We start from the raw sequence: 72089 nt of genomic DNA, 5'->3' as shown, positions 1-72089 counted from the left end.
ATTAAAAATAATGCACGTATTTGAAGTTGCGCCCATTTGAGCGGCCGTCACTGTTCACGAAGTGTATGTATTCATGGTTAATTAATATGAAATGTTGAGCTTATGTTTGATTAATGTAGTAGTATGTCATATTAAGGGTTGTGCATTATGTATTACCTTTATTAATTGTAGACCTTGACTTTGCAAGGTCTTGGGCCTAATTGCGCGGCCTCATATCAATCTGCATTTCTTAAGTCACTTATAAAATGGCTGCTTAGAGAATTAAATTGTGATTTTCCACTGTACTGACCATGTGCTCATAGCTGAAGTTCATTTTCATGGGAACTGCTTGCTAGAAGATGCTGTACTAGCTAGGAAACGTTGTATAATGTAGTATGTATAAGAATGACCTTCGCAGGGAAAGACAAGGGATGCACTGACTGGAATATAAGTTGCGACATTATTAATACCTGATGAGCTCAATGACGAGAAAGGGAGAAGAGGAGCCAATTATCGACATGTGGCACGTCAAGCCTATCAAGGTCCATACTTTTCCTTTGTCCTGGGGCTTACTATAAATTAGCTCCCCAAGCCCCCTCCCAAGCCAGAAACCTAACTCTTCTAGTTCACACACTCAGGAGGAAACAACTCATTGGGTAAACTATTATCTTCTCTGTACTTGAAAACAGGCGTAACACCACTCGATAATCCCCGATCCCTAGGGTCAGACAAACTGCCCTAAGCCACTGACGCCTAGAGGCTCGATGCCCTTGGCAGACGATAACAATATGGCTCACCATTTAGGCACTGATTTGCAACGAGGGCATAAGGCAGATGACCTATCTCCTCGCCAGACGCTACAAGAGGCATTCAACGGCAAGCATCAGTATCTAAATTGCAAATACAAACATTTTGCCCTCGGGGGAGTAACATATTCCAAGAGTCCTTCAAATTTAGGCACAACTTTAAAATCCAAATATGTTTCTTTTAGGTGACCCTGGTTGGCCCTGGTTTACTGACACTCTCTAATATACTGCCAATACTGTGGTTCTAAAAATTCTGGACCCATGTAATTTACTTTGCCACAGGAGTACGATTTTAGTATCAAAAGACCGATAATGACTAGTACACTAAGCATGAGCATTTTCGCTCAATTCCAGCAGCGTTTTCACCTCGAAATCGCCATTTTCGTCCTACACTCGTGGCTCCCATTTTATACACGGCAGCCATTTTTAAAAGTTGCCCTCACATAGGCTTATAATACAGTCAGATTTGATTCCAAGGACACGTACACCTTGATTGACTTTTCTCTGACCTGGGCAAGCTGGAACCATTACCTCAGGCCAAACCTGTTTGGTCAGTCCCTCTCCCAGTGGCCGAATCAGATAGCATCAAGGCACACCATGCCATAAAACCCTTATTATCGCTCACACACCCTGCCTAATCTTGCTCACACCTGCACCTGCACCTGCTCTTTTCTTCTTCTTACTTTACGAGGGGGAGGTGCCCGTTTTTATTGGGGGTCCACACTTATCTGATGTAAAATACTAGGCCTTGCCGGGTAATTTATTATGGGTTGGATGACATAAAATATGAGGTTTCATCATGACACTGTTTTTTCCTTTGTAGTGAAAACATGTGAATGACCAACCAAAATGTCAAGAATGTTTGCCTGAAGCTTAAAAAACTGTATATAAGGAAACCTGACTTTGCATTGAAACACAGTCTCCTGAGAACATACAAACCGTGCTGTTGTACTTCTAGGACGCTTGTTACTTGGTTGCAGCCAATAAATTCGATCTTTGACTTCACCTAGAAGACTCTGAGTTTCTGTGGTCTGAATCAGGAAAGTACCCGAGGTCTTTGGGTGTACCCTGGCACCACTGGGTTACCGGATCAGTACCGGTTCTGAAAAACCCAGTACCTCAATACGCCACCTTTACTAACTGTTTATCTTCTCTGCAAATCTGATCCAGCACTTTCCAGAGTGCTCCAACCTTCAGCTTTTTGTACCAAACATAAACAATACTCAGCCATGGGACTTTCCGAGCTAAGTCAAGCTTTACCAAGTGGCCTAGACATGCACTGTACATGGCCAGTTCAGGGGTAGACCAAACCCCAACCCAGTAGAGATGGGGATTTAGCTGTATTTGATCAGTTACTCGGTTGATGCCCATGTCATACCTCAAGGGGATAAGCAGGGTGCTAGTTGGTAGGGCCACTAGTGCCCTAGTGTAATTGTTTTCAGCTACCTCTAACCTATGTGTATTTGCATACCCCAAATTTCTGCTGCATTGTGGCTTTGGCTCCATATGCTTCTAGGGATGGTAAAAAAGAACGGGTGCCTGTGGCTCTAAAAAGGCAAAGAATGGACTTAGATCTATGTAGTTATGTTAGGGAGCTTTTTACTACTTGGGATCCCATTTTAGGTTTGGAGACATGGTAATACCCAGATAATCAAACTCTGACACCCTTTCAAGATTGGATTCACCCACTCTTATGCTCCTCGTTATTGCTATAGAATTCCCAAAAACCATATACCTGGTCGTAGAGGAATTTATTTTCAACCCTCTTTCTTTGCAAAAGAGCTCACATTTTGTCACCAGGTTTTACAGTCCCACTGGGGACTTGAAAATTAGCAGTGAGACATCCACAAACAGCAAGATAGGAATTTCCCACCATTAATGATGGGGGAATCATTTATACACTGGCCAAGATGTTCTGTGACGTCATTCATATATAAAGAAAATAGTGTGGGGGCTGCATCCTTGATGTACCCCCGGCAGATTGGGATTCTAGATGTCACTTCTGCATGCCTTCCCCAACGGACCTGGGCATAGTTCCTACTATGTAATCTAATTAAGATGTCAACTGGACTACTAGGAGCTCCCATCTTCCTTAAGACTTTCCACAGATTGTCTCATGGGATTCAATTAAAAGCAGCTTGAAAGTCAACAAAGCCTACATATAACCTCTGAAGTTGGTGGAGGACCTGCTTCCAGTACGATACTGAAAACCTAAATACCTGATCAATGGTACTTGTCTTTGGCCGGAATCCTGCCTGCAGGGGTGAGAATACCACTTCACTAGCTGCCCAACCCAGCAGTTTATATGCCTAACAAATATTTTTAGGAGGTTATCCAACAGGCTAATAGGGTGATAGGTAGCAGTGCAGCTCGCATCACCTTTTTTAAACACTGGTATAATTTCAGCCCCTGTCCAGGAGACCGGCATTCTGCTCCTGCTTGCTTTTGCGTTAGATATAAGATTTATATACCCATCGAAGTTCAGACTTATAAGTCTCCAGTAATACCATCCAAACTGGGAGCTTTTAGGGGTTTCAGACTATAGCTGACAGCTTGTATTCCAATGAAAAAAAAGTTATAAGACTATCTGCAACATCTGCCACATCCAAAGATAAACATGAATTCCACCCCTAAGGCTGTGATATAATTTGCTATGGGGCTCACAATAAGTTGATGTAGACGACCACAGGGATCCTCCAAATTGTCTTTACAGTAGAGTTCGTAGAATAAAGAGCATCAAAGTGTTTCTCCCACTTATTCAGTGCGATGTTGCAGTGCTCGGAATGTCCGATTCACCAGTTCTATCAGAGATTATTGCCCAAAAGGGGTTATTGACTCTTAGCTTCATGGCCTGACGTAGCTTCTGCCAGTTTTATTTCATCCTTCTCTTTCCTGGTCACCCTTTGAGCCTTTTTGTACCTTGCTCGTGCACACTTAGGCCCTCATTATGACATTGGTGGTAAATCCCACTTACCGCCATGCTGACTGCCGCCAACATACTGCTGCAGCGGCGGATATCCTTTCACCATATTATGACACACACACACCAATCTGTCACGATTAAGCCATAGACACAAGTACGCCACCCCAAAGGTCAGTGATAAACTGGTGGTATCAAAACCTACAACGTTACAACAACAGAACTATGCCCATCACATTATGACCCACGAGTCACCATCGGACATTCAATGGTGGTAAACCATTGACGGTACATACCGCCGCGCTCAAAATACACACAGACATACAAAACAACACCACATTGGACAATTCAAACTACACACTCCTGACACACATGCACACACCACACCCACACCACTATAAAACACATACCACACTATCCACAACCCCTTACAAATACAAAATAATGCCACGTGATAGACACCACGACCACAGACAAGACCACAGCCACACACTATTCACACCTATATACCACCCATGCACCTTACAACACACACCCCAACACATCACCCTAAACACCCTCACCCACAACACTCACACAACACCCATGGTACCACAAAGACACCCCCGATTCTCTGAGGAGAAGCTAAGGGTCATGGTGGAGGAAATCATTAGGGTAGAGCCTCAGCTATTTGGAGCACAGGTGCCGCAGATATCCATTGCTAGGAAGATGGATCTATGGCGGAGGATCATGCACAGGGTCAATGCCGTGGGACAGCACCCCAGAACAAGAGATGACATCAGGAAGAGGTGGAATGACCTACGGGGGAAGGTACATTCAATTGCAGCAAGACACAAATGCGCTGTACAGAGGACTGGCGGTGGACCCCCACCTTCTCCCCCACAACTAACAACATGGGAGGAGCAAGTCTTGGCAATCATGCATCCTGAGGGCCAAGCCGTAGTGGGAGGAGGACTGGACTCTGGTAAGTCAACGCTATACTACTTTCACCCCTCTACCTGCATGCCATCACATACCCCCTCCCTCACCCTCACTCCCATCACTCCATCACTTCCCACACACCCCACCATCACATCTCACTCATCCCAATCCCAAGCCCTGCATGCCAAACCAATGCATGGACACTACTCACAGACCTGCATGGACACCTATCACCAAAGCATGCAAACTAGAGAGAATCAGCTAGCCCACCATATACAAGTTAAAGCTGCCAGGGCAAATACAACCAAAGAGGGCAACCCACCCATGCACAATATGTCACACACAGTAACAATAACACAGCATTTACATCCCCACAGGTATCCCAGCCAATGTCAGTGGAGAGGAGGTGCCAGCACTATCCAGTCCCCCCACAGAAGAGGCCCACAGTGATGACAGCAAGTCTGGTCGCCTGGATGACCAACCTGGCCCATCAGGGACCTCTGGACAGTTGGTTACCCAGCCACAGTCATACACCACCACAGAGCCTCCCCCCTCAGGCAACACCACCACAGCACCCGCCCAGCCTACCCATGCCTCTGTCCCCAGGACATGTCAATCAGCAGTGTGTCCACCACTACAGGGACCCCAGGGCACACCTTGCACCCAAGAAAATCAGGGACCTGGGGTCATTGGCAGTGGGCACATGGTTCAGGGGACAGAGGCATTGCACAACAGGGACACTGGGAGGAGTGCTGTGTGCCAGGGGGAGGACAGGCCCAGGGAACCGACTCCCCAGGAGGCACTCACCGAGATCCTGAGAGCATACCACCATTCCCAGGATACGCTGGACCAATCCTGGACAATGTGCAGGAGAACAGGTGGCTGCAGGAGGGACAGTATCAGGGGATCAGGGAGGACTTGCAGGCCATCAACACCACCCTGGTCTCTATTGCAGGAGTGCTGGCAGACACGGACAACATTATGATGGAGGCAGCCTCACAACAGCAGGCCCCTGCCACTAGCCAGACATCTGAACTGCCTTCCACTTCCACTGCCGCTAGTGGACAGGAGGCCCAGCCACAGGACCAATAGGCCACTAGCACCCCGCAGACGTTCCCTGTGATCCAGGCAGAAGCCAGAGACTATTGCCAAGACACACACCAGGAAATGAGTCTCTCCTGATTGTCACCCTTGTGTACCACACAGTCACCCTGTCCACCGTGAACTGCCATTGCTCCCCTTCCTATGTCCCCTTGAACAATGCACCTGTGCTACAAGTTGACTTGAACTATACCCTGGACTTTCCTCCATCATCACCCCATCCCTTTGCACTTCCACCTGTTCTTCTTAGCACTTAATTAAACCTACTTTGAAAAAATACAAGTATGGAATATGTGAAATGATTTAAGTATGTATTTGTTTAACAAGGTTCAAACATTGCAAATTAACTGTACAGTAATGTTCACATAGGATAGACCTGTAGTTGGCTGCAGTGAACACAACAGGAGCAATAGTGGGGTACCAACATCTGCAAAAAGAGTTGCCAAAGGATACAGTTAGTGGGCATAGAAGTGGGAAATCACAGCCTGCCAGTGACAATGTGAAACAAAAAAATGACAATGAAATGTGAAGTTTCACTGTCTTACCCGTGTGTCATTGGAAGTATTGACAAATCACTGCAGTTATATTGTCCTCATCCTCTGCCTCCTCATCTTCACTGTCCACAGGGTCCACTGCTGGCACACGCGAATCTCCAGCCTCCTCCTCCTGCAGAAAAGGCACATGGCATCTCAAGGCAAGGTTGTGCAACATGCAGCATACCACAATTATCTGGCAGACCTTCTTGGGTGAGTAGCACAGGGATCCACCTGTTAGATGGAGGCACCAAAACCTGGCATTCAGGAGGCCAAAGGTACGATCAATTATCCTTCTTGTTCGCCCATGTGCCTCATTGTAACGTTCCTCTGCCCTTGTCCTGGGATTCCTCACAGGGGTCAGTAGCCATGATAGGTTGGGGTAACCTAAGTCCCCTGCAAGTAGTGATGGACAACATTTAGCCACACACTATGTCATATGGCCCACACCATACCCATACACCGGCATCCACTGGGTGAGAATCAGGACTCACCTATTAGCCACACCCTGTGCCTCTGTAGTTGGGCCATCACATTTGGGATGCTGATATTACTCAGGATAAAGTCATCATGCACTGACCTAGGATACTTAGCATTGATGTGGGAGAAGTACTGGTCCACCAGGCACACCATCTGGACATTCATTGAGTGAAAACTCTTTCGATTACTGAACACCTGTTCATTTTGCTGGGGGGGTGACAAATGCAATATGTGTGCCATCTATTGCCGCAATGATGTTGGGGATATGTCCCATTGCATAGAAGTCAGCCTTCACTGTTGCCAAATCCTCCACCTCTGGGAAAACAATGTAGCTGCACATGTGTTTAATCAGGGCAGACAACACTCTGGTCAGCACTATTGAGAACATTGCATTCCTGCTGCCAATCCCACTGTCACCTGGAAAGAACCAGTTGCCAAGAAATGGAGCATAGATAGGACTTGCACAAGAGAGGGGATCCCAGTGGGGTAACGGATAGCAGATATCAGGTCAGGCTCCAGTTGGGCACACAACTCCTTGATTGTGGCCCTGTCAAGTCTGTAGGTGAGGATGATGTGCATGTCCTCCATTGTTGCCAAGTCTATCAGGGGTCTGTACACAGTGGTATGTCTCCATCTCCTATTCATCCACAGCGGTAGCAATCTACGGGGCAAAAGAGTGAGGAGCACAAACTGTACATTGTACGGGGCAAAAGAGTGAGGAGCACAAACTGTACATTGTAGCCACAACAGCACAATGCATGATGTTAATTTGAAGTGATTAACTGGCGTTTGTCCTGTATGTCCGATTGTGAACTGTGACGCAGTTATAATCCAGGGCCTGCCCCCCCCCCAAAATGGCATCCGCCTGTCCTGTTGTTGTAATTTAGTAGCGACTAGATTAAGCATTAGCAGAAGAAATCTTGTATTTAGCAACTATTGTGAATATTTCGCGGAATCCATTTTGTATTCATGGCAGCCATTATCTCTGCCACATGCTGCCATGTGCTCGCCATGTGCTCTGTCCTACCTTCCTGTTAACTACTCTTGAAAATCTGTCTAGTGACAAGTTATATTTAGCATCTCCCACTTTGCACATGCCTAGTAAGGTCTGCAGCTGTTAGTAATTAGTAACCAACAGTAATGGGTCTACTAGTCCTTGAAAACTGTTAGCCCCTCCTACCTGTCGACTGTGCATTTCCATATGACCTTATATGTATATAAGTCTTGCTTCTATAAATTGTACCACCTTCTTTTAGCCCCTGCATGGGTATAAAAGGACCATGCTCTCTTAGTTCAGTGTGCTACTTCAAACATTACCGAAGGGTGCTGTTTGAACTGTGGTACCACCTCATGAGGTTTAATAAACTTTGTCTTTTATTTCAGTTTCTGTGCCAACTTCTTCCTATATGGTCTGAGGACTTTGTGCAGAGAAGGGCGAACCCCTTGAACTAGTAGGCCTTGCTGAGGCTTAAATCGACACTGTGTGGAAGGACAGGTGTAAGTGAGGTAATTCTGCTGACGTTGTGAGTTGTTGCGGGAGGCGGTCGGGAACCGCCGTGCAACGCCTCATTGGATAATATTGCGCCCTATGGGGTACAGTGGCCAATGGTGATGTACGCCGGTGGTGACGGTATGCACCGCCACGGACGTCACCGCCATTTTCTATTTGTTCACTCACTTGCTACCTGACCTTCAACAGGAGAGGACCTACACAGCATGTACTGCTGTGACCTGTGTCTGGAACCTACCATGGCCCATGTGACTGGGGAAAGGGCCCCTGCCTTCACCTCAGCGGAGTTGGAGAGACTGGTGGATGGGGTCCTACCCAGTAAGGACTGCTGTATGGGCCTCCAGACCAACAGGTGAGTACACTGTGAGCACGATGCTTGGGGCATGAATGCATGAATTGGTGTGTGTGAAGGCCTCGTGTAGTGGGGGTTGGTAGATGTCCCCTGGGCACTATGCGGCTTGTGTGCTGGGCCATATCTGTGCAAATGGGGATGGGAAGGGGTATGGTGGGCCATGAGTGTAACAGGCAGGACAGTCTGAATAATACCTTTCCCTGTGTGTATTTCCTCTGCAGGTCAGCGCCCATCAAAAGAAGGGTATCTGGCGTGCCATCGCTGAAGGACGTGCGGACCCTGGGGGTCTACGGCAGGCCCAGCACCCACTGTCGGAAACAGTGGGGGACCTGAGACCCTGGGCACGGAAGACAGTGGAGACTCAGCTGGGGATGGACTCCCAACGAGGAAGGGGTGTCCGTCGAACCCTGACCCCCCCCGATGGCCTGCATACTGACGGTGCCATATCCGGAGCTGAATGGGCACTTGAGGGCATCACAGCAGCCAAAAGGGGGTGAGTACAATGCCCATCATTACAACATACGGCTGGTGGGGTGGTATCCGGGTGGGGGATGTGTGTCTGTGGGGGCCCCTAGTCCAGCCCTGACATTGCAGAGTAGGTCCCATGTTGGGCAGTGTTCTGATGAGATATTCCTCCTACCTATCTTGTTACCATCCACTACTGGGCAGGGCTTTGTGGGTCCCAGGTATGCTGTAGTTGGCGGTATGTGTCCTTCCCCATGCCCTTGTGACTAGCATTGTTACTGGTAGTGCATTGCATAGAGCATAGGCCTGTTCCATGTGTGTAAGTGTGCTGTGTACCCCAACGGTGGTGTTTGTGCAGCCATTGACCCAGTGAATCTTTTGTCTCTCCACCCCCTTTTTTTGTCATCCTGTCCTTATGTGCATTAGCATAATCTGGCGGAGGATCAGAGGCACTGGCGACGGAGGGAGCTGCATCCCACAGGACCCAGGAGGCATAGTCCACCCACGGTGACGGCACCAGTGGGACGCAGGGTGAGGGGAGTACCACGACAGAGACTGGAGGGGCAGTTCGGACACAGATACCTCCTCTGAAGGAAGCTCCCTGGTGGTGGTGGACACCTCCGTGCCCACCCTAGTTACAGGTACAGCCGCCACCCCCGTACCAGCACCGTCCACCCAGCAGCCCCTCAGTGAGTTGCCTGTGCCCGCTCACCCAGGAGGGTGGGCATCTCCTTCATCCCAGGCACCTCAGGACCTGCCCCAGTTAGCCCTGCTTCCTTGAGTGAGGAGGCTACTGACCTCCTAAGATCCATCTCTGTTAGGCAGTCAACTATTGTGAATGCCATCCAGGGGCTGCCATACAGCCATACACCTCACAACAGCATTCTGCTCATGCACCTGCACCCAAACACAGCAGACAGACACCTCCTACAACCAATCCCTCTTCCTCCACTCCCAAACCTTCTCCCTCTTCCTACCCCAATGTCCCTAAGCAGCTTTTCTTCTCCACCATAGACCTCTTCCCTACCCGATCCTTCACATCTGGCCAGGGTGGCTAGAACCCAGGCAAGCACCTCATCCACCCAGTCCGCTGCACCAGTAGTGTCCACAGCAACTCGGGTGGTAAAGGATCCAGGGAACCAGGAAGCCTCACTGAAAGGGTGCCTGCCCCAGCTGCTGCCTGAAAGGCAAGGAGCCCTCCCCTGCTGCTGCCCTGAAGGGCAAGTAGCCACCCCCAGCTGCTGGCAGGAAGGGATAGGAACCTGCTCTAAGTGCTACGAGTAAGGGCAAGGAGCCTGCACCAAGTGCTACGAGGAAGGGCAAGAAGCCTGTACCGAGTGCTGCCAGGAAGGGCAAGGAGCCATACCCAGCGGCTGCCAGGAATGGCAAGGGGCCTACTCCAGCAGACAGGGGCCTGGTGCTTGTACTCAGTTGGAGCCCCCACCTCCAACCACGGATGGGCAGGAGGTTCTCCCCACAACCACCACCACCATCACCACCACCAGTGGGCAGCCGTCCGAGGCTGCAGGGGATGGGTAGGAGCTTCCCTCCCACAACCACCAGCACCACTTCCACCAGCAGTGGGCAGCCATCCGAGGCTGCAGGGGATGGGCTGGAGCCTCACCCCACCACTACCAGCAGCAGCAGAACCACCGCCATCAGCAGTGGGCAGCTGTCAGAGGCTGCAGAGGATGGGCAGGAGCTTCCCCCCACAACCACCACCAGCAGCAGCACCACTGCCACCACTGAGCAGCCGTCACGACCGGCAGACATTCTGTAGACCTGCCTCCTTGGGCTGTTGTACGGCCTGTCCCCTTCAAATCCTTTCAGTATGACACCCAGCTGAGAGTGTGTGACCTTGCACTCCCCAAGATCTGCATCACAGGGCACAATCCCCCCTCCAGAACCAGTGGGGAAGACACCCACTCACCCATCCTCCCCAGGATGAAGAGCACAGGGCACGATGCCCCCTCCAGAACCAGTGGATAAGTCACCCACTCACCCCATCCTCCCCAGAATCTGAGGCACAGGGCACAGTGCCCCCTCCAGAACCAGTGGAGAAGAGACCCACTCACCCCATCCTCCCCAGGATGAAGAGCACAAAGCACAATACCCCCTCCAGAATCAGTGGGGAAGACACCCACTCACCCCATCCTCCCCAGGATGAAGATCACAAGTCACAATGCCCCCTCCAGAGCCAGTGGGTAAGTCACCAACTCCAGAGACTGCGGCTTTGCACTCCCCAGGACAAAGCAATGAGCATGTTGCCCCCTCCAGAACCAGTGGGCAAGTCACCCACTTGAGAAACTGTGGCCTTGCTCTCCCCAGGACATAGCAATTGGCATGTCGCCCCCTCCAGGACCACTGGTGTTGCTCCATCTGCCGGCTGAGGTGCCCCTTCATTCCCCATCCCCCTGAGGTACCTGCCTATTTTCCAACTGATACCCCTGCAGTGTTCTCTGCGTGTTGTTGCAGGACACAAGTGGGGCCTTGGACTTTGTCATGTGGCCCTGTGGCCCACGCACATTGAGGACTAGGCAGTATCCCTTGAATTGTACATATGTAAATATTTTTACATTGTATGTTCATAATTTTACTATATTTTACTATAATATTATTACACTAACTTTAATCTATTCATGTTGTACTTGCATTATTCCTGAGAGGTACAGTGTAAATATGTTTTCTTACTGCATCTGATTGTGTGTATGGTTTTGGGGTTGGGGTGTGTGTGTTGCGTGTGTGTGTCACTCTCTTTTCCCTCCCCCTCCCCTGTGTGCTAGGTGGCTGTACTCACCGTGATCGTCTTCGCCGTTGTTGGTGTTCGTGGTGGGGCAGGACGTAAAATATCTCCGGAAATATTTGCAGCTCATGCTCCATGGCGGCATAGTTCTTTCCTATGTCTCCAATGGTGAGTCCTTTCCCTTCTGTGTAGTGTTTCCACCAGGTGTTTGATGTCGTTGGTACCACCCCGGAAAAGGTGGCAGATTGGGTTGCCATAATACAGTGGGCAGAACATTGTCTTCCGTCTGGCTGTAGGCGGCTACCACTGCAATGCCTGCTGTTTCCACCCTGGTGGTCAGTGTGGTAAAGTGGCTGTCTATCTGAGCTCTTTCCCCCCATGGTCATTATTTGGCGGAATTTACCACACTTTATCACTGACTGCCAGGGTTGTAATGAGGGCATTAATGTCTGCTCGGTTGCACTCCCTTATGGCAATTACCAGCACCCGCTATTCTACATTCCAGATTAAACCACTGTGGAAGTTTCGCTCCCAGCCTTTGGCCGCCTTGGTATTCTCTGACATAAGTCGATTTAAGTTTGGCAAAGAATAAGCTATAGATTTGTAAGATGAGATTATGGTCAACGAGCAGGCCTTCTACTTTAGCTAGACACTGTACAAACTACTGGTAAATCTCAGGGTGTGTGTCCTGGTCGGCCAAAACTCTAGGCAATGATCACTCTCAGTGGTACTCAGCACCTCCATATCCACCAGATCCATCCATAACCGCACATCCATCAGAATGAAATAGATAACACTCTTCTGGTGCCTCCTTCTCAATGTAGGCACTTGTGCTTGGCCTGAGCTAGTTCTCCCATTGCAGGCGTGTAGTTCATGGGCCTCCACCATTGCCACTATCTGTAGGGCTGTGTCAGAAAGATGGCTTAGTGGCTTGCCAACCAACTGGGGAACACACCATTGCTCACCCTCTTGTTTAGTTACCAGGTTAAGCGCAAAACAAGGTTCAAATGAGGTATTGAAATCACCAGTCACTATTATTCTTGATTTACAATTATAGGTCTCCACTAACTTTTCAAGTATGATCAGAACCGTGGACTCCCTATTTGTTGGCATTGAGCACGCATACACATTTAATATCACTAGTCAACCCCCTAAGGAATCGTAATCTGATGCCCTTTAACCTTTAAATCACAGGAGTATAACCTTGGTAATTTGTGCCTGCAAGCTAGATCATGTTTAACCAAGATCATAAGTCCTCCCATTGCCCGGCTCATTTTCCTAGGTGGCAGGGCCTCCATACTATGGCCCTCATTCTGACCTTGGCGGGCGGCGGAGGCCGCCCGCCAAAGTCCCGCCGTCAAGTTACCGTTCCGCGGTCGAAAGACCGCGGCGGTAATTCTGACTTTCCCGCTGGGCTGGCGGGCGGTCGCCTTCAGACCGCCAGCCAGCCCAGCGGGAAAGAGGCTTCCACGATGAAGCCGGCTCGGAATCGAGCCGGCGGAGTGGAAGCTGTGCGACGGGTGCAGTTGCACCCGTCGCGTATTTCACTGTCTGCGCAGCAGACAGTGAAATACATGTAGGGGCCCTCTTACGGGGGCCCCTGCAATGCCCATGCCAGTGGCATGGGCACTGCAGGGGCCCCCAGGGGCCCCGCGACCCCCCCTACCGCCATCCGGATCTCGGCGGTCCGACCGCCGGGATCTGGATGGCGGTAGGGGGGGTCGGAATCCCCGCGGCGGTGCAGCAAGCTGCGCCGCCGCGGAGGATTCAATGGGGCCGCGGTACACTGGCGGGACCCCGCCAGTGGTGCCGGTCCGACCGCGGCTTTACCGCCGCGGTCGGAATCCCCATTGGAGCACCGCCGGCCTGTCGGCGGTGCTCCCGCGGTCCTCCGCCCTGGCGGTCAAAGACCGCCAGGGTCAGAATGAGGGCCTATGTGTGGTAAATCTACAGAGAAAGACCTTATTAACAGCCCATGTTTCTTGAAACACACATCATATCTCCCTATAAGAGAGATCCACTCTTTATCTACCACCTCACAGTTCACCCCTGCCATGTTCCAGGAAATTAATGATAAATTTGTCCTGCATTCAGATGACGTTTCAGGAGAAACGTCCGTATGAACGCCATCTACCAATATACTGGATGCCCCCCAAAGAAAGCCTACAAGGTTGATTCATTGACAGCACATCCAGGGGGCGTAAGAGCTCTCCTGTCAGAGAAGCCCCAACAAACCTAGGTAGTCTAGCTGATTGCAAGGTCACTGGATAGTATTGGTTACAAATTAGTACCCTAAAAGTAGTATGGTGTATACCCCGAATTTGTGGTGGCCGATGCACATCAGACTGGATCTTTCCAATGTCCCCTGCTACTGGAGGATAAAAAAAAAAAACAAGGGTATCACTCTAATGCCCCTGTTCTCTTGGCTATATGGGCAAATCAAATTGAACAAAAATTGGACACAACTTTGTGAAGTTCACAATTATACAGTCACCCTGTGAGGATTTTGGCATAGGACCAACCTAAGTCACTCTTCGGGTAGTGATAAGTTCCTCACAGAGATCCTGTGGCCATCTCAACTGTTTCTGTAGCCAGTATGCAACTTTATTTAGTAGTGAGTTATGCGACTCACTTATTCCTCTTGATAGCCGTGGAACGTTCTATAGAATGATGATATATGGGGTGCATTCCGGGTGTATGCTATGTGATACATCAGGGGTATCAGGGTGTACACGCGAAGTCCCTATTTCTTCTGTACCACTAGCTGGGCCAGCTGCCCTTTCCAGTTCACCTACAAGGTGTTTACTACATGGGCGTTTGGAAGTGTCCTTTTTGGGTCCATTAATTACTGGTGGTCCTATTTCCCTACTTATTACTTGGTGGGTCAGCAATCCTTCTTCGTTCCCTCTCGGGCTAACTCTCTTGGCATCAGGAATTATACAAGGCTCCAGTGACCAGTCGCTACGCCCAACCCTGGGAATAATAGAGTAGTCTCTACTATCGTGAATAAGCTCATACTGTTTGAGATTTGCCTTGATCGAGTTAAAACGCTCGATTAGAGGCTGCAGTTTTAAATCAAGAATACAACATAGTTTTACTTTCATCTGTTCAATTGTCACCCCCTGTGCATGCACAGATCCCTGCCCCACCCCAATTTTTGCCCCCTTACTTTGGGTTGAGTGGAACGTTGAGTTACCAGCTGGTTACTGCCACTGCTTTTGTGCTTATAATTCCACTCAGGGTCAGGTTGTTTTCTCTTCCCACCTGTTACCATATCTACGCCTGAACTTAACTACTTAACTTATCTATAACTACGCCCCTAGACTCTGTAGGTATGTAAGGCTGCGTCGAGACCTGTTCGGACCCGTCCACCCCCCCCCCGGGTCCCATCTAACACCAGGTCAACAAAGGGCATCTAAACCTCACTTCCTCCCCTCCCACCCAACTCTTTGTCATTTGATAATGGGCCCCCAAGGACCCCAGAGGAGGGGAGCGTAGAGAAGATACAGAGAGACGACATTCTGCCAGCTCAATTTCTTTTATGCCCATACCCCTTACTATAAATTTGTCCATACTCGATTTGCAGGGGCCTGCTATAGGGCTCATAGGTCCTGGGTTAGCCTTGTTGGTTGTTTTACGACTAGATGTGTTGACTTCAGGCATACGGCAAAAATAATAGGAGCCCCAACAAACACTAGCCATAGGCTCAAGCTCTCATCTCATAGTAGCCTTCCCTCAGGCCATATAATTACAGATAAAAGACCTAGAAAGTAGGCCCGGCCTCTTCTGGACTATGACGGGTGAAGACGGGCCCTGTCATGGCCCCGTCTTGGCCATGGCACATGCCCGGGTGAGTCCTGTGCACGTTCCGCACTGCAGGATGCAGTGTTCATTATATGCGCCTCCTGGCTCCGGAAATATCGTTGTGCAGATTCCCCTGCCGCCTAGACTACTGGGTGATGTAGTGCGTTCCCCCGGTCAACTTTCATAGTTCCTCGTGCAGAGGGATGGGGTGTTCTTTATATGCATCTCTGAGCGCTGGAAAGGTTGGTGTGCAGCTTCCCCTGCCGCCTGGGCCATTGGGGGATGTAGTGCAGTCCTCTGGTCAACTTTCCAAGTTCCCCGCGCTGCGGGATGCAGTGTTCGTTATATGCACCTTCAGGCACAGGAAATGTTGGTATGCAGCTTCCCGTGGCGCCTGGTCTACTGGAGGATGTAGTGCGGCTCCCCGGTCAACTTTCCAAGTGGTACTAATAATATCAGTGAGTTAGCATTCTCTCTGTCTTACTTTTTTATGTAGCTTGTACAGTCCCAAGCAATCTCTCAATGATGTGTAGTATGAATCTGTGCATTGAAAAGGGAAACTGGCCAAGTTGGCCTATCAAGGGGGATTGCAAAAGAAGCGGTCATTTGTTGTAATGCATTAGTAGTTTCAAATGTAGTTTAGGAAATTTGGAATACGGCTTAGGTAGGGTTTCGGAAATAAGGAATAGGTAAACTCGAAAATGTAGGTGATCTGATTAAAAAAAGCACAATGTCAATATGTTACTGTGTTTGCCTTTGCCTGTCCAAATATTTTCAAGGAGATTAACTTTACCACTAATCTATTGTCACTACCTTATTTATTTCTTGCTTCAGCACCCTAGGGCAAGAAGAGTGCACCGAAGAGTCAAGGAGAGGCTGCCACTACCAGTGTTGCAGAGGGTGGAAGCAACACTGCCACCACCAACGCCGTGGAAGGTGGCTCTGCTGGCCTTAGTGCGTTCTCATTAATATTATTGAGTTAGCTAACTTTGACCCCTCCACATTAGAATAATTTTCCTTGTTTCGCTTATACTGTGACTTTTTTTTCAAATTCTCTTCATTATATTTAATGTTAGTTAATTCTTGTTATCCCTCCTTGCAATTTCCTTTTTTTAATTTTTCTTGTTTCTGTAGCTGATGTGCTCCTGTCTGTACTAATCTTTAGCTTAAGGTTTCTTCTGTTTGTTTTTTATGCTGTCCCTGTCACCTAACTTCTCTTATATCCTGTGTGACTGGTACTGTAAGACAAAGACAATAGATTAAGTAGTCCACTGTGACGATTGCAGAGTTTGCAGATCCAAGCAAGCTATCTTTTGCTTGTCTATTGAGAAGGCTTTCTACTTCTTTCTCGTGGTCAAACAGTAAAATGACAAGAGGGTGGCCATGGCTATGGTGACCACCCAATGTTGTATGTATTATTCAGTGTTCCAGCAGTTTTGATGATAGTGCAGTCTGGCACGAAAGTCGTATGAGGACAGTCCCATTGCATTTGCCAACCAAAGCCTTATATCCTTCATTGGTCAATGTATTCTACCTACAGTCACAGTCATCATCATATCTCTGCCTCTCCATTATAAAACGTTTTCAGATGTCTTGACTACTGACTTTTCTAACATTGTCAACCAACAAAACACCTAATGTGATATTTTTGCATAGGAGAGAAGATACTGCAAATCAAGCTGCATTCATGTATTGCAGTTGCATTTTTGTTAAAAAAAATAAAAAAGAGGTGTCTCTGGCCTTTAAAATGTGTAATGTTGTTTCTAGCAGCACAGATCATCAGTGCAAGGTCCAGCGCCAATGTATCAGATGATGCAGAAGGTGAAGGGGGAGTCTCTGCAGCAGCAGGGATGGGTGGTGGTAAGCCATATTGCTTGGCCATTGACAATTACTTACTCACTGTATTTGTTAAGTGAGAGCCCTCTCACCATCATTCATGACCTCCATCCCCATGGCATTTTATGACCCATGGGCGATGGCCTCACTTATCTGCATCATGGTTCAATTCAGACCTGCAGTGTTGGCTATTCAAGTTGGCAGTGTTGGCTGTGCAATATGCGTCTGCTTCTGTTAATGCAGCATTAACAAAGCTTTCAATGGGTTGCAAACTAAAACAAAAGCAAGATGTCCTTTACTTAGTCAGCAACACAGGAGCTGACAGTTGTGATTTTCTGCATGTGTGCTTTATTCCATTTCTCTTCTGGCTACATCTCCCCATCAGACATGTTTCAGCTGCCCTTCGCATTGATGTTCAAATGTTTCAAATATTATAAGCTTTCTCCTATGTTTCAAAAAATATACATAGAAATATAGATACAATTATAACTATAAATTGTTGTGTGCAATTGTGCCCAAGTGAGATAACTTGCTATACTCAGCCTTCTTCTCTGTTAACAGATCAACACCATTACTCATCATCTCATATAGCTTAACATATATCTATTTTCTCCCTTAGTTACACATAATGAAACCCTATATGGCCATAATTGTCAAACTGTCCATTACTAAATTAATAATTCCCCAATTTAGTAGCATGATACATCAAGAGCCACAACTGAACTAAAATAAAAACACTACCCTGTGAAATTTTAAAATCATGAAACTTATAGCCTCATGGCCTTGGGAGAGACTACAATAATTACAGATATGTGTACATGTCTTCTTTCTTATTAATACCATTAGGGCTTTTTGTGTTCAGCTCAACAATGTTTTTGGATCCAAGCCTTCTTAATGCTTTCTCCCTATCCCATCCTCTCATGTTTACTGGGATTGCATCTATTACAATGTACAGAATCCCATTAGCATCACTCTGGTGTTCCTCTTTGAAATGTCTAGCAACAGTGTAAGCCTTATCTTTGTTTTTAATGACCTGTAGATGCTTTAAAATTCTCTTTTGGACAGAGTGTAGCGCTGCCTATGTACATTAGACCACAGGAATATTGTAAGGCATAGATTGCATAGCTCATTTTACAATGGTAATCAACTCTAATCTCTCCATTCTTTTTTGTGGGAGGTGATTTGTAGTCTGTAATATTTGTGCTATACCTACAGGCTTTACATCTCCCACATTTTCTAAAGCCTGTACTCAGATCCAACCAACTTTTCTTTGTGGTGATACTGACTTCAGGGCTACTTTTGACCTGAGCTTCTCTCATTGCTCTCATCCATCTTAAAGTTACACCTGGTCTGCGGGGAACTATCTTCCCTATCACTGGATCATTCTTGATAAAATGCCAGTGTCTTTGTAGTATTGAACTCACCATCCCTTCTTGTTTGTTACAGTAGTTATGAATGTGAAATGTGGATCTATTATTTTTTATATATTTTGCTTTTGCTACCAAAAAGTAGTTCTTGTTTCAGATTTAGCTTGTCTTTGTGCTTCCTCAACATATCCCTAGTTTTAAAATCTCTTGGATAATTCATCTAGTTCCCTACTTCCTCCTCCATCTCACTACAATTGCACTTAACTTGTAAGCTCTCTCTGTAAGGGCCACTACTAATCATCCTGTGTGGATGGAAGCTTGAGGCATGGAATAAAGTATTACCTGAAGCAGGCTTCCTGTACATCTTTGTCTCCAATATTTTATTTCAACCTATAATGTAAGGTCTAAATAGTTTACTTCTGTTCTGTAAATGGGGCTAGTAAAATGTAGATTAAGCTTATTCTTTCAAATTTTTTCTACAGACCTCCCACCACTATCTTGAGTGCTCTTCCATATGACAAAGATGTCATTAATATATCTGCTCCAATGTACAACATGTCAAACCAATGTTCCTACCAAAGTGATGTTCGACTTGGAATACCTGCTCCCCTCCACCAGCCCATATGGAAACTTGAATAGCTGGGGATGAAGCAGATACCCATTGCCATCCTGCGGATTTATTAAATAGAAAGATGTTACTCTCCACTTATCTTCCAATCATGTTACTCACAAAAATGCTGCACTGCTATTAACTCAACAGCATGCTGTATACTCGATGTTGGTCACTTACACCTGAATGGGCCGTGCCTTCCCTCACACAATGCAATCTGGTGTGTATCTGGGGCCAGGCCCGGGCAAGACAGGATCCTGTGGACAACAGAGACTTTCCTTTGAAGTTTACCTACTTCAAAGGCAGAAAGGGGTATAAGTAGAAGACCAAGAGGAACCTCAGTGGAGGAGAAAAGCTGAGGAGAAGTGCTGTCCCTGCCTGTGACTGTACTTTATTGGGCTATCCTGCAGTTGCTGCTTCTGCGTGTGAAAGGGGACAAAGAGTGAACTTTGTGTAATATTCCTGCTTATGAAAAATCCCCAAGGGCTTGGATTGAGCTTGCCTCCTGTTTTGAAGTCTCAGAGCCATCACAGACTTCCTCTGCCATCATCTGGACTCTCTGCTGGGACTCCTGCCCTGCCAAGTGGTACCTTATCTACTTCCTGCATCCTTGAAAAGTGAAGCAGGAAGAACAAGGACGGAAATCCACGCACAGGAAGCAGTGCGGGGAAAATCTTGACACACCACCTGCAATGCGGTTGTAAAAACCATGCGCCACCCATATCGTGGCTGAAATCGACGCACCACCTGCATCGCAGCTGGGAAATCGATGCATCACCTGCATCGCGACTGGAGAAATTACGCAACACCTACTTGCAGCTGCTGAAAATGGCACAAACCCCATTCAGCGTGGTTTTCCATCACTGTGTGGCCAGACCTCTCACGCATCATCGATGTGTGTCAAAATCATTGTGAACCTGCGTGGAGCTGAGGTGACCCATCCATAAATTGATGCATCACTATCTTGGGGGAGAGGAAAACAATGCATCACCTACCTGACCTGATAAGGAACAAGGCACAGCCTCATTTGCAAGGAAGAAATCGACGCAGCACTGACTTTTCAGACACAAGCTCGCAGTGCAGCTTTATGTTTGACGAAAACCACGTACTTTGTGTAAAAACAATGTTTCCATTGTTTTCTATGGAGTAAGACTCTTTTTACTTAGGAAATTCACAACTTAACTGGTGTATGTTGGATTTTTGTCATTTTGGTCTTGTTTGATTTCGATAAATATTGCCTATTATTCTAAACTGGTGTGGTACAATTCTGTAATGTTTTCACTGTATTACTGTGTGTGTTGGTAAAAATACTTTACACATTGCCTTTGAGATAATCGTGACTGCTTGTGCCAAGCTACAGAGGGGGTGAGCAGGGATTAGCTAAGTGTGTATCTCCATTGCCCTGATTAAAGTGAGGGTCCCTGCTTGGACAGAGTGAAAACTGACTGCCAACCAGAGACCCCATTCCTAACACTCGTATAAAATGTTGTCACATTGATTGTCACTAGGAGATAGTCTTCCTCCCATGGTAAATCATAGATCTTCTTGAGGGAGTCTCCAATATCCTGAATGTAAGAAGACAATGTACTAACAAAATCATTCAAGAAATAATGGACATATTTTGAAGTATTCTCAAAAGCACTCCAAAAGGCTGAGATGATTGGACGCCTTAGTGGATTATTTCAGTCCATGTATACTTTCGGGATCAGATATAGTAGAGGAGTTTGAGGATATTCAATTCTCAGGAACTGATACTCATCACAGGAGATGAGGCCTTTGTCTCACAAGTTTATCAGCTTCTGTTTGTATTCTGGAAGTATTTATTTCATTCTTGAGCTTGTGACTCTGGCATAACATTGTTCATTGGGTAGCTCCTTCTAAGCTCACATATTTTTCCTAGACCACAGGACTAAGTTACCTCCTTTATAGGAATTTTGAATGATGCAGTGTGGTTGTGATTTCAATTTCTACATCAATGCGAAGTAGTGATGTTGATCATGATTCATAGATTGTTCTTACCTAAATTAATATATTACTGTTTCAAATCTTGTGTCACAAAGTTGTTAAAAATATCAACTACATCTCTGGGAACTGAAGGGACAAATTTAAATTTTAAGTTAAACTCTGTGGGTGCCACTCCATAGATATCAATAACTTGGTTTATATTGATTATATCTGCTGTCACTGATTCATCAATGCCAAGGATTTCGTTTTCCAGTTCCTGAAGTGTTGGCATTAGGCCCATATCAGCTATTTGCAATGAATAATTTTCTTTAGTCCATGCCTCACTTGGGGTGGACAATTTTTTAGGTTACATTATAAAATATTGCTTTAATTGTATTTCCCTCAAGAATTTAAAAACATCTAATCCAGTTTGGGTAAGGTCCATATTAACAACAGGGCAGTGTGTGAAACCAAGTTTGTGAATGTCTTCTTCCTCCTTGTTTATATTGTCAGTTAAAATAATAATTGCATTGTTGTTGTCACATATAATTTATACTTATAATAATATATATACAATTGTATATATATTTTTCTAACCATAGGAGAAAGTTTATAATATTTGAAACAATCAAGCATCATGTGATCAATTGGTTTATCCCATTGAGTTGATTCTGCATGCTTATAATCATGCACCAACACCATTTTTGCCCTGTTAGGTGATTTTTAACTATAACCATATTTAATACCAGAATTATCCAATAGTATGATTTTAATATTGGATTTGGCAAAGTGTAATATTGACCATGTATTGACATAATTTCAATGCCTGAACATACGGCTATGTAAGTCTGTTTTTAATATTGTTGATGATGTTACACATTAACCCCATTGTAAATATGGGCACAAATGCACATCACTGTCAGTGAACAAAGCTGCAGGGCAGCCAAAGTACATTTGGTAGGAAATGGCAGTGGCAGCATGAAGAGAAATTGAATAAACCACATGTGCAGCAAATTACAACAAGTGTAGGCTTATCTGTTGCTAACTGAGTAAAGGACGTCTTGGATGTTATACATGACATGGCAACATATATTATTCATGTGCCTCTTTGAAGTCAGAGTAGAGTTTAAAGGCATTTGGTGATGAACAGGGCCGTACGAATCGAAGATAATTAATTGTCCTATGCAGCTGCCCCAGCTACAAACTACAGAGAGTTACAAATTTGTACCTGTGGCACTAGCTAGCATGCCTCCAGCCCTTTACCACAACAGGAATAGAATACTTGTACTCCATAGTGAATGAGATATTCAGAATAATTTTTTGTTTTTCCACACAAAGTGTCTGTGTGATTTACTTTTTTTAGGAAATATTTTACAAGAAAATAAATCACTCTGTTTTTAATTGGTGGTCATGCTGATTCCTTTCAGCCAGTATGTGTTATTATGTGAGGCATGTGTTGGGAAAATCATGTCCCTGTGACTCCTAGTCACATCCAAAATTTAAATGGCCCTAGGGGACCAGCAATGTACTGCTACTGTGCCACTATAAAATTCTGAATAGGTTTTTCCAAAGAGCACTCTTTACAATTTGTCATTCTTGTTTTTCTTTTCTTTCTTGAAAGAGCTTCTTCTGCTTGTCCACCACCACTGAACCAGTAGGAGATAGCACCCGTCTCTAGTGGCAGAGGTTGGAGGCTACCTGGGCACAGTGGCACTGGCTGGTAGAGGAGGAGGGTGAGACATATGCTCCTTCCCTGGACCCCAGTTTTGCCAGCCAACTGCCTGTGTCTCTTGCCTCCAGGCCACAGCAGTGCAACCGTTACCAGCAGCTTGGGCTGCCCATGCCAGTACCACAATTTCCACCCCCTTCAGATCAGCTACTCCATTGCTGAGTACTGCTTTTGCTGATGTACTTGGGCATTAGGATGACATGCCTCCAGGCTCAGCTGCGAGACCTGCGAACTGGACAATTCCCTCTTTTAACCGGTTAAGTGTGGGCGTCGGTCATTGCCCGACGCCTGCACTACCTCCCTGGTGCGGGTCACGACCAGTGGCTGACACCAGGGAGGGTTTTTTTTTTTTTCACTACCCGGCAGACACAGAAGCTTTTCCGTGTCTCCCTCGCCCCCTACCTGCCCCTTTGTCGCGCTGACGTCACATTGTTGTTTTCCCCATCGGAGCAGGAAGTGGCTGTAAGGCCGCTTCCTGCTCTGATGGTGAAAACAGCCCCAAAAGGCCTTTCCCACATTCAGGAAGGCCTTCTATGAAAGGGGAGACTCTCCCCTTTCATACGAGGCCATCCTGAATGCTGAATGCAATAATGATTGATGGATTGGGCGCAGGAGGTTCTAAAGACTTTGACGAATGGTATGTGATAAGGTGTTTTTTAAGTGTCTTGAAAGAACGTGCTAATTGAGGGACGAAGCGCAGGTAAGGTGGCCTCTACTGTTGCACGTATCACACACACACCAGCAATTTTGTGACTGTCTAAGTAGGGCGTCACTCGCGTTATAGAGGACAGCTCTGACATAGTATCAGAGACTGAGACAGCAGATACTGAAACAGCATCTGAGGGATAGGACAATGTCGCCGACTCTGGGAGTGATTTTTCAGTCAGAGAAGTCCCATTGGATAACTCCTTTTTCAGTAAATTATGAGGGAGGTGATGAGGACAGTCCTGCTGTCCCTTCGCAAGCACAGTCTGTGCAACAGGGCAATAGTGGGTTTGCTCAACCCAGAGAGCAGGTAAATGTGGTGGCAAGCACAGAGAGAGGGTGCTCTCTAGGGAGATCCCCAATTTAGTTCAGCCCCAAATTCCACTGCACAAATCATATTATGGAAACATCAGAATTTTCTATCACAAAACAAACTGGTTTTGTAAGGCAGGTCCCTGTGTTTTTGGTCCTGGGTTCGGTGGCCATATAGGGAAACATACTAAACCCAAACATTTCTGGAAATTTGACATCCGGGGGAGTCCACAGAGGTGTGACTTGTGCGGATTCCCCAAAGCTTTCTTACCCAGAATACCCTGCAAAGCTGAAATGATGAATAAAAACTCAATTGTTCTTGCATTTCTGTCACACAAACTACAGGAATATGCTGTGATCCACAAAATTCCTACCACCCAGTGATTCCTCACCGGTCCTGATAAAAACACGACCCCATTTGAGTGCCTATACCTAGTGCCTGCGTCAGGAATGGATCACCCCAGGGTCAACAGTTGCCTCATGTAAGGACCAACATTGACCGTTGTGCGATCTATTCCTGTCGCAGGCACTAGGCCTACCCACACAAGTGAGGTACCATTTGTATCGGGAGACTTGCGGGAACGCTGAGTGGAAGGAAAATTGTGGATCCACTCAGATTCCAAAACTTTCTGTCACCGTAATGTGAGGAAAAAGTGTTTTTTGGCCATATTTTGATGGTGGCAAAGGATTCTGGGTAACAGAACCTGGTGAGAGCCCCACAAGTCAATCCATCCTGGATTCCCCTAAGTGTCTAGTTTTAAAAAATGCACAGGTTTGGAAGGTTTCCCTAGGTACCGGCTGAGCTGGCGGCCAAAATCTATAGCTAGACACTTTGCAAAAAACACGTCAGATTTCAGTGTAAAAATGTGATTTGTCCATATTGCCTTTCCTGTTGCAAGCATTAGGCCTACCCACGCAAGTGAGGTACCATTTATATCGGGAGACTTGGGGGAACACAGAATAGCACAAGTGTTCTTGTCCCTTGTCTTTCTCTATATTTTTTCCTTCCACATGTAAGACAGTATGTAAAAAAGACGTCTATTTGAGAAATGGCCTGTAATGCACATGCTAGTATGGGCACCCCGTAATTCAGAGATGTGTAAATAACCACTGCTTCTCAACACCTTATCATGTGGCCATTTTGGAAACACAAAGGTTTTCTTGATACCTATTTATTTCAGCAAAAGAATTGCTGTATACCCGGAATAGAATGAAAACCTATTGCAAGGTGCAGCTCATTTATTGGGTCTGGGTACCTAGGGATCTTGATGAACCTACAAGCCCTATATTTCCCTGCAACCAGAAGAGTCCAGCACACGGAATGGTATATTGCTTTAAAAAATCTGACATTGCTGGAAAAAGTAAAACGTGGAGAAAAATTGTTGTTTTTTTCAGCTCAATTTCAATATTCTTTTATTTCAGCTGTTATTTTATGTAGGAAAACCTTGTAGGATCTACACAAATGACCCTTTGCTGAATCCAGAATTTTGTCTACTTTTCAGAAATGCTTAGTTCTCCGGGATACAGTATTGTTTTCACACCCATTCCTGTCACTAACTGGAAGGAGGCTGAATAATGTGGTTTCCTGAGTGAACTCTGTCTGTTCCTGAAAGCTGGGAAGATGGTGATTTTAGCACCGCAAACCCTTTTTTGGTGCCATTTTCAGGGAAAAAAACACAAGCCTTCTGCGGCAGCCCTTTTTCCCCATTGTTTTGAAAAAAAATAAATTGTAAGTGTATTTTGGCTAATTTCTTGGTCTCCTCCAGGGGACCCCAGAAACTCTGGGTACCTTTAGAATCCCTAGGATGTTGGAAAAAAAGGAAGCAAATTTTGCATGGATAGCTTATGTGGACAAAAACTTATGAAGGCCTAAGCGCAAACTACCCCAAATAACCAAAAAATGCCTCAGCATTTGGGGGGGAAAGGCCCAGCAGCTAAGAGGTTAAACTCTTTTTCATTTTTTATCTTCATACACCTCACAAAACTCCTAAATCAGCCCCATAGTTGCTCTTTTCACCCTCTCAAGAGTGAAGCTGATCATGCCAAGGAGTCCCCATTTCCTCTCATGTAGATGTCCAGCGGTAAATAAAATAATGATACTGACCAGTCTAACGAGGGAGGTTGAAGAGGAAAAATAATCATTGGACATTGATCTGCAAGTCCCCAATTTATACCCTTCCTATTCAATAATAACCGCGCTTGACCTCTTTCCCAGTTAATCCAAGGGGCTCACATTTCCTCTTTCCTCTTACTTAAACCTCCCACCTCCAAATCCATTCTTGCCAAATAGGAGAGAGCCTGAAGTCAATCTATAAGAAGAGGGGTGGCATTCACCATCCATTTTCGACATATTCCCTCCTAGCCACCAGAATGGAAGAGAAAATCAAGTTCTTATGACGTTTATGACTGTTATGCCTTTTACCATCTTCCCCCTGTACATGCCCGAAAATAATCAAAGGAAGAGTAGCCCAAATTTCCCGTCCTAACATACTAGAGAGGAAGTTACACAGTTCTATCCAGAAGAGCGCCACCGCTGGACACTCATAAAACATATGTATATCGGTGGCATTCTGTAAATCACATTTAGGACAGTTGATTACCTTGTTGTTCTCTATTTTAGAGAGTCTTCCTGGGGATAAGTAGGCTCTATGTATAATGGACAGATGGTTCTTCCGCAGAGACGCCAGCTTTACTATCTTGAACAGAAATAGCATAGATGATTTCCACCACTGCACTACTTTCTCTTGTGGCATATCCTTCCCCCAGAGAGAAGCAGGCAGTATAAATTCACCATTCAATCCTTCTAATATTTCCCAATACCAACTTGAAACCCACTTAAGTATGGGGGACACTGCTAACACACACTCCTCCAAAAAGCCTGTAGCCCCGAATGTTACTGGAGATTTCAATAACCAACCTTTTATTTGGGCATATTTCAATCTAGAAAAGGGTCCCCCCAGCTTGACCTCAAGTTCTTCCAGGGAGATTAAAGCCTCTTTGTTAATTAGATCACCCCAAGTCGCTGTACCCACCTTCCTCATTGGTAGTGCTAAAACATCTCTTAGGCATTCAGGCGTACCTTGTGAGTCCCAAATCGGGGCATAGAGGCTATGATAACTAACTCCCACTACAGACCTCAAATGGTACCAATTTGTAAAGGAATCCCTTAGAGGCTCCATTGACAGTAATATTTTAAATCCAGAAGTGCTAACCCCCATTTTTCTTTCCTTCTTCTCAGTTTTTTACATGAGATCCTGGGGCCTTTTGATGCCCAAATGAAAGAAGTAATAGCCTGTTGAAGCTTCCCCAAATAATGTTTATGCATTAAAAGAGGTACAGGATTATACAAAAAATTTACTTTGGGCAAAATCATCATCTTTCCCAAATTAACCCTGCCCACTATTGTCAGGGGAAGATACATCCATCTTTGTAGAGATCTACACCCTGCCTCTACTACCGGCTTTAAATTCCTCATTACAAGCTGATCAATTTCTTGTGTAAACGAGATCCCTAGATATCTAATTTCCCTCTTCAGTCATACTTGTCCCTCCAACTTATGATTCCAAATCATAACCTCCATGTTCTCAGTATCCACTACGTATCCAGACACTCTGCCAATGTGTTCAGCTATGGTCAACAGCATAGGCAAAGCTGATAGTAAATCAGCCGTATATACTAAAAGATCATCAGCATTCAGGGCCACCTTTTTCACCGAGCTGTTACAATTAAAGGGTATAATAGCTGAGTTCCCCCTTATTTTCCTCGCTAATGGCTCTATGTACAGATCAAATAATAACGGGGAAAGAGTGCAGCCCTGCCTGGTGCCCCTCGTTATCTTCAAGGGCTCTGTAAGGTTGCCATTTACTAGGACTCTTACAGTAGGGTCTTTATATATAAGACCTATTGTTCTACACAAATTTTATCCTAAGCCAACTGATCTCAAAATGTAAGCTAAACATTTCCAGTTCACTCTATCAAAGGCCTTCACTGCATCAAGAGTAATTACGGCCAGAGGCATTTCAAAAGATGTAGCCATGTTTATGGTTCCCACCAGGTTATACGTCAATTCATGTAAAAATCTACCCTTGATAAGCCCTTTCTGGTCTGAATGGATTAACCGACCCACCACTCTGCTGAGTCTATCTGCGAGTATTTTAGTAAATATTTTATAATCACAATTCAACAAGGAGATAGGTCTATATGACTCACACTTAAGCGGGCTCTTACCTGGTTTCAAACTTATCACTATCGTAGCCTCATTCCACGACCAAAACTGGAATTGTTAACTCAGCCAACGCCTTGTAAAGTTCCATAGAACTACCATCTGGCCCAGGTGCCTTACCGTCCTTACTACCAATCAACACCTTCCTAATTTCCCCAGCAGATATTGGGGAATTCAAAAGAATCTGCTCATCTTGTGAAATAGATGGGAGTATATCATCTGCCAACCATTTACCTATATCCTCCTCTCTTACCTCAACCTCCTCTTTATATAAATCAGAAAAGAAAGATTGAAAAGCGACCTCCATTTCCTTACCACTTGATGATCTCTGCCTAACTGATTTATCTCTACTTGATGTAATTCCTCACTAGATCATGCTTGCATTTCCAGGCTAGTAATTTTCCTGCATTCGCACCGTATTCAAAGTGAGCTAGCTTATTAACCTCTACTCTTTTCACAACCCTAGCTTGTAACACCCCCTCGAGCTGAGATCTCAACCCCCTCAACTTATTCTCCAAAGCCTCAACCTCCTCCTTCTTAGTACTCACAGATAGATGACTCCTTACTTTAAGCATTTCCTGTTCCAACTGCAAAATAGCACCCCTATACTGCTTATTCTTGTAGCTGGCTATGCTCATAATTTTGCCTCTCATAGCCACTTTAAAATTATCCCATACCACCGCTATCGGAGCCGATCCCAAGTTGGCTTTTAAAAAAAATTCTGTCTCTATTCGTAACTGGTCCATAACCTCCACATCTTGTAGTAGCGTGCGGTCAAGCGTCCACCTACTACCGCTCCGCCCACCAGCTGACATTTAATCTAGTGTCACCGCTGCATGATCTGACAGGTGGGCGGACAGATAAGTAATATTGTCTACCAGGCCCTCCAACATTATATCAATAAGAAAGTAATCTATACGGGAGGCATGCTTATATTTTTTATTATGGAAAGATAAATCCCTTAGATCCCCCTTTCTCTGCCGCCATAAGTACCTTAACCCCCACTCTTTCATCATTCCTCTCAAGAAACATTGGGATTTTGGAGTCCCTAATGATCTGCACTTCTCAGACCTGTCTAGCTTATTATCTAGCACAACATTGAAGTCTACAGCCATTATAACAGGATCAGCAAAAACTATTAGCTGTGAAGAACACTTTTCCAAAGAGCATGTATCATCACAGTTCGGGCCATAGAACCCAGCCAATGTAAATCTTCTGTTATAAATGTGCAGTTTATCTATAATCCATCTACCCACTGGATCAGACCATACCTCCAATAATCCTGCCTTAATCCCATGCTTGACTAGAATAGCCACTCCCCTGGTATTAAAATTGTGCTCCGTACAAGAATAAGAATGACGCCATTTTTGCTTTTTAAACAATTCATTCCCCTCTTCTCTAGTTAGATGGGTCTCCTATAAAATGAAGATTTGAGCTGGGGAATCTTTTAAATATTGTAAAATCTTATCTCTTCTACCCTTTGTTCTTAGGCCATTAATATTCCAAGAAAGTATCTGATGGCAACTGCCCGGGGGTCCCGGCATTTACTACACTTACTAACCATTACCAACTGGGTGCCACATTAATTGAGGTGAAAGAGGAACCTTTTTTTCTGTTTTGCTCCCCACCCTGTGACCCTTCCCCTCCCCCCTACCACCCCTACCTTAGGGAACCCCCTTCGAATAATGGAGCGAGATAGGCCCGCAATTAGAGCGAACGTGCCTCCCGGGCGAGGGCCAAAGGTATTACTTTCCAGTAGCATTGACCCCTGACTTGATAACTGCCAGCAACTCATCCACTGCCTTCCCATCCCTTATGTTATACATCTTATTATTAAACATGACTCCAAGAATAGGGGGAAACTAAAGTTGTGAAGAGGCTCCCAACATTTTAAATTCTTCGAGCCGCTGCCCCAATTCCCACTGCCTATTAATGGTGATCCTAGGTGGATCTGATTTGATCTCAAAGGAAAAGTCCTGCACTTTTATAGTTTTCAACTTAAGTGCCTTTGAAAAAAAAAAATCTTTCAGACCATACATTAAAAAAATTGATCAGGATTTTCCGAGGCTTGCTATTATTTGGATTTTTCCTGAAAGGGTCTCTCTGTATCCTTTGAATGTCCGCGTGATTTCTTCTTCTCTCTCCTCTGAGGAAAGCACGGACTTCAAGAGCGGTACTAGAAATGCCTTCAGATTGTCTCCTCCTGCTCCTTCCAGGAACGTACGGCATTCTCAAGTTATTTCTCCTTAAACTATTCTCCAATTGTTCCACTTTACTCTGGAGGGCCTGTTCAGAATCTTTCAATGCCTGAATATCGACTTTATGTACTTCTAATTCATCTTTTATAGCTCCCACAGTATCTTCCAGAGCCTGAGTTCTTAATGACAGGAGATCGAGCTTCCTTTCCAACGCCTCACAGGCCTCTCTTATTTCTCCCTGATTTTTCAGATATTGAGAAGCCTTTCCCGATATCCTTAGAGAGGGAAAGAAGCATTGTTTTTACAGAAGGATTATCACCAGAGGCACATCAAGGGGAATCCAACTGACCAACCGGGTCTTGACAAGAGGCTCTACCCTCCAAGGACCTTTGTACTGCACTTCCGGCAGGAGGGGCCTCATTGTTAACTACCTGTGGGGAGGGGACACCTTCGCCCGCCTGGGATGGCTCCTCACCAACCCTTAAAGGAATCTCCGTTACTTGGAGGGAACCCCATAGTCCAGGGACCCTTATATCACCTTGCTTATCCATATCCGCAGTACCCTGAGTACACCTTTCCTGTGAAGTTTCCAGCTTTTTGGATGGGGAGACTTCCACCCCAGGTTTAACTGTAAAGTAAGTTGTCACAGAGGGGGTGACTTTGGAAGTAATTTTGCTATTTTTTTACTGCCCAAACCCCTAGTCTGTTTTTTAACTGCATGGTCCAGTGCACAAGTAGGAATAGCTTCACCCCTAGTTCCCCGAGATCTTTCACCCTCACTCAAATCGACGGGGTTAACAAAATTACCAGTTGTGTCCAAACATAAAGGGTCAATCACACTCCTACCTTGAATTTGATCCCCACTCCACAAGTTTAACAACAGGGGGCCCCCTTCTTGACTTCCTGGGAGGTCTCTGGGTCTTTCTGGTGTTTCGCTTTCCCTCCTCACCGACTTGCACCTCCTTACCGAAGCCTTAAGCAGGTCAGAGCTTAACCAACCTTTGCTCGTGCTGGCTCTGCCTTTGCCTGCATTACCAAGGAGGGGGGCCTGTACCACAGCTCTCCGTGAACGTCGAAGATCCAGGGCTGCTCTGTTCCAGCACAGAGCCCCAGGAATGATGGCTCCATTGTTCAAACCATTTCGAGTCTCCCGCGACCTCCACTCTTCCTGGAATCCACACCAACACATCGGCGCCAGCAAAAATCTCTCGCCCCGCCCTTGCCCGTCAAACACGGCGCTCAGCGCGCAACAGCGACGCTGCAGCCCGTCATGTTCTCCTCGTCTCCACCCTGGATCCAAAGTGCTGTGGTGGCTGTTGTTTCCACCCAGGTGGTTGGTGTGGTACATTGGCTGTTTATGGGAGATATCACCGTCATGGTCATAATTTGGCAGTACTTACTGTCAGCCTGTTGGCGGTATTACCACCACTTTATCACCTACCGCCAGGGTCGTAATGAAGGCCTATGTCTTCCTTTTTGAGTAACTCCTGTACAGCCTGGCTGATGCAATGTGCCAAACACAGGACCCAGAAATATCCTCTGTCTGCCATGTCCTTGACTATTTCACTGCCATTTTCCATGGCAACACATCCAGTTCTGAGACCTCTGGATCACAGCCATCCAGACACCTTACTTTTAAATTCATTCAAGATGTTTGCTGATGTGATTTCTCCATGCAAACTTGGCTACTGTTGCATTCCACTGTACACTCTTAAAACTTTCTTCAGGGCTAAGACCACTAGATAGCTGTAGCCTTACCCCAGCAAAAAAGTTCCAGTGTGCAGTGATGCACATGTTATCATTCACCTGAGTACTGTCTGTCATCAGGGGGGTAGTGTGAACAGCACTTTGGTGCAAAGCTTGTCCAACCAATTGCAGCACATTGTGATGCAGCACTTGAACAGCACCTCTGACAAAGTAGGTGTGGCTTGGAACCTTCCATTTCAGGTAGATGGCTGCCACAAATTCTAAAAATCTAACTCCCTTCACAAAAAAGAGAGGAGATCCAGTACTAAGATTTTTGTCAGCTTCCCATTGTACAAACATGCCATTGGGTGGCTGTGGTCATAGGGCCACTGCTGCATAAACATGTCCATTATGGTAGCCTGGATCTTCTTCTCTTCTGTGGCCACTGAGGCAGGCGACTTTCAAGAAGTAAGAGTTGGTAGACTTAGGGGCAGATGTATTCAAAGTGCGGCTGTACCGGGTGCAGCACCACTTTCCCTATGCCCCTTAGCACCCCCCCTAAAGAATGGAAGCCCCCTATTAACGCCTGCTCTAAAGAGTACACAAAATGACCCCTGGCCACATGGTTTGAAGCAAATGGTGTGCGATGGCAAACACACTCACACACACATTTGCCAGACAAAGGAGGCATGGTAACAGTGAAGAAAACACTACCATTAATCCAGAAATGCCAAGCATGAAAATTAACTGAGCTATAACAATTTTACAATAACACACATCCTCCTATGGTATCAAACATTGCCCCACATATATATTTTTTGCTGAAAAAACATGAAATACAAACTATAGCCAAAATTATTAATTTAATCCAATGCCATCCTAGCCCTAAATGATGTTTTAAAAAACATATACCACCAAAACATTTCATTCATGCACTGATGACTAGTACTGTGCCTCCTGCTGGATGGCCCATTGGTAGACTAGGCCACATGTTAAAATAAATGAATATTGCAAATGTAATAGAGTGGAGAAAATGTACTGAACTATACAACATTTTTTCTTTACTGAAGGTGAAAAATGAAATGCAAAAAGATAATTAGGCCCCTACTGAAACTCCAGGCCACCCACCACAATGAAATTAAAAAATTAGTAAAAGTGCAAAGAAATACTGGTTCCTTCCCCACCAAACAAACAACACCCTATTACAGTAGGTTTTTAACTTACTTGTGTAATATCACAAAAGCATGGGCCCTCATTACGAGTTTGGTGGTCGGAAGAGGTGACTGCTGAACCAGGCAGCCACACACCTGTCGTATTACAATGTTTCCACTGGCCTGACTGGTGGGAACATCACATAATGACATTCCTGCCGGTCCACCCGGCGGGTATAGTGCTGCGCTATTGGTCTCGGCTCCCTTAAGGGAGTCAAGGCCAATACCGTAGCATGACAGCACACTCGGAATGCGCACAACTTGCAAATCAGATGTGTATTATGAGGGTGCTGGGCAAGGGGGCCCTTGCCCTGCCAATAACAGGATCATCGCACCCTTGTGCCTCCCTGCACTTCCTTTCCAACTGCCAGGGTTGTAATGTGGTGGTCGGATTGCCTGGATTGCGGCTGCCCGACCGACACTGAGAGGCTTGCTGTCAAACTAACCTAGTCTTGTAAAGAGGCCCTTATATCTAAAGGTATATATCTAGCAGACAAAAAGATTGATCCTTCCACCTCAAAATACAAGTGAAAAGTGACCTGGAGGTGGACAAAGCATTGTTAGGATCCTGCTGGACATGAACAGGAAGTTGGAGTCTCTGGGCACTTCCTTCCTTTTGGAAAATAAAATTAAAAAAAGGCTTCTTGCTCTAAAACAACTTGAACAGTCTGTTGGAATAAAAAATCCATTCAAAAACATATTTTGGGGTACATTTATCTGCTTTTCTAGTAGAGAATCTGGTCAAGGATGTGCACTTGCCTTCACCCTCGAACGGCACTGTAATGACACTGTTGCAGCCAGAAGCCATGTACGCGGGTACAAAATCCTGTGCTTGAAAGTGGCCCAAAACTATTGTGGAGCTTGTGAATGCAATAACAAATCTCACGCCTCCTAACAAAAGAAGGAATTCTGCTTTGCATTGGATGGCAGAATTTTGGAAGTCCATTTTACTCCCGAATTCAGAAAACTCAGCAAGTGGAGCAGGTCTTGCTGCCCGAGTCCAATGTTAAAATTGTTTGTAACAAATTTAGTTTATATACATGTGTCAAAAATTGTTTGCTTGCAAATTTTAAAATAAATCTCAATTACTAAAATTGTTTGGTATTCATACATACAATCATTTATTCATTCCGAATTTACAATACAAATACTGTTTCCTTGTCTTTACTAATGAAACATCTAGTTCCCTATAACTGCACTTTTTTGTAAGGATCATTAATGATTGCATTTTTATTTTCAGGTTGTTAAATGAACCAGAAAAGAAGAAGCCATTTGGCCAATATTCGCATGTACCTCTGATGTGAGAGCAGCATGCTTTGCAGCACAATCAAGATATTTTAGGCTTGAATAGTGTTGATTGCAATATACACTGATGTTGATGGCATGTTGATGATTGTAGTTATTGGGGCAGTAGGAAAGGATTGTTACATAGTTAAATAAAGTAAATGAATATAATGGGCAAAAGATGATATAGAGAACGAGTAGTAAGATGCTGTTCGAAATGGGGTCTTTGGTTGGCAGTCAGGTTAACCCCTGTTCAAGCAAGGAACCTCACTCTAGTCAGGGTAAGTCACACACAATCCAAATTAACCTGTGCCCACACTCTGGCAGCTTGGCACTGAGCAGTCAGGCTTAACCTAGAAAGCAATGTGTAAAGTATTTGTGCAATAAATCATATAATAACACCATACAGCACCACAAAAATACACCACAGTGTTTAGAAAAATATATAATATTTATCTGAGAAGATGAAGGTCAAAACAATTAAAATGCAATAGGTAAATGTTGAGATATCACTGTAAAAGTGATATAAAGGGGGTCATTCCGACCCCGGCGGGTGGCGGGCGCTGCCCGCCGGTCGGAAACCACCCAAACACCGCACCGCGGTCAAATGACCGCCGCGGTGATTCTAACTTTCCCGCTGGGCTGGCGGGAGATCTCAAGAAGATCGCCCGCCGGCCCAGCGGGAAAGCCCCTGCAAAGAAGAAGCCGGCTCCGAATGGAGCCGGAGGATTTGCAGGGGTGCGACGGGTGCAGTTGCACCCGTCGCGATTTTCAGTGTCTGCAAAGCAGACACTGAAAATCATTATGGGGCCCTGTTAGGGGGCCGCTGCACTGCCCATGCCAGTGACATGGGCAGTGCAGGGGCCCCCAGGGGCCCCACGACACCCGTTCCCGCCAGCCTCTTCCTGGCGGTTGTAAACTGCCAGGAACAGGCTGGCGGGAAGGGGGTCGGAATCCCCATGGCGGCGCTGCAAGCAGCGCCACCATGGAGGATTCCCTGGGCCAGGGGTAAACCGGCGGTTGCCCTTTTCTGAAGCCGCGGTCAGAATTGCCCATGAAGCACCGCCAGCCTGTTGGCGGTGCTTCCGCGGCCCTCTGCCCTGGCGGTTTGAAACCGCCAGGGTCAGAATGAGGGCCAAAGTGTCCTTAGTCTTTGAAAAACAAATAACTGTCTCTTAAAAACAATAAAGGTCTCTTGCAAGCACAAAGTACCTGGTTTGCATTCAAAATCTCCGCAAGGGATTGCAGAGGAGGCGATGCATGGAAAACGGGGAGATGTGCGTTGGTTTTGCCCCTTCACTCACCAATTTGCGCTGTTATTTTCCACTCAGGGGAAGACTTTGGGTCAATTTCCGGTGCGCGGACTTGGTTCCTCTTCTGGTTGCGGGGTTTTCTGGCACCCTGGGGACAGTGCATGGATTCCTGGGCTTGCGGAGCAGTCACAAGCGATGCATCGATCAAGTGGGTGTTGCGTGGAAATTTCTCGCAATAGAACCCCACCCTGTGGGTTATCCAGAGCCTCCCTTAGGTGTGAAGTATATGTAGAAAAAGGGGAGTTTACGGCTTGGCAAGTACTTTTTGAATGCCATGTCGAAGTGGCTGGCCTGAAACATGGTTAAGGGGCTTGTGGGTGGCACAACCAGTGCTACAGGCCCACTAGGAACACTGAATTTACAGACCCTGGGCACATGTAGTGCACTTTACTAGGGACGTACAAGTACATCAAATATGCCAATGAGGAAAGAAGCAATGTAACCATGTTTAAGGGAGAGAGCATATGCAATTTAGCACTGGGTAGCAGTGATAAAGTGCTCAGAGTCCTAAAACCAGCAAAAACATAGTCATAAAAATGGAGATAGGCAGGCAAAAAGTTGGGGGATGACCACCCTAAGGCTGTCTGGTCTAACACCTTCCCAATAAAATTATATAGGTTCAAACCCCAATTGTGATTTACTAATCTGTTACTGAATCCTAATTTGGGTTTGGTCAGAAGGCCATTTTGTGGTCACAGACTGTCTGATTTTGTGAAGCGGACCCGTTGCAATCACAAAAGCCTTAGTAGATTTGGCACTTAATGCTTTCTGCTTCCCTTGCATTGGAATTTTCTGTATGTTTTCCACATAGTAAATTAAAACAGGTTTGAACATTGATCATTTCTGTTTTGAGGGAAATGCGTGTCACCACTGTGGAATCCGAACAACTGGTTCCCCATTCCATGGGTTTTGAATGTTTCTTCATCTCTTACATGGACCACTTAAAATGTGGCTAGAGATCATTAGGATACCAAAACAACTGTCATTCCCACTAGCAAATATTCATCAGACTGTTCAGATATAGGATCCTTTGTTGCATAGGAAATTAAAGTGGGTTCTTTGCTGATGGTATGATATTCTTGACCAAATTAACATTTGATAAAAGAAGTACATCAAAAAAGAATAGTCCAATCTAATTAAAATTGAATTATTTATTCAACTTATTGTAAACATCTGTTTCCAATCACAATGAAAATTCACTCAAATTTCTACAAAACTGGGCATATCTTTTATACTTTGTCCGAAGGTGCTCAAAATGAAGACGTAAAAGGTTTTTTTCTGTAATAAGAAGATAAGTTATAATTATTATGAATGACTCAAAGGCCTAAAATTCAGGCATCAATTGCTCATTGCAACAGCTTTTAAAAATTCTGATTTTAACATTTTCTATCCCCAAAAGACACTTGTAGAATAGATACTGCAATGTGATTGATGCACTTTAAACACTCTTTTGTCATTACTTTTGAAAAAAAAAATAGTTGTCAGTGTATTGTCTGCCAATAAAAAGCAACAAAACATAAGACTAACCTAAGTAAAGAATCTAATAAACATGATTAAATCTATTTCAGTATATAATGTTAAAAATCCCCAAACTTTTCTAAAGCACAATTTCTTTATTTGGTGTCCTTGACAGTGTGTTGGCTTATTCTGCCATCAAAGTAAGGAAAACTCATCTTTCAGAAAGAAAGTTTGATATCCGTTCATTATATAGCATATGCATAAACAGTATTCCTTAATTTGTTATGGTTATTCGTGAAACATAAGTCCTTTTCAATCTAAATAAAATATTTATATCCAACTTTCTCAATAAATACTTCTGGCTAATGGTAAATAGTATTTTGATCCAAAAATGTATTACAATAATTTCTTTTTGCCATCTCATTAAACATGTGTCCTATTTAGTTATGAATATTTTAGTTTGATATTCATCTTTGTCTTACTAAAATTTCAACTTCAGCAGGGTCTTTTAATGTAGTACATTTTAGGCCTGTGTGGAGATTTCCAAGAAGTACCACAAAACTCTGCCACATTCCGCTTCATTCTGCGAACAGGGAGAAATAGGCATGTAATGATACTCACTCTGATTTGGCATTGGGAACTTGTTTGCGCTGAAAAATTGTTGAAAATGTCCCCGTGCAGCACACCAGAAGATGCAAATTCTTGGGTGGGTTTTGGTGTCGCTCAAGTAAATTTTCTACTTGAATGCCAGCTTTTTGACTGAGTATGGCTATGACATCCAGTGACCGCCTGCTCTGGTATATCTCGCTGAGTATCCTCCTAGCAACCACAATTCTCACTAGTTGATGCAATTCTAACTTGGTTTGCCAACTTATGATTCTCGAACCATGGTTGGTGGAATTTGGCCGGAACTGAGTGTAACATGAACTGGCCAAAACTCCACCAACTCTGCCAATAGAGTAGAACAATTTCCCCACCCCTAGTACATACAGGTATTTTGTATTATTGTATCACATATGGCATATGTCTTATTCGTAAGTTTTTTACTTTTGTTTCCCAATGAATCTCCATGTTACCTGTCATAATACTGGAACAATGTATTCAGGATAGACATGGTCATGGATGCATTTTGACCTTTCAAACCTACAGGAAGGATGCAGTCATAAATTGAGGTTTCACCTACCCTACAGGCAATATTTGTAGTTGGACGTGGCTGGTGGTGAGATGTAATCCTACTCATGTGCACTCCTTGTGACTAGCTTATCTTTCTGTACATATACACTATATTAAGTATACTACTATTTGTTTATTAATGTAAACCTAACTTTGTGAATAGTAGTTATTGTAGCATTTATTTTGTGAAGAATCTGACTCTGAATTTTTCAGCTTGTGATAGGGAACTGGGATAAAAGACTAAAACATTTGGGTGTTCAATTACCACAGTTTGTGAAATACAGATTCAATCCAAACCCAAAATAAATCTCAAACGGGATAACCATAGTAGGGTGAATGAGGGCATACACCTCTATCACTCTTTTACCTAGTCGATTAAAGAAACTGTTACCGCCATGAATTGCTGTGTTTCCATGCTTTTTGTTAAGATCATCATGAAGCATAAATTCTAAACTTTTACAAGTAAGTCTATACAGAGAATTCCACTGCTTTTGTATAAAGATAAAAGGGTACTGTGAATGTGAAATGTAATGACATAGCCATTATTCATTTACTCTTGACTGTTCTACAATATTGCTTTCAGACTTCAAGCCACATGGTTAATGACATTCTAGTCAACTTGGAGTGATATGTGATTTTTTAATTCAAAATAACAGTTGGATGTCATTGGTACTGTGATAATGTGCTGAGTACTCTGAATTTTATTAATTGATTATTTGACTATGAAAAGGTGCAGTGTAACCATGAGGTTAGACATACCAATATGCTTCTGGTAATTTTCAAGATAAAGCAACATTGCCTAAAAAACTCATTTTTCGAAATGCACATCAATATGATGCATGTAAAATACAAGAGGAGTATTCATGTGTTGTATCTAATAGAATGTACTGTTAACAAGGTAAGAAAAGGGCATTAAATAAGGTGATCCCTCATTGAATGAGACAAAGGCTAGCCAGGAGTATTGCAAAGGGATGTATGATAAGGGAAACATTATCAAAATCAATCTGTTTTTCCCAGAAGAGGAAACAAATATATTTATCCCCTTAACTACTGGGTTCCCCCACCCACCCGGTGCTGAGCCCTTTTTTCGGCTACTCTGGGTAGTTTGGCTTAGGCCTCCATGTATTTTTGTCCACATAAAGTATATATGCCAAATTTGTGTCTTTTTTATGAACATCCTGGGGATTCTAAAGGTACCCAGGGTTTTACAATGAAAAAGATCTAGTGTTTGTACCACAGTTTTGGCATTTTTTAAAGATATCGTCCATGTTTCCTATTTTCTGTGCTTTCAATCTATTTTCTAGTTTGTAGTAAAAACCAGTGTGAAACCCATGGATGATCTAGAAAAGCTATATGTTTCTGAAAGGTAGACAATATTCTGAATTAATCAAGGGGTATATTAATTAATCAATGTGTACATCCCTCAAAATATTCCCAAAGAAACTAATCCTTAAAATAAAGAAATAATGAAAATGAGTAGGAAAAACAGTGTTTTGTGACAATGTTTTCATTTGTAACTGTTTGTTACAAAGTTCAATTTACAAACACAATGTATCATTACGTTTGCAAGATCCTTTTGATTGCGGGGCTATATAGGGTGTGTAGGTTCTCTAAGAACCCGAGGTACCCAGAGCCAACAACTGAGATGGACAGTACAATGGTTTTTCATTGTGCACTGAGTACAAAGTCATATGGTGAAACATGTTGAGAGGAAAAAGGAATTACAGCAACCTATGTATTTATGAAATAGGCACAAGATATGCAGTTTAAGAGCAGTGGTTATTTATACATCTCTGAATTTGTGGTTACGCGTACAAGCATATTATTTAGAGGGTATTTTTTAAAATGACTTCATTCTTATACACTGGCTTACATTTGGAAGGCACTCATGCAACAAAATCCAATTGGTGGAAAAACATATTCTACTTAAGTCCTCTAATAAAAATTGTACCTTGTGTGGGTAGGCCTTGTGCCTGTGTCAGGAAATTGCCCAAAATGAAAAATAGATGTATCACAATTTTTCACTCAAAATTGGCTTTTTTTTTGTGGGTAGCTGTGGATTTTGGGGTCCAGATCAGCTGGCATCTAAGGAAAAGTAGCAATAATTTTCAAAATTATACACCTAGTGGTATCCTGGATGGTGTGAGTTGCATGGCTCTCAAGAGGTAGTTTTACCCAGATTTTCTTGCAAAACGCAAACCTTGACTAAAAACATATTTTCCTCACATTTCTGTGATGGAAAGTTATGGAATCTTCTGGGAGCCACAAATGCCCTTCCACCCAGCATTGCCCTAAGTAAAAATGGTACCTCACTTGTGTGGGTAGGTCTAGTGGACACGACTACAGATGACTCAACTTCCAACATGGTTATATCACATTTTTCCACTCAAAACTGATCCCTTTTTTCAAAGTCGGTAACTGGATTTTGAGCCCTAACCTAGGGAAACCGAGCAGGTTGGCACATTTTTAAAAACTAGACAACTAGGGGAAGTCTTGCATGGATCCCATGAGGTTTTATTACCCACAACACCATGCAAACCTCAAACTTTGTCTGAAATTATGCATTTTCCTACCTTCTGTGCTCTAAACTTCCAGAATCTACAGTAATCTACAAAATTCCTACCACCCAGCATTGCCCTACTTGTGCTGATAAAAATACTGCATCACTTGTATAGCGTGGCTTAGTGCCTCCAACAGGAGTTGATCAAACCAAGATCAACAGGAGTCCTTGCAGGGCATTGTGGGTAAGAAAAACTCGTGAAATTCACATAGGGCACATCACTCCAGAATTCCCTGTTTTTCTAATTTAAAAAATATCTGTGGTTGATAGTTTTCCATGGATGGCAGCCAAACACGGACCCAAATCCCATAGCTACCCCTATTGCTTATCTCTCCAAATAGTACTTTAGGGCTTTTTGTATCAAGGGCTCTTGGTTCACCCAGACACGTAAGGTACTATTCTTATGAGACAAATTGGGGGATGCTGTGTGGTAGGAAATGTGTGGCTCCCCAAGATTCCAGAAGTGTGGATGTGTGTTTCTAGTCAGAGTTTGAGGTTTGCAGGGCACTGTGGGTAAGAACTTCATGTGGGATGCATGTGAAGCACAACACCCTGGACCTTCCCGGATACCTAGTTTTCAGAACTCTCCGGTGTGCTAGGGCTTTACAAGTGGCAGCTTACTGAAGCCCCTAAAGGGTGCTGTTCACCATTGCAAGCGGGATGATATTAGGAGTTAGCCACAATCTCCTGGCCCACATGTAAAAACAACACCCAGAAGAATCAAATGTCCTCTTGCCTGCCATTGGGATGGATGCATTAGTCCCAGGGGAGCAGAAAGACTGTTAATGTTTTAGAAGTGAGGAAGGAGCCTGATGTTAGGATGCGCAAGACTCACCCCAATATTAGATAACAAAATATAGATTCCTGTTATTCAGTGGGCAAATGGGGGCATTTTCATCACCTGCCACAGGGCAGAAAGACTGTGCCCATTTATTTGGGGAGCCCTATATTCAAATAAAATCCATAGTGTCTAGTGGGCGTTTTGCCCCCCTCCCCTGCACATACCTGGGTTACATTTCTAAAATATAACCTGTATTAAATCTGTCCAAGCAGTATTCATTTATTAAAAGGCTCTTGCAATCTCAATCTTTTTATTTCGATCATGTTACTTAAATGCATCTGTTGGACCTGGCCCTTTTTGCAGGGTAATCCCTGTCTCATTCCTCTTATTTTTCCTGACCTGTTTTTGTTGGCTTTTGAACTCTGAGCACTTTACCACTGCCAACCAGTGCTAAAGTGCCTATGCTCTTTCTGTAAATTGTACTGTTAATTGGTTTATCCATGATTGGCATATCTAATTTACTAGTAAGTCCCTAGTAAAGTGCACTAGAGGTGCTGAGGGCCTGTAAATCAAATGCTACTAGTGGGCCTGCACCACTGGTTGTGCCACCCACATAAGTAGCCCTGTAATCATGTCTCAGACCTGCCAGTGCAGTGTCTGTGTGTTCAGTTTCAAACTGTAAAGTGTAGCCACTTGCCAGGCCTAACCATTCCCTTTTCCTACATATAAGACACCCCTAAGGTAGGCCCTAGGTAGCCCTATGGGCAGGGTGCAGTGTATGTTTAAGGAAGAACATATACTATTGTGTTTTATCTGTCCTGACAGTGAAATACTGCCAAATTCGTTTTTCACTGTTGCAAGGCCTATCTCTCTGATAGGTTAACCTGGGGCTGCCTTTAAACATGATTAAAGCGTAGATTCCCTTTGGGAGCAGAAAGACAGGTGGAGTTTGGGACCTTTGAACTCACAATTTAAAAATACATCTTTTAGTAAAGTTGGTTTTGAGATTGTGTGTTTGAAAATGCCACTTTTAGAAAGTGGGCATTTTCTTGCTTGAACCATTTTTGTGACTCTCCCTGTTTGTGGATTCCCTGTCTGGGTTAGTTGACAGTTGGGCTGTTTGCACCTCTCTCCAGACAGTGATACAAAGGGGGCTGGGGTGTAGCCTGCATATTCTGAAGAGGCATCTGTGCTAGGAGGGAGAGGAGGAGTAGTCACTCGTACCTGAAAGGGCTGTGCCTGCCCTCACACAATGCAGACTCCAACCCCCTGGTGTGTGTCTGAGGCCCTGCCTGGGCAATGCATGTTTTCACAAACAAGTAAAACTTTCCTTTGAAGTAAGCCTACTTCAAACGCCAAAATGGGTGTAAGAAGTGCACCCAAAACCACAGACTTTAGACACTTCTTGGGGTAGACACTCTACCTTATAGACACTTAGGGACAGGAAACCTGCTGGTGAAGAATCCCTGAACCAGACCTGCCAAGAGGAACTGCCAGGCTACCCAAAGGACTCACTGGGACTGCTTTGCTGAGAAGGACTGCTGCACTGCTGTTGCCCTGCTGCCCTCTGGCTTTGCTGAGAAGTGCTCTCCAAGGGCTTGGATTGAGCTTGCCTCCTGTTTTTTTTAAGTCTCAGGGCCAAAAATACTTAATTTCTTCAATGAACTTCTTGTGTGCCAAAAATCGATGTACACCTTGCCGGAAATTAAGCACAGCCTGCCTTGCGACGAGAAAATCACTGCACAGCCAAACTGGAATGATGCAGCCTGACTTCCAGAGTGAAGAATCAATGCAACGCCTGCCTTGTGGCCAGAAATTTGATGCACAGCGTACCGGATCGCCGCACAGTTGAACGGGAAAAATGCAGCCTGACTTCTGGGTGAAGAATCGACACAGCACCTACCCTGCAATAGAAAAGTTGATACATCACCTACTGGATTGACGCAACGCCTGTGAATTCGTCCCGCATGTCCAGGATTTTCACCCATCGTCCTTGGGAATCAAAACAATCCCTGCATTACAGTGAGGAATCAAGCCTTTGCACTGGAAATCATCGCAAAGCACCTTGCAGCGTTGAAAGAAACAACACATCCAATTTTCCCTGCATCTCCTCCCGTGCAGTCTCTGTGCATGTTATTTTTGACTCAAACCAGTTACTTTGTGAAACCATGAGACAACTGTTGATTTCTATGATTTAAGACTGTTTTTAAACTTGCAAAAAATGATATCTCAACTTTTTCTTTTTGAAACTTTATCATTTTTACCTTAATTTAACCAGATACATATTTTATACTTTTCTAAACCTGTGTGGTGTATTTGTGTGGTGTTTTCACTGTGTTACTGTATGGTTTATTGCACAAATACTTTACACATTGCCTTCTAAGTTAAGCCTGACTGTTCAGTGCCAATCTACCAGAGGGTGGGCACAAGATATTTTGGATTGTGTGTGGCTTACCCTGACTAGGATTGTGGTCCCTATTTGGACAAGAGTGTATACCTCTGCCAACTAGAGACCCCATTTCTAACAGAAGGGGTATGTTTGGGGCCTCTCTTCCAAATTCGTATTCGGAAATGTAAGTGTGAACACGAGTATTTTACTGACTAGTGAAACCATTCCTAAATCGGAAACGGTACTTAAGGGATGCCTATTCCTTTGTGAGCAGTGAAAAATACATTTCTGGAGCAGTGTCTTACAAAATGTTTACGTAAATTTCTATTTTTCTTTTTTAAACACATACTTTTTCCTTTAACCCCCTCACTGCCAGGCCTTTTTCCCCTCCTGTGCCAAGCCTTTTTATGTCTATTTGTGGTAGTTCACGCTTAGGCCCTCGTAACTTTTTGACCACATAAGTTATCCAAGCCAAATTTGTGTCCCTTTTTTCCAACATCCTAGAGATTCTAAACGTTATAAGAGTTTGAGGGATTCCCTGGAGGAGAGAAAGATGTTAGCCAAAATACAACTTAAAATAGGGTTCTTGGGAAAAATGGGAAAAAAGTGCTGCAGAAGAAAGCACATGGATTTTTTCCTGCAAATGGCAACAGCAACGGGTTTGCAGTGTTAAAATCACCATCTTCCCAGCTTTTAGGAACCGACAGACTAGAATCAGAAAAACCACATTTTTCAACACAGTTTTGGCATTTTACTGGGACATACCCCAATTTATGTTTTTTTATGCTTTCAGCCTCCTTCCAGTTAGTTACAGAAATGGTGTAAAACCAATGACCGAGCCTAGACAACAAAACATCTCTGAAAAGTACACAGAATTCTGAATTCAGTTAGGGTTCAGTTGTATAGATCCTTCAAGGTTTTCCTATAGAAAGTAACAGTTGAATTAAAAAATATTTAACCTGAATTGAAAAAAAAACAGCCATTTGTGTCTAGGTTTTCTTCTATAACTTGTGTCCGACTACTGCAGATTTAAACATTTTTTTAAAGCAATACACTGTTTCATCTGCTGGACCCTTCTGGTGTAGTGATATATAGGGCTTGCAGGTTCATCAAGAACCCAAGGTACCCAGACCAAATAAATGAGCTGCACCTTGCAATGGGTTTTCATTGTATACCGGGTATACAGCAATTCATTTGGTAAAATATAAAGAGTGAAAAATGGGTATCAAGGAAGCCTTTGTATTTCCAAAATAGGCACAAGACAAGGAGTTTAAAAGCAGTGGTTATTTACACACCTTTGAATTTGGGGGTCTCCATTCTAGCATGTGAATTATACGGCATTTCCCAAATAGACTTCTTTCTGACACACTGTCTTATATTTGAAAGAAAATATGTAGAGAAAGACAACTGGCAGTAACGCTTGCTCTTGTATTCTGTGTTTTCCCAAGTCTCTAGATAAAAATGGTACCTCACTTGTGTGGGTAGGCCTAGTGCCCGCTACAGGAAACCTCCCAAAACTCAACATGGACGCTTCACATTTTTATATTGAAAACTGATGTGTTTTTTGGAAAGTGCCTATCTGTGGATTTTGGGCTGTAGCTCAGCTGGCACTTAGGGAAACCTAGCAAACCTGTACATTTTTTAAAAACTTGACACCTAGGGAAATCTAGGATGGGGTGACCTGTGGGGCTCTCACTGGGTTCTGAACCCCCATAATCCTTTGAAAACCTCAAAATGTGTCTAAAACAATTTAAACACTTCCTCAAATTGCAATGCTGCAAAGCTCTGGAATCTGAGAGGAGCCACACATTTCCTTTCACCCAGAATTCCCCCAAGTCTCCCAATAAAAATGGTACCTCACTTGTGTGGGTAGGCCTAGTGTCCACAACAGGAAATGCCCCAAAACACGTGGACACATCACACTTTTGCAATAAAAACAATGCATTTTTTGCAAAGTGCCTAGCTGTAGATTTTGGCCTCTAGCTCAGCTGCCTTGAAAACCTGTGCCTTTTTTAAAACTAGACACCTAGGGGAATCCAGGATGGGGTGGCTTGTGGGGCTCTCACTGGATTCTGTCACCCAGAATCCTTTGCAAACCTCAAAATGTGGCTAAAAACACTATTTCCTCACATTTCAGTGCTGCAACATTCTGGAATCTGAGGGAAGCCGCAAACGTCCTTCCACCCAGCATCTCCCTAAGTCGTCTGATAAAAATGATACCTCACTTGTGTGGGTAGACCTAGTGCCCGTGACAAGAAATGCCCCTAGACACAACCTGGACACATCACTTTTTTTTTATTAATACTGATGCATTTCTTGAAAACTGCCTAGTTGTGGACTTTGGCCTCTAGCTCAGCTTGCACATAGGGAAACTTACCAAACCTGTACATTTTTTAAAACTAGACACATAGGGAAATCGAGGATGGGGTAACCTGCGGGGCTCTCACTGGGTTCTGTTGCCCAGAATCCTTTCCAAACCTCAAAATTTGGATTAAAAAACACTTTTTTCTCACATTTTAGTGCTGCAAAGATCTGGAATCTGAGAGCCTCCACAAACCTCCTTCTACTCAGCTTTTCCCGACATCTCGTGATAAAAATGGTATCTCACTTGTATGGATAGGCCTACTGCCCCCGGCAGGGAAGGGTCCAAAACACAACATGGACACATCAAAATTATCTATTACAAAACAACCTTTTTTTGCAAGGGGGCACCTGCATTTTTGGTCTTGGGCTCTGCAGCTATCTAGGGAAACCTACCAAACACAGACATTTTTGAAAACTAGACACCCAAGGGAGTTCATGGAGGTGTGACTTCTGAGCATCCCCCAATGTTTTCTTACCCAGAATCCCCTGCAAATCTCAAGTTAGCTAAAATAAATCACATTTTCCTCACATTTCTGCAAAGGGTCACCACATCAGCACAAATTTCCTACCACCCAACATTCCCCTCGGTCTCCCAATAAAAATGATACCTCACTTGTGTAGATGGGCCAAGTGCTTGTGACAGGGAAGGACCAAAAACTTGTCAAAATTGAGGGGGGGCCAAAGTAGGTCCAAAAGGGCAGTTTATAAAAAAACATTTTTAGGCTGACAAATGGGGCAAAATGTTTATCGCTATAGATGTGACAATGCTGCGTGGTAGAGTTTTGTGGATTCCAGAAGGTTCTATCACAAAAATGTAGGGAAAGTGCGTGATTTCAAGCAAAGTTGGAGGTTTGCAGGGAATTGTGGGTAAGAAAATGGTGTGGGATGCATGTGAAGCACACCACCCTGGACTCACCCAGAAGTTTAGTTTTCAGATGTGTCTAAGTGTGCTAGGTTTTTCCAGGTGGCAGTATATCAAAGTTCAAAAAGTGCAGCTGCTCACCATTCCAAGTAGGATGATATTGGGAGTAAGCCAAGCTTTCTTGGCCCATAAGTGAGAGCAACATCCAGAAGTGTCAAATGTCTTCTTGCTTGCTGTTGGGATGAGATGTTTTAATAAGCTGACTGAAAGACTGTTACCCCCTTCAATTGGGGTGAGGGGGCATAACCCATAGTGTTTGGCAGCCCCCACTCCTGTTTTTTTTAATTCCCTGGCATCTAGTGGGCTTTCTGCAATCCAGGGGCTGGATCAGGGGCAATTATCCCATCTGCTCCCCGGTGGGCAGAACATCTTTGTTCCCATTTATTGGGGTGGGGGTATGATCATACCACCACACTCTTTTCTTAAATAATATTTTTCCTGGTGTCTAGAGAGCTTTCTGCCCCCTCTTGGGGGTAGATGGGCCTTACAAAAAGAGGCCAATCTGCCAATGATCAAAATAAATGCCTCCTCAAAGAGGAGAGACCCTTGCCCAAGGGGCTGCCCCCCAAACAAAATACACACAAACAATCCCTAGTGGCTAAGTGGTTTCTGAACCCTGGGGGCAGATGGGCCTAATGAAAATAGGCCCATCTGCTCCCAGAAGGAGAAGAAATGACCAACAGTAAGGTGCCCCCATAACCCTTGCCCAGACAAACAAACAAAATGCTCCCACACACAAAACAATCCCTGGTGCCTAAGTGGTTTCTGTCCATGGGCCTAATAAAAATAGGTTGATCTGACCCCTAGGGGGGCAGAGATGGCCATCAGTAATGTGCCCCCATGGGGAGTGACCCTTGCCCAAGGGGCTGCCCCCCAAACAAAGCTCACACACACACATAACAATCCTAGGTGTCCAAGTAGATTCTAGATGGGCCTCCATGGGGAGTGACCCTGGCATATAGAGAAGACCGTCAACAAACAGCTGACCACCTTCCTGGAAGACAACAACCTGCTCGACCCCTCACAAACCGGATTCCGAACCAACCACAGCACTGAAACCGCCCTCATCTCAGTCACAGACAACATCAGAACCCTGATGGACAACGGTGAAACAGTCGCCCTCATTCTTCTCGACCTCTCGGCTGCCTTTGACACCGTCTGTCACCGCACCCTAATAACCCGCCTCCGCTCCACCGGGATCCAAGGCCAGGCCTTTGACTGGATCGCCTCCTTCCTCGCAAACCGCTCCCAAAGAGTTTACCTCCCTCCGTTTCGCTCAGAACCCACCGAGATCATCTGCGGCGTACCTCAAGGCTCATCACTCAGCCCGACACTCTTCAATGTCTACATGAGCCCCCTCGCCAACATCGTATGCAAGCACGACATCATCATCACCTCCTACGCCGACGACACCCAACTTATACTCTCCCTCACCAAGGACCCCGCCAGCGCCAAGACCAACCTACAAGAAGGTATGAAGGACGTCGCAGATTGGATGAGGCTCAGCCGCCTAAAGTTGAACTCTGAAGAAACGGAAGTCCTCATCCTCGGCAACACCCCGTCCGCCTGGGACGACTCCTGATGGCCCACGGCCCTCGGCACCGCACCGACCCCCACAGACCAAGCCCGCAACCTCGGCTTCATCTTGGACCCTCTTCTCACCATGACCAAGGAAGTCAACGCCGTGTCCTCCGCCTGCTTCCTCACCCTCCGCATGCTCCGCAAGATCTTCCGCTGGATCCCCGCCGACACCAGAAAAACCGTGACCCACGCCCTCGTCACGAGCCGCCTGGACTACTGCAACACCCTCTACGCCGGGACCACAGCCAAACTCCAAAATCGCCTACAACGCATTCAAAACGCCTCGGCCCGCCTCATCCTCGTCGTACCCCGCAGCAGCCACATCTCTGCACACCTGAGACACCTGCATTGGCTCCCAGTCAGCAAAAGGATCACCTTCCGACTTCTCACCCACGCACACAAAGCCCTCCACGACAAGGGACCGGAATACCTCAACAGACGCCTCAACTTCTACGTCCCCACCCGCCTCCTCCGCTCCTCTGGCCTAGCACTCACTGCTGTCCCTCGCATCCGCCGCTCCACGCCGGGTGGGAGATCTTTCTCCTTCCTGGCGGCCAAGACCTGGAACTCCCTCCCCACCAGCCTCAGGGCCACCCAGGACCACTCCGCTTTCCGGAGACTCCTAAAGACCTGGCTGTTCGAGCAGCGATAACCCCCCCTTTTCCCCTAGCGCCTTGAGACCCGCACGGGTGAGTAGCGCGCTTTATAAATGTTAATGATTTGATTTGATTTGATAAGGGGCGACTCCCCTTATGTAAAAAACATTTTTTTTAAACTCTGGTGTCTAGAGGTTTAGCCCCACTTGGGGACACATGGGTCTAACAAAAATAGGCTGATCTGTCCCCACGGGGTGGCTAAACCTCTGGACACCAGAGTTTTTGTTTTTGTTTTAAAGCAACACTCCCCTTATGTAAAATAAAATAAATTAAAAAAATCCCTGGTGTCTAGTTTCTGCCGCGTTTGGGGGCAGATGGGGCTAATAAAATTAAGTCAGTCTGCCTGAAAGGGGGGCAGAAATGGCTTAAATTATAATGCCATCCTGGGGAGTGACCTTTGTCTAAGGGACCCCTGCCCTCATGTGAAATAGTCCAAACAAACAAACTCCCTGGTATCTAGTGGGCATTCCTGCATAGCGATTGTGCTATAGGAAAGCTCAGAGATACATCAGAGGAAGCCTTTCCTATCCTTTCATGCCTCTCTGACCTCCCCTTTCCAGAGGAAAAATAAATCAGTTTCTTTTCGGGATGCGCTGGAAGCTATACTTCCGGCGCATCAGAGCAATCTCTGATGACCTCAGAGTGCGGTGCATGCTGACGTCATCAGATATCACTGGGGAGGGTTGGTTGGCTTTGGAAGACCTTCCCAGTGGGGGGTGTGGGTGTGTGGCCCACGGTGGGACAGGTACAGGATGTAACAGTCCCATCCCTGGCACAGCAGCACTGTAGCCTTGGACGTAACCATTACATCCATGGACCCAAGGGGTTATTGAAATCAGGCTGTGTGGAAAAAAAAGATTGCTTTGTTATAAGCTTTGCTAAAATGCATCCAAAGATACAAGTGTCTGCTGACCAAAGTTATCCACCATCTCTATTATGGCAGCACGCCATAGTGGGTCATAACATAAAACCACCTCAATAGCATTCATAAGATAGGTCAAATTTTGACGCACTACAATTCATTTTTTCAACAAACTGACCTATTAGTACAGAGGTTGGTTTGCAAAATACCATACTGGTTGCAAAAATGATGTTCACAAATTACAACTAGTATTATGCAAACCAAACGTAGATCTGGCCCTAATTTCATAATGCAGGCCTCATTTTCCCAGAATAGAAGACATACTTTTCTGACCACTTGTAATCAATCATTTCTAGAACTAGTTTCAAAGATCTCAAAACATGGAGTAGCGGGAAAGCACGATTTTTGCTGAGGTAATTTAATATTGAGAAACTGGTAGTGGTCGTGATCTTAAGGAATTTATATTCTTGCAACACATATTTAGTAAGGGCAATTTGTTATTCTACATAACTTAGTGTAGGAGGAAACTGCCTGTAGACTACTATACCATGCTATCTTAAAGGTTTATAAAAAAGGTTGTCATGAAGTTTTAGAAAATTATGCTCATGTTTAGTGAACCATTACAGAACACAATTAACTCTTAGAATACCGCAAACAACAGATCAGACATGTTATAACTTTATTTGCAATCACCGAGGTAGGTGACCAGATGGCTATGAGTGTCCTTGACACGGAAAAAACATTTGACAGAATGTCATGGAGTTATTGATGGGAAATATTGGTACACAATAAGGGCTTGATCTGCTCTTGACAACTGCCATTAGGGAAATGTATTTCACCCCTTAATCTACTTCAAATCACCGGCCAAGAATCAAGAAGGATTGCTATAAATAGAGATACAATTCTGTTTGCCCTCTATATAGATACATGTTTTGAGCAAATGGCCCAAAGTCAGTTAATAAAGCCAGTTCAGATAAATAAATATGAGACAAAGGTACTAGCATACATATATGATACTGCATTAATAACTTCTGATCCTGGTACCTCAATAGTTGCATTATGTAACTGGACATGAATCTGAGAGAAATCAGGCTACCTATTAAATAGGGAAAAAATTCAGATTGTCTGTACCACAAATACTGTCTTTATAGATACTCGTCGGATGAATAATGTTACATGTCTGGGGATCAAGATAAATCCTAAGGTTGATACCATATGTCAAATTAATCTTGGTCCCTTGATAAATAAGATTAGCACCAACTTGGGGTGTACTAGTGGTTCATACCTGTCAATTATTGGCAGATATAACATTCTTAAAATGAACCTCTTACCTAAGATTCTTTTTTGTTTCACACAAAAAATTAGAATACCTCTATCATGATCTATGAACTGCACATCCTTAAGACCTGAACATGCCAGATGCAGAAAATGTGTGTTTTCCCATTTAACCATCTGTTTTACCCTCTTCTGGAAAGTGCTGATTATTTATGAATGTATGAGTTTGCAACAATTGTTATCTTTCTCTGTAACTGTGTTTTTAAAATCATTTCAAGATGTGGTGAGTGAATAGCTGGAGTGATCAATTTGAGCTACGCTAAGCATCTGATGTTTTAGAATTTGTTTCTATGATAATTCTACTAGTTTATGTGGAGTTGAAGAAAATCACAATCAATGGGATATCCTGTGTCTCACATAAAGTCCTTTGCCAGCTGAATGCTTTTTGTCACTGAATTATAACCTATCCAATGAGCTGATCCTTTCGGGCAATGTATTTTTAGAGGTAGTGTTAAACTTCGCCCTTTCTGCAAGGTCATCTCCAAACTTATTTTGCTGAATTTATTTTTGGCCTTTGGACTCTGTGCACTTTACAACTTGCCCATCATCAACCGAAAGGGATTGGGTCACCCCTCCTTGTCTCTGCTGCAAGATGGCCTTTGCCGGACTGTTTGGACATAAGGTAGGCCTTAGTTCTGTCAACTTGTTAACCTTGTTAACCGGTTAACTTGCTGTCTTTGGAATCATGGGGAAAATGATGGTTGGACCTTCCAAAGAGAAGATTTGTGACTTCTCTGTGCCAACATTTTCGATTGCCAAATATCTGACTACTGTGGTGAGGGTGAACACATCAGAATTAAAGAATGTGGAGAAAAGGATTGATGATACGTAGCGGCAAGCTTAGAAGCCACCCTTGGAACCAAGGGTTATTATTACTGATAATAGGTGGTCTAATTCCCAGAATACCTATCCTGCACAGAGGGGTTCATCAGGGAGTTGGGCCATGGATCAAATTGCTCAGAGAGGTATCTTCTGGCCCAATACACCCAAGAAACAATTCTGAGAAACCGCCAGGGGCTAACATATCATTGCTAGTAGGTCACCCACTTCCAAAATAGAGAAGGGTTGCGAAGGCTGGGGCACCAAGAAAGTTAGCCCCTGTAGAAAACTTAACTGTATAAGTTGAAACTAATCAAAGTGTCTGTGGGGTGCAACCTCTAGATGGGTCTAAACAAAGAGATGGTAAAGACGAAGCAAGAAAAGACACCCATAAATTTGTGACAGAGATTTTCAAGAAGTTCCTAACTAAAATAGAATCATTAATAAAGTATTTCTTTAACAAGATAGAAACTTAGATCATGGCACTAATTGAGTATAAGCTGGGAAAAGTATCTGATACCTTTCTGCAACACACATAGAAAGAGGAAAATGCCTCAGGGGAATTGTGTTTGGGCACGAAGGTGCCCCTTCCTGCACAAAAACAATTCTGCTTACAATGTAGGCACCCATGGTGCAAGTGTGCCTGTGTTGGCGCTAGGCTGCCAAAATGGCACCAGCACAGGGAATAAGGTATCAATGTGTCATATTATTTTAAATACGGTACCTTCCTGCACATTCCCTATAATGCAGTGTAGAAAGGTGACTTGCTGCAGTGTGCACTCTCATAAATCTGGCCCTAAATCTTTTTTCTTGCTAAATTGCAGGAGCACATTCTGAGACTGAAAACCAAGACTAGATTAGGTTTGCTAGTGCCTTTGACATTATTTGTTGCCAAGAAACCTGGATGACAGAGATATTTTATCTTGATATATACTACCCTTCTTCCAGCCAGCCCTCCAGTCACCTGCTGGAAGGACTCCCTTGCTACTTTTATATCCATCCAAATCCCTGCACTGTAAGCTTCAATAGTTGGTCCTGCCCTTTTTTCTTAGTAATTCTATTATCCTTTCCATAGAACCTGATATTTGAATGATAAACTTTTATTATAACATTTTTAATCATAGTATTAGCAACGTGATAGCCAAGCTTGTTAGCTTTTTCTGAAGAATTTTATTTGAAAGTAAAATGTACAGTTGGTTTAGTATGCATAGGGGATTTTAATATTTCTTTATATCAATTTAGTGGTAAGCAGGTATGTTGCTTTATAAATCAAAAAAGTGAATATGTAATACATTTCTAGCACACAGTGTATGGCAGGGTAAGTCATACCCTTATATTGAATTTCAATCTAATGTTTACCAGCGATTTCATATACAGTATATAGAGAAAGGCAATGTCCCACCTTTCATGGGAATTCCCACAGGGAGCAAAATGTATTTTATTTTAATATAGGCTGACCTCCTGCTTCAACTTTCTGATTTTAATGTTGTTAGTAAATGTGATCATAAACCTCTTAACAAAGTATTGAAATCTTACATCAAAATAAAGAGCACAGGGAATTAATCATGTGAGATAGAATACTCCTAGAATAAAGGTTTAAGAATAAAAAGGGACAAGGTTGATCCACTTGCCTTTAATCAATAGATTGCTGCTAAGAACATAGACTGTTTGTTTTCTAACCTGTTTTTCTGAGGAAGCAGACTATAGCACTACAGAAGGTATATTTATAAACATTGTTATCTTATAGCAGGGAAATATGTCATGGCTAAGGGGGGAGATTTACATTTGACTTTTATTGATCTGCCAAGCTGGTTTGATCTAGTAAACAGCTCAAAGTTATGGGTCTTAACGGAAAGAAAGGATGTTGAAATTGAACCTCTTACAATTATAAGATGTTTGTATCAGGATTTAACAGTAAAAGTCCACTACGGCCACCAAGGTGAAAGTACATCCCAAATTAGATCTACCAGGGTTGTTAGTCAAGGGTGTATCCTAGTCCCATTTCTTATCATACTTTATATAAAGAGATTAGTAATTATTTAGTGGGCAAAGGTGAAGGCAGTTCATATCCATTTTGTTATATGCGGATGACACATTGCTCATTGCTCACACTGCAAATGGCCTACAGGCCTTATTGTATTCCTTTTTGACCTATGCGAAGACCAAGTAAGTGCTTTTTCATGTGTGGAACACATTTAGTTGCAATCCTTTAGTTGTAATGCCTTTTTGAACTTCAAGATTGCAACAATTTAGCAGGAACACAGAGGCCTTCTTTAGGTTTGCACACAGATTAAGGCATAAACCTATTAAAAATATGATAAATTTATAGAAAAATAAATGCACTTCAGCAGGTGTATATGGTTCTCGCTTCTGGGCTATACTAATGCGTGAATTCTGAAATGTACAGAAAATCGATTTACCTTAAGAGTACTTCTAGTTCCCTGAGGCACTGCTACCTTTATATGCCACGGTGAGCTTGGGTTACCATATCTGGAGGATTAGATTGGGCTTGCCCGGCTAATACAGTGATTTAAGAGCTTGGGAAATCAAGAGGCCAACTTGGTCAGAATGTGCATTTCTGGTTGTTTATCCCTTGATAAGGTTCATTGGATTCCTTGGCTCTCCAATCTGAAGAAAATATTTGAGACAATTGGTCTCATAGTATTGTTAACTAAGCCGCAAAAGATAACTCTCAACTGCAAAGAAACAGTTAAAAAGTGCTATTTAGATCTTTGCCTGGAAGTGAAGCTGGACAGGTCCCAGGCCACTGAGACAGTAGCCAGGTACTCTCTGGTATCAACCACAAGGGTCTTGGAACCATACTTACTTTAGATTGTGAAACCCACTCACAGCTTTTACCTTACCCTTTTTAGATTATGCATAGTGCATGTTACAGTTGTTTTCCCTTTGCTAGCTGTTTGCAATCATGATTTACCCCCTTGCTGCTGTGTTAATGTTTTGAAACAAAGCATACGTTGCTTTACATTGTTTTGCTCATTAGATTAAATTAAGATTAGATTAAATGCACCCAGAAACCTGATGTAAATATGTGATTCACATTTTGAAAATTAAAATAATTTGACAGGTCTTCCACCAATTGAGGGTCAATGAAAATCTTAGTAGCATTTTCAGTTGCCTAAAAAGTTCCATTTTGCATGGTGTTCAGTTTTTTAAATTTATTGGTAAAAAAGGTTAATTCCAAATTTGTAAATGTTTATACCTGTTTATTATTATTATTATTATTATTATTATTATTATTATTATCATTATTATTATTAGACAATTTGAGCTCAGCTGAGAGAGGCTGAAGTGTGCCATCTGTCACACGTGCTATGGACACATACATTTATCCACCCAGAACTCTGGTGCATTGTCAGGAGTAAATGAATAGGATCACCTAGATGTATGGGCCCAGAAGACAGGGACCACTAGTGCAGTGTGACCCACTCCTCATTTTAAATGCCAGCTGCTGCACCATTGGTGATGGGGGAAGCCTAGTTGCCCCCAACCCCATGAAGCTGCATTTTCTATGGTTACTTATTTCTGCTGCAGAGCAGCAAACACCTCTCTGGCAGGCTGCATGAGACATTGGGAAAGGAGATGCTGGCCTGCTCTGGAGCATCCTTTTTTCACAGTGGCAAGCACCACTTTGTGGTCATGGAATGATACTGTAGGAGGTTGAGAAGAGGAGATTTAGCTAACTCAGACCACTCAATGGTGGGTGCACCCACTGCTACTTTCCAAACGCCTGCAAAAGTGCTGCAGACTGAAAGAGAAAAGGGGACATTTAAAGACTAGAACTCCCAAGGTGGAGAAAAATCACTTACAGCTGCACAGGAGAGACAAATATACAGAAAGGAGGCTGACAGAGCTTAGCCATTGCAAGACCTCAAAAGCCACAGTTTACAAGCACCAAGCTACCTTGCATTTAATATCTCACAAAATTAAACAATGGTGCCAGCAAGTGATAATGACAAAGCTGCCCATGTTGACCTCCTGGAATGCTCTACTACCCTAACTCCAGTGAGCAAAGAGGCCATTGATTTTACCACAGACTCCAACCACATTGGCTACAGTGAGAAGAACAATCACCTGCTATAGAAGAACAAATGTGACATTAGAAAATCATTAAGAATGACACTCAGAACCCAAATTTAGAAGGACCATGAATGGCAAAGACCAATGCAATTTGGAGGCTCCTACGCAGGCAGCCCCAGCTCCAAAAGCCCAGTAAGCAGCCCCACCAACGACTGAAGCAGAGCAGGACTGGTTTTCAATCCGGTGCATCAAATAGATGGTGCCTCCAACCCATTATCTCTTGTCAATGAACTGAGCAACCCTGCCACCACTGCACCAAGATAACAAGTGTAGGCTACTTGGCTAAATAATGATTTTAAAGCCACCAAACAGACTGAAGGAGAAGTTAAGTGCTCCCTTCTACTCCATTATGCTGGTGAAGAAATGTTCAAGCTGTTTCACATTTTTGGAACCCAGATGCAGAACATGAATATGAGAAAATTACAACCACATTGAATGCACACTTTAAACTCCCAGAGGAACCCAGACATTGACAAATTTAAATTAAAGTAAAAATGACAGAAAGAGGAGAATCACACAGGTATGTATTACATGGGATTAAGAGTACTAGCCAGACAGCGCATGGATGATGACCCTACTAAGAAAGTACAGATGCAAATCATCCAGGGCTGCATGTTGGAAGTCATACAGTACCTCATTCTGGTACCTCCCCTCATAAAATCCTCGTCCTTGAAAGATCCAATAAACTGTCAAACTCCAGGGCAGAACAGTTAGAGTCAACCCTTTGAGAATGTCATATTTAAAGACAAGCTGAGTGAACACCAACAAATGCAACTGGAAACCAGTGACATGGTCAGAAGAAGGGCTTGACTCTTGGAAACAAAGCAAGCCTAAGAGAGATTAGAAGAATGACAAGACATAGCACAGAAGCTGCAAGATGAATACACATCCTTCAAGGGACTGAGCCCCACAACATAAGGCCAGCTCAAACTGTGATCTACTAAACCACTTTGCCAGTGCCTGCCAAGTTGGGAAACCTTAGAGACCAGATTTAAGAAAAGTGGCATTGCACTCAGAGCAGCGCCACTTTTCTTGCGCCCTTTGGTGCACCCTAACATCACCATGTGTGTGCTGTATCTATGATATGGCACACCATGGAGGTAGTTAGGGAACTAGAGTCAAATTTATTGATGCTAGTTGGGAGCTTTGCAGGATTAGCATAAAAAATGTTGACGCTATCCTGCAAAGCCTATTGAGGCCCATTATGAAAAATGGTGTGCCTCCTTTTAAGGTCTGCTGTGAGCAGGCGTTAAAAGTGCCAAAAGAAATAACACAAAAAGATCGCTTAGATTTCCTTGTGCCTTTTTGTCAGCTCCCCTAACTTGAAAACACCCCCTTTGCATAAATTATGCATGGCGCATGCATGATGTAGCACAAAGGGTTACAAAGTGGCACAATGCATGCATTGCACAACTTTGTAAATCTGGTGTGGGGTTTTTGGCCATCTAACGCCATATTAACATCAACAAATGATGCTAATGTGTTGTTAGATGGCGCAAGGAGCTCTTAAATCTGCCTCTAAACTTCAACATGACCCACATGTCCACTTGCCAAAACCTATGAATGTACAGAGACAGAAGTAAATATGAACAATCCGGTCCAAACAGGTGTAATCTGACAATTGCCCAGGAAGTTGAAGACAAAGGAAAGTGTCTTCTTGATCTCATTTACACATGATGATAAAACAACAAATGAATAGTCACCACCATGCCAAGCAGACGTACAAGGACTAACCGTCACAACACTTATGAATACTGGAACATCTGTGGATGTAATAAGCAAGAGACACTCTGACCAGTTGCAACCATGCCGAAAACTAACACCAAAGTCAAAACAATGGTTTGCCTAAGGAAGAATAGAACTCCTAATGATTGTGGGAAAGTTCAACAAAGCTGTTCACTATCAAAAAACTCTCTTTTTGTGTGGTCACACCATGTTTTGCTGACTTTTATTGTTGTTTTTTTAGACCCTGGGAACTGGACCACTGCGGTTAAGTGCCCAGGGTATGTTCTCTGACACCTAAAATGTGTAGAAATGTGCTAATCCCTGTGTGAAATAATTATATTTTCCATAAAGCCATTGAATATGGTGCAGATGTACACTCATGGCATGACATTTTAAATGTCACCTGTGGACTCCAGCACTTATTGTGCCATGAACTAGTGTTACAAAGGGAAATATGTCATCATGTCTGACTTTGTAGACGGACTGCTGAGGTATACAACCCGCAATCCCCACAAAGACAAGTCACTAAAAGCTATTCTAACTGTTGCAACCATAGCTGTCCTATATAGAAAATCAGAGGCACATTACAATATTAATACTGTATTTAGGGAAAGAGATCAAGTAGAAAAACAATCAAATAACTATATTTAATAGTTATTAAAAATCTTTTAGAGGTACATTTTAGAAAACTATAGTTCCCTGCCTGAGGTCCTGGAGCATCACTTGCATTAATTGTCCAGCTTCTCCAAGCCTGTGCTTACCCTACAAAAATATGTGAAAGAGCCATGTAATTACTCCCAGTGGCACAAAAAACCTGCCCTGAAGGGGCAGAGATGACTCCTCTGAGCTCAATAGAATATGCAGGGTGCCGCTTTTGGATATTTTTTTAAAATCCTGCATAAGAGATCTGCCTGAGCCACAAATAAATGTACTGTGCTCTTCAGAAGGAGCAAATAGGATGCCAGTACCATTCATGTGTGTCCCTTGTGTGGTTGCTGGATGTGGGAAGACACTAGGATTACCATAGAACACTCCCAACTCATACCCCTCCCCTGCAGGTGCCATGTTTAGTGTGACTGAAGAACCTTAATGTCTTGGGTGTGTCCTGGTACATTGCATGTGTGCCTTTTAGAGGTAAGGCAAGAAGGAGCAATTGCTACATTGTTTAGAGATCAACTAGGGGGTCTTATGGCATCCACTAATCACAGGATACTAGCAAGCTAAAACAAGCAAAACCATACATTTATATATTGATATGAGACTTTGCCACTGGGATGACACTGCATAAAAAAGTTAATTCCTGGAGTTAAGGTAGAATCTTAAAAAGTGACAGATATTAGAAACAATACACTGTCCTTCTCTACACCTTAGAGTCTACGAATGGCTACATACTGTGGAAGGTTTATATTTGGCAACACTCTTTGGAACCACGCAATGGCAGTAAGCACAAGTCTTTCCAAGCTACAAGGGACTGCTTCCTCCATGACACCAGCATTGGCTGTTGTTGCCCTACAAGAGATTCTGAACAAATCGGCAACACTGGCTAGCAGACTGTAAGCAGTCCTGATTCAAGAAAATGAGAAATAAAAGTGGAAATCATTGCATTTGCTACCCAAGTCTCCATAGCACTGAACAGCACTTCAGGACAGCCACTGCCCTTAGGTTTCTCTTGCCCCTATTCGTGGACTCACCATGAATAGATAAATGCACTCTTCATCTGCACTAATATCAATTCTCATAGGGCACTGAGCAAGGGACAACAATTTGGTGGACTACTTATTGTGTCACCCACGTTAAGGTTGACCTAAGTATCCAAGTATAAGTGCAGGTGGTGATGAACATGCCCACCACATGGCACAAACTACATGTTTGAACGTGGAGTTATAAGAAGACATTGAAAGAAACTCCAAACAAGATGAATACTTCAGAAGTGAAAGAAGCTACAGAATGGAACCTATGATAAATGTTACTTTTGGGAATCAAAATGATGAAATCAGCCAATTGTACCAGAAGAAACTATGAAACTACTAAGTGGACTCATTCTCATTACAGCTGAAGAAAGCATTATTTTACACCAGGTAATACATTTGCACAACAGAGTCATTATGGTGCAGTAAAGCAACAATTGGACTTTAAGGGAAAGTGTGGTTCCTGGGCATAAATGCCCAGGTAGACCAGGTGGTAGGCAACTGTACCTGGTGCCTAGCAGCATGAGACTTATACACCCTGCACCTATCATGATAGAAGAAGGGTGAGATGAGGTTTGGAAAGAAGGTGTTTGGCTTACTCCCTGCTGCACAACACCTGCTTGTAGAGATAAGGGAGCACCACTCCAAGGAGTCAAGTTCAACCGTTATCCTTAATCTCGAGGGATTCACCACTGCACGGTAACCCCAGATAACCTAAAGATAAAGGGGGAATAAAGCAAATGACACTTACCTAGAAAAAGGCAATTCAGGTATGCACTGGAGAACAGGGCTATATTGAGCTTGCTGTGAAGCAGCTTTTGTGAATGTATTACAACATCCCATAATGAATGACACGTCACACACCATGATGATGATGCAATTTCAATGACCCCCTCCAAGACAGCAGATAGGTGGCTCCATCATCATCTTCAATGACTCCTGTTCAATAAGCCAGTCAGCAAAGTAAGTGATGTAACAGTGAAATAGCCAGCCTTTCCCAGACAGCAATACCATCAAGAGACTCTAAGTTAATGAGGAATCTCCTGTCTGGATAAAAATTCAAGATTCATTTGGAATACGAACAATGAACGATGTCTGACAGGAGAAGTAGAGAAGTACAACCATTATAACTGAAAAAGAAGAGGAAGTTGTGATGCATAGTAAGCTCTCAGTGTGGGACATGGCTTTTATTTCTCTGAGCATTTCCCCCATGGGCTGGACCCCTTAGCGGCTGATTTTGAAAGAACAGTGCTGTGCCTGGTGCCTCTTTCACTTTCACCAGATCCCCATGGTTAGTTGCAGTAGGCACAAGGAGTCTTCAAGAGGCAGAAAAAAAGAGAGAGGGGTGGGTAAAGTAGCGAGAAAGCAATCATAAAGCGAGAAAAGAGTGCAGAGAGAAGGAAAGAGCAAGAATGTATGGATGAAAAAAGGGAGCTTGGCTGGTTTGAGTATTTTGCCAAGGCTGCTTTTGCTCCCCTAATCCCACCTGTTCTATAAGAGATGGAATTTCAAAATATAAGGGGCTAATCAGTAACACTGGGGCCTGAGTAAGATAAACAAATAACACACACATGGTCTTGAAAGGGGAAGTATAAGCCTAAAATTCCACTGCAATATTCAACAAACATTTTAAAAGAAAAGGTAATGAAAATGAGTTTATTTACAAAAATGACAACCTTTTGAGAAATCAAACAACCCATTTAAATATAAAGTGGTGTGCAGTCCGGAGTGCTCCTAAAAGTGATATGGCGCAGTGAAGGTAAAAAAGTGAAACATTGGTGCGCAAGTTTAAGTACATTGCAGGTATGCACAATAACTGGTATAGGCATACGAGTGAAATATACACATTCAGTCATGAAAAATGTTGATATCCCTGAATTCAAATCTTTCAAAAAACAGTCCAATGTATCAAATAGTCCATGTTGCAGTAATCACTTGCACATGTAGCTAGAATGAGGGTCCTCCATCTCACTCCCTTCAGGGTAACATCTCCAGGCTTCTAGGAATGGCTGCCAGGAAGTAAGTCCCCTGAAAAGCAAACCATCTTTAACAAATAATCAAGATGAGTACACATTGAATAGAGCTAGGGGCCAGCAACACCCATCCTCTACATAGGGCCTTAGGCACAACTATTTGTTCAAGATGGTTTGCCTGCATATGTAACTACTAAAAGGGCCAAAGCAGAACACTAGGCTATTTTGACAGTAGTGGTGTCTTACCTTAGTAGGTGTCTCATACTAATATTTACTTCTGTCCTAATGATGAGCCTTGTCTGAATTACTGTACGAGTCAAAATGTTGACTATTTGATACATTGGACTGTTTTTTAAAAGAATTAAATTCAGGGATATTGACATTTTCATGAATGAATGTGGCATATTCCACTTGTATGTATATGCCAGTCATTATACACACCTACACTGTACATAAAACTTGTTCAATAATGTTTCACTTGTTCACCTTCACTGCGCTGTATCACTTTTAGGACTGCATACCAATTTCAATATAAATTGGTTGTTTGATTTCTCAACAGGTTTGTAATTTGTATTTTTTGTAAATAAACACATTTTAATTACCTTTTCTTATAACCGAGTCTAGGGTTATACTTCCCCCTTCAGGACCATTTGTGTGTTATTTCTCCATAAGAGATGGAGACAGCCTGATGATATTTCTCTCACTAAAGGGGCAACTTATCAATGTTTCATGCAATGCAATGCAGCAAGACACTGTATTGCTCTGCGATGCATGAAAGGGAGAGGGCAGGAATGTGCCATACTTTACATTATATGGCTTATTCCTGTCCCCTTCTTGCACTGTCACACAATGTTCCACCTAGCACCAACACAGGCACCCTTGCACCATCGTGCAAGGATGTCTGTGTTGTAGGCAGGATTGTTTTAGGTCAGGAAGGGGTACTTTACTACACAAACCAATCCTCAGAGGCATTCCCTCTTTCTTAGATAGAGGAAACAATGAGGAGAAATAAAGGTATTTCTCCTTGTTACACTTCTGGTGAGCAGGCATATATTTCTGATGCATTCCTAGATATACCTGTGGTGGTAAACCTGGGAGTGCATCAGAATACATGGGTAGATGATGGGTACACCCACATTCCACCCATGCAACACCTCAATCATGCAGTGTAATGCAAGGAAGCGGTTTGTGCTGTCTTGAGTTACACAAGAATTACCAAGCCACGCAAGATGGACTTGCATGGCTTGGTAAATCTAAATGTAGGTTTTGTATTACCATATGCTGCCTTGCATGGTTCAAGGGTGACACAAAAGGTTGATAAATTGGCCCTAAATAACTCATCTGAGCAAGAAGGTATTGTCTGGGATGGCTGTATTGATCTGTAACAATCACAATGATCACCACATCTACACAACAGAATCCCTGCTTGTCTACTATCAGCTAAACCTCAATTGGCTCAGCCATGCACACCCCTAAGGTGGTGTTCTGGCTCACATCATCTTGGTTTGAACCCTTAGCCATTGAAAAACCGATTGACTTCCCCTGGTAGTGTGGATAGTGGACTCAAGGAACAGGGTGAAGAAAGAAAACCTATTTTGTTTGAGCGCCAGCCAGCCATCTTATCTTGGAGATATACACTCACAGATCCACCCACCTTACAAAATAGGGTTATCTATGATGATGGAGTCCAAAAGTACAGTATGTCCAGCTCTTCATTCCACCTAGGGCCGCTCTAACACTATTTCAGACCTGCCAACTCTCAAGGTGCCACAGTGTGACACATGATATTGGCTCCCCACACACGGTCATCCGTTGAGGAGTCAATATCACATGGTGGCAGGGAAACAAGTTGAAAACCACTGTAAGAAGTGGTTTTCAGCTAATTTCCAGAGGCTTTTAACTGCTGATGTCTATTAATGGGTATGGTAGCACCCCAGGACATCAGCAGCAGTTTTAGTAAGCTATTGTGTTTTTAGAGGAGGAGGTTTGGGGCCAGGGTGGGTGCAGAAGTACCGCTTAGGTGCTGCTCTGCACAAGGCTACGCCCCCTCCAGGTCCCCGACCCCTCCTTACACTGAAGTTTTCAGTGAAGTTGCCAGGTGTTAGAAATTGGGTCTCTAGCTGACAGAGGTGCACATCCTTGCTCAAGTAGGGAACGCAATCCTAGTCAGGGTAAGTGACTACACAATCTAAATTATACTTTGCTCATTCTCTGGTAGCTTGGCACAGAGCAGGCCGGTTTAACTTAGAAGTCGATGTGTAACGTATTTGTGGAATAACTCGTACATTAACACAGTAAAAACACCACAAACATACTCCACACCATTTTAGGAAAATAGATAATATTTCTCTGAATAAAATAAGACCAAAAGAAAAATCCAATATGCACAAGTGAAGAATGCACTTTTTTATGGTTTGAATGAGTCTCAATCCTTAAGAATGAGTGGTTGTATCTTTTTAACACACTGTAACTGGGATGCGTCAAAAATAATGATGTAAAGGGGTCGCAGAGGAAGGGATGTGTTGAAAAGTAAGGCGCTGTATTGGATTTTCTGGTGCAGCAAAGATGATATGATTTTTTTTTCACGCTGCAAGACGATGTGTCGATTTTCAGGAGTTCAGCCTTGGTTCCTCACTGCGATGTGGGGATATTTTGATGTCCAGAGACGATGCATTGACAATCTAGAATGTGCTAGTAGGAAGGAGCAGGCGCTGTGTTGATCAGGTGGGTGATGGAGAGATTTTCTAGCCGCAAGGCAGGAGGTGCATCAATTTCTGCAGGGGTTGCGTCGATCCAGTAGATGATGTGGTGATTTTCCAGCTGCAAGGTAGGCGCTGCGCCAATTTCTGCAGGCATTGCGCCAATTTTTCAATGTGCAGGGATTTTCTTCTCTTTGGTGAAGTCTTTGTTGGTGCTGAGACTTCAGAACAGGAGACAAGCTAAATCCAAGCCCTTGGAGAGCATTTGTGGGGCAAGGCAAAGTCCTTCCAGCAGGGTCAGAGGCCAGCAGGCAGCAGGGCAACAAGCAGGAGAACAGCCTTTTCAGCAAGGCAGCCCACAGGAATCATTTGGGAAGCCAGAGAGGCCCTCTGACAGAGTCCATGTGTATATGGTTCAGAAGAGCCTGATTTGGTGGAGTCACAGACCCAGTATAAATTCCCAAAAGTGCCTTTGAAATGGAGGAAACGTTAAAGAGTAATTTTGAGGTGCACTAGTTCCTCTTTCAACCCTGCCCCCTCGGCCAGGATCGCTGTGGGGGGTTATCAGTCCTTTGTGTGAGGGCATGCCACTAGCCTTTGAAGTGTAATGGAGACACCCTCCACCCTTCCTGCCCAGGAAAACCCATCTGTATGCATATGAATGCAGATGCAGCTGAGTGTCCTGTGTTTATGGCTGTCTGGGTGGTATGCCAAGACGAGCTGTGAACCAGCACAGACCGGACGTGAATTGGAGACTGTTGGAAAATGGGTTATTGGTAAGGGCAGGTAAGTACCTACACTTAGAAATAGGCCACTAACCTCCACTTAGGTCCAGTTAGGTCTCAGTAAATTAAACCTAGCTCAACCCTTGGTAGCTTGGCAACGAGCGACAAGGCTTAACTTAGAAGACAAAGCATAAAGCATTCAAATATCACAAAACAGTAATTAAATAAAACACAGGAAATAGTTTAAAAATCCAAAATCAATTTCTAAAAATAGATTATATATTTATCTTTAAAATGACACCAAAACGAATAAAATGGGATAAGGGGAACCGGAGATATGATTTTTTTAAAGAATTAATGCTTTCTAGTGCGTAGAAGCAACTAGCGTTCAAAGGGTTAAAAAAAGGTCACACTGGAAAGTAACAAAGTCCAGAGTTCAGGCCACCCATGAGGTAACACTGTAACACTTACTGTTAGAAATGGGGTCTTTGGTTGACAGTCAGGTTACCCCCTGTTCAAGGAAGGACCCTCACTCTAGTCAGGGTAAAAGAGAATCACCCTCAGCTAACCCCTGCTTACCCCCTTGGTAGCTTGGCAGAGCAGTAGGCTTAACCTCAGAGTGCTAGGTGTAAAGTACTTGTACCAACACACACAGCAACTTAATGAAAACACTACAAAATGACACAACACCAGTTTAGAAAAATAGGAAATATTTATCTAAACAAAACAAGACCAAAATGACAATAATCCGACATACACAAGTCAAGTTATGAATTTTTAAAGATTAAACTCAAAAATAGCGCTTAGAAACAAAAATGCTTCGATGAGATGTTAACACGGCGTCGTGACGGAGTCGTTCCCAACAAGCCGACACCAGCGGCGCTGGACACGGAGTCGTGTAGACCCCCAAGTACAGTACCTTTGGTGAAGGGTGAAAACAAGCCGATGCGCGAAGTCGGGAATCGCGGCGTCTGTGAGAAACGTTGAATCCGTGCACTACGAGCGGCATCGGTCACGACGTGGTGCGGCGACTTCCACGGAGTTGCGGACTTCAGCGGGGCTGCCGCGGCGTCAGGCCTGCGAAGAGCGTCGCGTTCCAGCGAAGGTCACGGCGTCCGGTGCAGGCGGCGTTACCGGATTCAGCAGCGGCGTCGGTCCGAAGTCGTCCGAAGTCGATTTCCTTGGATTCCACCAGCTTTCCTTTCCAGGGACAGGATAGGGCACTACTTGTCAGAGCAGGAGTCTCTCCAGAGACTCCAGGTGCTGGCAGAGAGAAGTCTTTGCTGTCCCTGAGACTTCAAACAACAGGAGGCAAGCTCTAACTCAAGCCCTTGGAGATTTCTTCACAAGATGGAAGGCACACAAAGTCCAGTCTTTGCCCTCTTACTCTGGCAGAAGCAGCACTGCAGGAAAGCTCCACAAAGCACAGTCACAGGCAGGTCAGCACTTCTTCCTCAGCTATTAGCTCTTCTACAGGCAGAGGTTCCTCTTGGTTCCAGAAGTGTTTCTAAAGTCTGTAGATTTGGGTGCCCTTCTTATACCCATTTTAGTCTTTGAAGTCACCTTTCTTCAAAGGGGACTCACACCTACTTGTGAAATCCTGCCTTGCCCAGGCAAGGCCTCAGACACACACCAGGGGGTTGGAGCCGGCATTGTCTGAGGCAGGCACAGTCCTTTCAGATGAGAGTGACCATTCCACCCCTCCCTCCTAGCAGAGATGGCTAATCAGGAAATGCAGGTTACACCCCAGCCCCCTTTGTGTCACTGTCTAGTGTGAGGTGAAAAACAACCCAACTGTCAAACTGACCCAGACAGGGAATCCACAAACACGGCAGAGTCACAGAATGGTTTAAGCAAGAAAATGCTCACTTTCTAAAAGTGGCATTTTCAAACGCACAATCTCAAAATCAACTTTACTAAAACATGTATTTTTTAATTGTGAGTTCAGGGACCCCAAACTCCACATGTCCATCTACTCTCTAGGGGAATCCACGCTTTAATCATATTTAAAGGTAGCCCCCATATTATCCTATGAGAGAGACAGTCCTTGCAACAGTGAAAAACGAATTTAACAATATTTCACTGTCAGGACATATAAACCACATTACTATATGTCCTACCTTAACCATACACTGCACCCTGCCCTTGGGGCTACCTAGGGCCTACCTTAGGGGTGCCTTACATGTAAGAAAAGGGAAGGTTTAGGCCTGGCAAGTGGGTACACTTGCCAAGTCGAATTTACAGAGTAAAAATACACACACACACAGTGCAGTGGCAGGTCTGAGACATGATTACAGGGTTACTTGTGTGGGTGGCACAACCAGTGCTGCAGGCCCACTAGTAACATTTGATTTACAGGCCCTGGGCACCTCTAGTGCACTTTACTAGGGACTTAACAGTAAAACAAATATGCCAATCATGGAGAACCAATTACGTACATATTTTAAACAGGAGCCCTTACACTGGTTAGCAGCGGTAAAGTGCCCAGAGTAACAAAAACAGTAAAATCAGAGTCCAGCACACATCAACAACCTGGGGGACAGAGGCAAAAAGTTAAGGGAGACCACGCCAAGGATGAAAAGTCTAACACTTACATTCAGAAGTGTTTGATTCAGGAAAGTGGTCCACAGCACCAGCCAAGGGTTCAGAGGCTCTGGTGTGCCTCTTGGGGTCTGGACAACAACTCCCACAATGCACCTCTTCAACTTATGGAGGTGCTCCAAACTTCTGGATCTTCTTCCAGAAGTCCTTTTTGTGTCCTTGAAGTGTCCACAACTTGATCCAAGGTTCCAGAAGCTCTGAGTTGCTCCTTGGGAGTTGGGACTACAATTCCCAGAATTCACCTGGTCAGAATCCTCAAATGGCCACTGGACACTGGTCAGCTGGGCTCTGCTTGCAGGACTTGATGCAGGGGACTCTGGGCAGCTCCTTTGTACCTGTAGCAAACAGGGAGTCCCTTCTGGAAGCAGTTGAAGACAGTTAAAGTCCTTTTAGTGGTGAAGCCCAAGTGTGCAGCTTGTACTGTCCTCCAGAGTGCAGTGTCCAGGTGCAGGTCAGGGGTCTAGCAGGGCAGTCCTTCTTCTCCTGTAGTTCTTCCTTGTTTTAATCTGATGGGGATCTGAGGTGTGGGTGCAGGTCTGCCATTTTTATCCCTGCTCCTGGGTGAAAAACAGGGGGGTCCTGGTTCTCCAATCAGGTGCAGGGTCCTTCCCCCTGTGATGACCACTTCCTGGGAGGTGTGGCAAAAATCAATCACAGGGAGCAACATTCCTCAAAAATCCATCATGGCTGAAAGTGATTTTTAGAGGTTACATCTGGCTTAGCCCACCCACTGGTGTGGCTAAAAATCCTAAACACACCCCTCTCCTGCCCTCTACTAATCTAATCAAGGGGGCACCTAACTGTCTGGGTTTGCAGGATGTGAGGGTGTCGCTGGGTTGCTCCAAATGTCCTTCTCTACCTTTGAAGACCAGTTTGGCAGCCCTCCTCCTTCCTGCTTGACCATCTGCTGAGGGGAGATCTCCTCCTCCAGGCACATCCCTTTGTGTGGAGCCAGGCCACTTCACACCTCATCAATGCGGACTGGACAGGCTGCCAGAGGCTGGCCAATCAGAGCACAGCAGCAAAATCACTGCAGGGCTGAAGTTTAAAACTCTTTACCTGAACAAGTTATATTAAATCCCACAACTGGAAGTTGTGGGATTTATTACAACAATTACTATGATACCAAACTTCTGGTATCTGTTACTTAAGGGGACTTTTAAAATTAAAATGAAGTCACCCCATTCTAACCTATGGAGGCCATTCACTACAATGAGGGAAAAGCAAATTTGACTGTTTTACCTCGCCAGGGCTTCTAAAACTATTTTTATAAGGTCCCTGGTTATAGTTACATGGCACCCAGCACTAGGGGCACATAGGGCACACCTTAGGGGTGACCTATATGTAAAAATAAGGTAGTTTAAGACTTTGGAACTACTTTGAATTCCAAAGTCGAATTTGCATTTAACTTTAATTTAAAAGCAGCCTGCAAGACAGGCCTGCCTTTAAAATGACACTGGGCACCTCAGCAGTGCACCTATGGGTGCACTACCTATGCTGGGGTCCCTAAACCTACATGCCCTACCGTATACTAGGGACTTATAGGTAGGTTGACGTAGCCAATTATAATTAGCCTAATTTGCATAGTGAATTTACACAGAGCACAGGCCCTGGGACTGGTGAGCAGTACCCAGGGCATCATCAGAGTCAGGAAAACACCAGCAAAAAGTGGAAAATTGGGGCAAAACGTTAGGGGGGCTCTGTAATCAGCCCTGTTCTCTCACAGAGACAGGCTGCAAGGAGGCACTGATGGCAGTAGGTGCAGGCAAATGCCTACTTCCTGAAAGTAGCATTTCTGAAATAGCAATGTAAAATCCAACTTCACCTGTAAATAGGATTTCTTACTACCATTCCAACCATACCAAATATGACAAATCTTCCTCTTTCAGATAAGATATTACCACTTATAGGCATATAACGGAATATCTAATGCTGGCCTATGAGAAGAGCAGGCTTCACAGTGGTGAAAATTGACTTTGGGGGTTTTCACTACCAGGATATGTACAACTAATAAGTACATGTATTGCCTTTTACTTACATAGCACCCTGCCCTATCAGTTACCTAAGGCCTGTCTTAAGGGTGACTTATATGGAAGAAAAGAATAATTTAAGGCTTGCAAATAGTTTTAAATGCCACGTTGAAGAGGCAGTGAAATTGCACACGCAGGCCTAGCAATGGATTACCTGGGCACTGGTCATCAGTGGTAACGTGTGTACCAGCAAAATGAGATCAGAAAAATGGGGTGAGGCAGGCAAAACGTTGAGGGAAGACCACCCTAAGGCTGACAGGTCTTCCAGCAGATCTGCTATTTGACTCATAGATTAGAAACAATATTGTGTAGGATGAGTATTACCCAACCCAGGCGTGTATACTAGTCCAATATCTACTGATTGAGTGGGTCTTATTTCGAGGTACTTTGTCACTCTAGAAACAAGATATTTAGGATTTATTTCATAAAGCCTTTGATACATGCTCCTGAAAAAACAACTAAACTCAGTATAAAACGGCTTGTTAGTTACCTACAAAAGGGATTCAAAGGTGAAACGTGCTTTCAATAAACCATGTTGTGCTGAGTAGTTACTTGTATCTACAGTGCCCCGAAGCATGATTCCTATTCTGGGTGATAGCACGCTAAAATGCTTCCGCGCCGATGGGCACACAGCTGCCAGCAGAGGCTCACGTTTCCAAAGCGCACTTATCTCTCCTATGATAAACTGGTGAATCTCAGAATCACCGTATGCACATGAATTAGCTTTAAAGAAATGTATATGATGGCATAACAATAAAAATATAGACTACATTAATTGCATGACATTCATGATAGCAACGGTTTAATTTATATTGTATTTTGCCACCTTTGTTTTATTTTGATATCTAGTATTAGAAAAATATCACTCCAGAAGTATACCACTAGGTAATGCGCTAATAGCGCATATTTGGTGTACAATTCAAAGTCCCCTTTCGAGTGGATTTTCCCAACAAATAATTGTGCTAAAATGGAAAACAAATGCTAACTGTAAACTACACACACTGCCATTGTCAAAAAATATTTTTGTAAGTGTGGGAAAATGGTGCAATTTTTTAACCGGTTGTAGATTATTATATAAATGAATAATACATGGCATGGAGGCAGTCTATGTAGCACTACAAGGTGCAGTAATATTTTTATTTCCCACCACCATTTCCCGCATTTGCAGAGGTCTGCCAACATTTTTTTTGCTCGTTTTACTGTTCGTTTAGAGTAAATTTGACTAGGTTAAAAAATATTTATTATGTTTGATAACGTGTTCTGAGCCAGGATTATTGTTTGACTGTTATCTGTGCCTTAAGATTTCACAAATGACACTGTGCAATACACAGTTTTCAAACATGAATAAATGCATAGAAAAAAAAAATGCACATCGCTGGCCAAAATGTATAGATATATACTAATGTGGACTACCTTTTCTTTACATAGTTTTGTCTCAAAATATGACTATCATAACCTGTACCTACTAAAATATACAGATTGAACGCTGTGGCATTCTAACGTCACTGCTGTTTGTCTAATAGGACTATTGGTTATTGTTGGGCATCCTTGAACTTGCCTGTGGATTATGAGATGCACAAATGTAAAAAAACATTATGGGGGTCATTACAACGTTGGCG

This window comes from Pleurodeles waltl, chromosome 8, assembly GCF_031143425.1.
Source record: "Pleurodeles waltl isolate 20211129_DDA chromosome 8, aPleWal1.hap1.20221129, whole genome shotgun sequence".
Taxonomy (NCBI): domain Eukaryota; kingdom Metazoa; phylum Chordata; class Amphibia; order Caudata; family Salamandridae; genus Pleurodeles; species Pleurodeles waltl.
The sequence above is the reverse complement of the archived record's forward strand: the minus strand, read 5'-3'. Positions refer to the sequence as shown.